Below are 53,489 nucleotides of genomic sequence, written 5' to 3'. Positions count from 1 at the left end.
ATATAAAGTTTTTTTACAGTCAAATTTTTTAAAAAAAACTTTAAACAGTTTTAAAAATTTAAAATAAATTTTTATATTTTTATATTGCTAGCGGTTAATTATAAATGTTTATATTTGGTATAAAATAAAAATATAAAAACTTACTTGAACCTAATAAAAAATAATGATTTATTTAAATTTTCTCGAATAGTTCAAGGATTTTTTTTATTTGGGGAAAAGGGATTCAAATCCTACTATTTAGAGAGATCATACACTAACTCATGAGTCAAATGCTCGGATACAAAATTTAAGAGTTTTTTAAAGTATTATGTCAAGTTTTTTTAAACAAAACACCACTTTTTATCTAATATCGTACTTCTTAATTCGAAATAAAAAATAAATATTAAAATAGCATAACACTTGAAAAAAATCCCTAAACTATTCAAATAAATTTTTTTTTTTCATTAAATTTAATCAAGACCGTATATTTTTATTTTTATCAAATAAACTCTTATAACTAATAATTGATTAATTACCGTTTATCATTTTATATTGATATGGTACTGATATGATATTAATATAATAGGTGAAAATATCGCATATTTGAGTTTCATGCCACATCAGAATGTCATGTCATTATTTATCATAACATGTCACATCAATATCGTGTAACATATTTTGATTAAATTAATTTTTAATTATAAGAGTTAAAAATAAAAAAAATAAAAATTTATTTAATTTAAAATAAAAATATAAAGATTTAATTAAACGTAATAAAAAATAAAATTTTTAAAATTTTTTAAAATGATTTAATATTTTTTTTAGTATCAAGCCTATTAAAATTTAAGTTAAATTGCTTAAAAATTATTATTCAAAATAATTTGTGCTATTTGTTTTTTTAAGGCGCAGAGAAATTAGAAACACTTAATTCGCCAAATAGAATACTTAACTAATTTTTTTTTTATTTTTGCAACAATTATTAGAAGGCAAATTAAATATTGTTACATACCTATTTAGGGATATCGAACTCAATAAAAAAATCTTAAACATTTTTCAATGACTGTGAAAAAGTCGTTTCATGAAATCCATTTTCTCCTTTGACTCTCGATATTTATTTAGCAAAATGCCATTCATAAATCAATAGCTTTGACGCTGAAATTTCTTATATGACGACCAAAAGAGAGAGAATATGATCACTATCAGTCATCTTTATTGTATGTCGCCTTATATTTGGTACTTGATTTCAAATTAAAGGGCCGGAGTGTGTTGGCCCATTGACACGCGGTTCAGACTAGATGAGAGTAATTCCAAGTCATGTGCTAGCAATGGTTGAAAACATCAATATTTGCCTTGTCCAGCAAATGTGACAGCCGCGGTACGCCAGCCGGCCTAGCATAGCGTAGCATAGTTGTAGTTGAAAATTTTTGTGTGAATGTACATGTTTTTAATGGGATCTCAGCAAATATCAAGGTCAATGAATCTAACAACAGACAGCACATGTTTCGCAAAGCTTAAACTCTTTTTCTCTGGCCTTTTTGTTAAGATTATAAGCAATCAAATCATCAACTCTCCGAATCCATTAAATCTCGTGAATATTAATCTTCACGACCTCAATGTTCCAAAAAAACCTGAAAAGTTCTTTTTTTTATTATTATGTATTTCAAAAGGGTCAAAATTTGACACATTTCTTTCATACTTGTCGCTTTTAATATGTCTGACAATACCATTTACTCGTATTTAATCGCAACTGTCAAATTTAATTGTAAATATAATATTAAACAAAATATAAATTTTCGATTACAGTGAATTTGCTTTCAGTTATAAAAATATCAGTATGTAAGTATTTGCTGTCATTGTATTCAGAATTGTCAGATAATATTAGTTTAATATTTTCTACACCAACCCACTCCTTGGACGCCAAGCAAATCATTGTTTCGTTAACATTGGTCTTCTCCTCTAAGCAGTCTTCCAGCATCATTTTGAGAGTTTGAAAAGGAAAAAAAAAAAAGGAATCTCCCACATGTTTTTAGAAGCCGAAATTCAGGCCACCATGATAACGAAACCTTTATGCTCCAAAAAAATATCATCCCCCATGTGACAGAAGTATTGGAACTATACATTCAAATAATTAAAAACTGCAATGTTCTCCTTCTCTGCCCTTTTTTTGTGTGTCAAAGATCATCCATATCCAGCTCTGAAAAAAGTGTTATTTGTCTTCTTGTGTTGTCCAGCCGATTTCCTTGATCAAAAATCCTGCTGTTTCTTTGCTTGCCCATTACATTACAGCCGGGAATTTCGTCAAATAGATGATGTGAACTGTTAACTACCACGTTTGGGTTCCGTATTTTAAGCAAAAGCAATTTCATGTCGTTTACCAATATGCTTAAATCTGCTTGTCTCAGCTTATGTATATACTATAGTTAATGGGTGCTTTGCTTACACCAAGAGAATTAAAAAAAAAAGAATTAAACTATATGGTTTGAGTTAATAATTACGAAAAAATAGCTAACTTTTGCTTTGCCATTTATTTAATTTGATCCAATGATAATAGACGATTTTCCATTTTATGAAAAATTTGTGGTGGTTCAATCTCCAAAATATCATCTATAATTAAAAGATCTTCATCAGTCAAATTTGAAGAATTGAAATCCATTGCACGAAAATGGAGATATCATTAAGCAACGTATTGAAATTTTTTTTAAATATCTTAACCTAAACTCTATTATTTAATAAAGTATTCAAACCTTATAAATATTCGATTAAATTTTTAAATTACTATCTAAATCCATATTTAAATATGCTCAACACTATTTTTTAAATTATTGTATCCTTAAATATCCAATTAAATTAAATTTAAAATTAATTTTTATATTTATTATTAATAAAAATTAAATTAATAAATTAAATATAGTTCATAAAAATAAACTGAATTTTAAAATTATAAACCAAAAATAATATATCTAAAATTAAAATTTAATATAAAAAATCATTATTCTACAACCACTAGTCGAAAAACATACCTAAACTCGTGACAGGTACTAATTTTATCACCCCAATCTTAAAGAAAAATAGGCTGAAAAAAACGTTTTTCACTTGCTAAATAAAAAGTGAGCTACTGGCATCCCAGTGGCAATTGCGGTAAAAATCGTATCCAAGCAGAATTTGATGAGCTCACACTTTGCAGCTTCTTTCTTAGCATTTGACGATTTAGTTGTTAAATCCAATTTATTCCTATTTAAAAAATCATGATATAAAATCAAACTATTGAAATATTTGAAAAAAATAAAGAACAATTATATTTCATAAACATATTTTTAATTCACTTCAGAATTAGCTCATAGCTTTTCAACCTCAACTTTAGACGTCATTAAAAATTTAAGTACATCAGAGCATTCTAGCATGCCAAAGACAAGAAAAATAGTGCTTTTTCCTATCATTGAATTAACAGTAACACTTAATTTGTATACTCAAATAAAGGCAAAAAACCCTAAATGACTGTTCCAGCTTTCAGAGTTCACTCTTATTCAAGAGGCACATTTTATGCATTTTGGATGCCACCTGTTTGAAAATTGCAAGATTTACAAAGTTTGCTCCATAAACCTTGAAGACACAAAAACCATTCTTGAATTGAAATAAAAGGTATAAAAATGAACCAGGACAGCATCTTTATATGAAACTCCAATTACTAGCAAGAGGAACAAGTCAACTTTAAAAAAACTAATCTCTCGTTAATGTAGACTCACATCATAAGGACAGGTGAATCAGGCAACCCTCTACCTCGAATTCATAGCTTGCAGAATGAATTGCATTGACATCTTTGCCCCTTTCCCACACCACCAGTCGATGAATGCTGAGGAAGGAGTGAATCAACAACTGCAAGCAACCACAATACAAGACACCACCCGAGAAACTACCCAACACCCGAAAGGAGGAATAATGCCAGGAAGTGACCAAGCAACTCCAAGTGAATAACCTAACCATGACTATCTAACCAACTACAGATGAACTAATCAACAACCGAACGAGACTGAATCCAAGCGAGTGAATGAACGAGTCAGGGGTTTGTAAGGAGCAAAAGACTATCAAAAACACTACCCGGAATAAGAGTCTCTGAGAAATTAACTAAATTGACTTACTAAAGTATCTCATAATAAAAAACAATCTTAGAGCAATCATAAAAAACATATTAAAAATACATTAAACGGTATGAGGGCAGGAAATAAAAGTAAAAAATATAAATATATAGACTTTCACCTTCTGCATATCTTCTTTGGTAACACGAGACTGGGACAAATTCTCCAATCTCAATGCACTGCTGTTGTTATTGCCTTGACCTGTTTTGACAACAGGCTTCCTGTTTTCAATTTTCGAGCCTATATGAAAATAAAACAACTCAAAATGAATAAAAGATTCGAAAAAAAATTCTATTAACTATCATTGGGAATTTCGTCAAATAGATGATGCCAACTATTAACTGCGACGTTTGGATTCCTTATTTAAGGAAAAGCAATTTCATATGGTTTACCACATGGCAGCAGTTTTTGTATATAATGTAGTTAATGCATGCTAGCTTACACCAAGAGAAATGGATTTTCTTTATTGCTATCATTTCTACTTCTCTTTTACAATCCATATCCCTTCACTATATTATCAATGATAATGCTTGATTTGTCTAATGAAAAAAGGAATTAAATTATATAGTTTGAATAATAATTACAGAAGAATAGCCACCTTTGCTTGCCATATCTTCTATTTGACCTAAAGATAATGGACTGTTTTTTCTTTTTATGAAAAGCTTGTAGTGGTTGACCAATCTCCAAAATATCATCTTTGTCTGATAATCAAAACAACCTTGAAGAATTGAATTTCGAGTTTTCAACTTACCTTTTAAGAATAATTGCACAAAAATAGGGATATCATTGAGTAAGGGATTAGAAATTTTTTAAATATGTTAACCTAAACTCTATTATTTAATAAAGTATTCAAATTCTATAAATATATGATTAAAATTTTAAATTACTATCTGAATCCAAACCCAAATATCCTAGACACTATCTATTAAATTATTGTACCCTAAATTTCCAATTAAACTAACTTTAAAATTAATTAATAAATTAAATATAATTCATAAAAAATAAAATAAAGTTTAAAATTATAAAAAATAATATATCTAAAATTAAAATTTAATATCAAAAATCATTATTTATAATTGAGTTCGAGTAGTAGATACTCTACAACCACTACTCAAAAAACTTATCTAAATTCTTGACGAGTACCTCAATCCTACTTAAACCTAATTATAAAATAACCTAATCTTATAATTAGATCAAGTAATGTAAGATATCTTATTATAAAGTTGTTATCACTGACATCCCTACATGAAATGATTATTATTTTAAACTTAAAAAAATGATTATTATTTTAATATCAATACTTCTATTCTTTTCTTTTTTAAGTACATAGAACTTTTTTGTATAAAGAAACACAAACCTTTTAATTCGGATTATTTCCCATCAAAATAGGAATGTAAAGGGGAAAAAAGAAAAACAAATCCGTACTGGCTAGTTTATGAACTGGAGCACCCTTTGAACAAAGGCATTTTCAATGCCGTGAGGGACTGCGTAAAAGATTTGCTAGGGGAAAATAAGTCCTTTCTCTCGTGACCACACTAATCTTAATTGCTTTTGAATTTGGCTAAGACATTTAATTCATGTAGTCATCATCAAATTCGGGTTGGACTTTGCTTTAATGAGTTTCTTCATAATAAATTAGACTATCTAATTAGACCATAAAGAAAATGTGACACTACTCTTTATTAGATTCACACATTTTATATATAATAATAAACTATGAAATGAATCTCATTCAATATTCATGACAATCATTTGGTTAATCATGTAATTGTATTCAGTGGTGGAGTCAAGATTTCGCAATTGGAGATGAAGACAACATCAACAAAATAGATATATTAGAAGTTTAACATTTAACCAAAACATAAAATCGTTGTCTTGAGGTAAGGGATAGGGAAATAATTCTACTGTAATAGATTTTATTTAATCTCTAAATTTATTAAAATTAGTTGTTGATTAATTATTGTAAAAGTATCTCACAAAAAAAATATTATTGTAGAGATTTTAAAATTTTAAAACTTTTAAAAACTGGAGACCCTACTAGTCCCTCATTCTCTCTGCCAATGTGTGTATTTGCATGTTAACTTGAATGCCAAGCATACCTTTTTTGTGTTTACCAATTCCTAATTATGTGAAACTCAATAGGATAACTCTTGTTTACCAAGTAACAGTTTTGTATTCAATTTGGAATATTGAATTAAATAAAATAAAGAGGGTGTCATATTGCTACTACCAAATTAAGTTGGCACTTTTAATTATAAGTTTAGAGTAACATTTGATCTAACAGTATATTCATGTATTTTTCTATTCCAAAAGCTCCATATGAATCTCTCTTCTTCTTTTTTTTTCCAATTAAGATACTTAAATTTCAAAATATATAATATAATAATGAGAAACGAACTTAATTATTGAAAAACTATTATCTTTGGGATATATGGATCACTGTTGCTTTCGAGGCTTTTGATTAATAGCAGTAATGACAATGAATTTGAACATCGTGTTCCTCAGCGTCTCCATTATTCTTTTGCAGGCCTACACCAACACCAATTACGGTAGGCCCGACCTAGACATGGCAATTCCAACTAAATTTAATCAATTTTCTTTTATTAGTCCTTTTGGTTCGGCTAAGTCTATTTATTACTATCTTCAATCAATTACTCCAAAAAAGTAAAAAAATATTTGGAGAGCTATCTTTATCCTACCATTCAGTCCTGTTTAAAGACAAGCTTCCTACTTGTCTAGGCTGTGATGATGACCATTGAGTTCTTGGCATGAAGTCGACTGTTATATATTAGCTTTTATTGCAAATCATAGTTATTATCGAATATAATATTTTAAAATTTTTTAAAAATTAAAATAAATTTTTATCCATTTATTACATTCAATTACATTTCAATATTTTTATTTTAAATTAAATAAATTTTTATAATTAATAATTAATTAATTGTAATTAATCAAAATAACATGTCACATTAGTATTATATAACGTAAAATGATAAGTGAAGTTTTGACTAATAATAATTAATTAATCGTTAATTATAAAAATCTTTTTATTTAAAATAAAATGTAATAAAAAATAAAAAAATTATTTAAAATTATTTAAATAATTTAATATTAAAAAATTTAAATCATAACCACTTGTCGCTGAATTACAAAACAAAATTACGTTAAAAGTAATCCAAAATAATTTATGAGTAAACTGGACTATATTGATAATTCCTATCTTTTTTCCCGTCCCATACACTTTACTACTATCAAAATTTGTGAAGATTTGGATGATGAAATCTTTAAATCAAAAGTATATTGGAGTTGTAAAAATATTGACAAGGGTTCCCTTACTTTCTTAGGTGGATATTAGGTTGCTACATAATTGTGAAACCTAGTTAAGTAAATTGGGAAAGCAAGAGAGGACAGAGGAGGACATCTAAAATCTTCACCGGTTATATTTCTATATAGGGAAGTATTAACTTCACTGTCAAATCTTCAACCACCTCTTGCTGGTCCCAGAGCATTAAATTCAAAGTCTTTTACACTCTTACACCGGCACCTTTGCCGTAGAATATAAATATAGAAAGGCTTAAAGTAAATATATATTGGTACCTTTCCAATTATAGTAATCCGAAAGTGTCTTGTGTTCAACACAATGATCTTATGGCCAAAGGAAAACATTATTTAAAAAAATGGGGCAGAACCTGAAATCAAAGCAAACACCAGAGTCCCAGATCCTTTAAATTATTACTAAGTATCAACACAGAAAGAAAAGTTAAGCGAGCAGCAACTTCCCTGAATTTGAAGAGAGAGGGACTGGTTGTAAATGCTGGCCATGCCTCAAACCATTCAGACACACTCAGAAATGAGAGTGAAAGCCTCAGCCAAAAGAACAATATAAAAACTCCAGAAAGCCAAGTTGCCGCTTCCTCTATACTCAAGAAAGAGAAAGCCTAGGGATCTGTCCAGAGCTTTCTTCAAAGTCAGATAGGGTTAAAGACCCCTGAACTTAGCTGTTTATCTCATTGCCCATACGCCCATAATACATTTGTCTGTATCCTTTTTCAGTTTCCACTACCGAGAGCCTTTATATCAAGGGGCTTGTACAAATCAGAAACGAAGAAAAGAGTAAAAAAAGGAAAGGGTATAGCTTGCTGCAGCGGAAAAGCAATTAAACGATGAAGATTTGGTGTGATGTGTGCGACAAAGATGAAGCCGTGGTCTTCTGCTCTGCTGATGAAGCTGCTCTTTGTGAAAGCTGTGATCGTCGAGTTCACCATGCAAACAAGCTAGCTAGGAAGCACTCTCGTTTCTCCCTTCTCCATCCGACCTTCAAAGAATCGCCACTATGTGACATCTGTCAGGTCATTAACCCTGTACTATACAAAATAGAAATATTTCCTTTGTTTTTCAGTTTTCCTGTAATTTTTTTTATTGCATCTTGCTTGCAGGTGAGGCGTGCGTTTCTTTTTTGTCAAGAAGATAGAGCAATTCTTTGCAGAGAATGTGACCTTCCAATTCACAGAACCAATGAACATACCCAGAAACATAACAGGTTTCTTCTAACGGGTGTCAAGCTCTCTTCTTCTTCTTCTTCCCCTTGTTTAAACCCAACTTCATCCTCCTCTAATGGCCACAATGCAACAACTATTGACTCTGAGACCAAAAGTTCCCAGTCTTGCAAGAGATTCCGTTCAGTTTCTAATAACGAAATCTTCAGCTCTCCTTCAATCGAGAAACCATTGCCTTCAACAACTGACAAGGTTGAAGATAATTGCACTAGTGACACTGTTTCAATTTCAACAAGCAGTATATCCGAGTACTTGATGGAAACATTACCAGGTTGGCGCGTGGACGATTTTCTTGAGCCTTCATCCGCTGCCAATGGTTTCTGTAAGGTTTACATCTAGATTTAGAGGCAGAGTTATGGGTGGTTCTGACTTATCAACGACCCCTTTTTTATTATGTTTATTTATGGGATTAATTTCTTGCAGACTTTTGAGCAATTTTTACCAGTGAAGGGAGGTGATTGTGTGAATCTTGAGTTGTTCTCCATCTGAAGCAGTTTGGCTACCTCAAGTTTCCCCACCGCAGTCCCCTCAGCTTTGTTTTTTAATTCCGCAAAATGATTTGGTGGATGGATTCAAGGAGCTCAAAGAGGCAAACGTTTTGAATTTCGGCTGTCGATGGAACGGTGAAAGTCTTATAGTTCCTCAAATCAGCTCTTCCTCCTCCCTCAAGAAATCCAGACTATTTCGGTAGAAATCCTAGTTCATGCTGGAGAAAAGAGAATGTCCATATAGGAATGTTTGTTCAATCTGTCTGTCTTTGGATCACGTTGGTTTTAATTTCCTTTAGTTTTTTTTTTTTTTTAATTTTTCAGCGATTTTCTCGTTGTTCTATGGGTGTCGTTTTGTTACTTTTTGTAATTTATCTATATGTTACATGGAAATAGAAAGTTCAATTTTCCTCTATTGACATCTCAATCTCAGAACAGCTATTTTAATGAGAAACGACCAGATCCTGGTCAAGCTGCATGAGAGGTGACAAGTGACAACTTGTGGTTAAAAGAAGAATTATGAAACCCCCAAAATCCCCTTAGTCCCTTAGGGACTTTCTTCCTTCCGAGGCATGCTACTATCTCAGTTTCTCTCTCTATTGAATTGAAGGGAATTCTTTTTGGAGTTGGGACTATTCTTTCACTATTCTTATTTAAAACCAAACAAAATAAATGAGGCAGATTTGAGATTTGAAGAATACGAGGAATGAAATGAAAGAGATCGCCAACTCAGTTTTGCAGAGATCACAGCCTAATCGTCAAAGTAAAAGTTTGAAGGATTGCTGACAACATGATTACATAGGAACGCCTGGCAGCCAGGGCGTACGGAAGTGAAATTCCCAGATCCAAGCCGAAAAACTTAAGTAGGCTGGGCATTTTGTCCTCGACGCTTTCTCATTGACATGGCTCTGATCTCACTTTCGTTTGCTCCACTTTTTAACCCAATAGTATAGAGCTAGGTAATAAATCCAGATTCTTGGCAAATTTCTGTTCTTTTTATCTAAGACGAAGAGAGCTATGATTATGAACAAAACATTTTATAAAATGGCCACGGCACGAAAAATTGCTTCATCGGAAGCTTAAATCGTTTCTGTACATAACAATTTGAAAGTTTGGAAGACAAATCACAACCTTTGCTGCGAATTTCAAAACAAAGCAACATCTTGTATCTGAATGTTTTTTTTTTTTGAATGTAGTGATTTTACCCTCTTTTTTCTTAAATCTTTTTAACCTTTCTAATCTCTTCTTATTTTTACAGCCTCCCAAGTGAGGTAGAGGACAGCAAACTATTGATATACCTTTTAAACAGTTACATACAAACAACTAATGAAAGAATTGCACCCGCTTATCATATTGAAGATAGCAGACAGGTGATCATGAACCCTGCGAATAAGGAAAGATAAAAATGTTAAAATTTCATGATCCGAACAGCTCTTTTCTTCCATTTATTTTATTCAATTTATTTGAGAATAGAAAGTAAGTGGGATACTAAAAATAGAAAGAAATAATTTGCTAGAGCATGACCTTCATTAGGAGGGTATAAATAGTTGAAGTCAAGAAGTGAACGCAAAAAGCCTATCCGCAATCTTTGTGCGACAAATTGGACACTCAGAACATGCAAGCGAACAAGATTTACATACTGCAAAAAGCACAAGATTAGCATTTCTAAATATAGTTGATAAGCAGTAGGCGCAATAACACAGTACGGTGTAGAAAATGACTTACAACAAAAATGCCGACAAGGGAGAAGAATTGCTGCTGTTGGTGATTCAAAACATACTTTACACATATGGGAATTGGCATCACCATTTCCCAGGGATTTGAGCTCTTTTTCCTTCATCTCTTGCATTCGTGCCTGAAAATAATAAAAGAGTAAGTTACACTGGTCAATTTAAAACCATTTAACTCCCAGAAATAATGTGATTATGGCCTTGAATTAATCACAAAGAGAATGCTTTTTCAAGAAAACTTTGTATCCCATTAATGAATCAATCACAGGGTCCTAAAGCTTCATCAAGGTAAGCAACATTATTCCATTATTCAGGATATACTCTCAGCATACTAGGCTAAACTGAATAATTTGGCAATAGAAAAAATGCACACTGACTACTAAATGAGCTTGCAAGAATCAAGGTGAGTACTAATGAGCCTAGTACTAGAAGTGTCGTGTGGAAGTATGCAACTTGGAAGTCTAACAAAGCCTAATGTAATGGTGGAAATAATCCATCTATAAAAAGATACATATGAAGATAATGCATTAATGTAGTATGCCAAACCAGAACACAAACAAAGACTTGGTGGGATAGCCTCAAACAAATAGTTACAATCTAGTCTACAAGAAAGTATTTTGGTATTTTCAAATGCAGTGGAGGTCCCTGACCAATGGGGTTAATTTCACTCAACCTTAGACCAAGATTACTTCTAAAACAGGAACAAACATGCCATATATCAGAAAATCTAAAACAGCCATGAGTGAGGAGTAGAGTGAAGTAAATAAGCCAGAGTGGAACAGGGAAAACTCAAGTCCGCACAAAGATCCAGTAAAGTATGTACAGGATACAACGAACCTTCAAGCGAACAACCAAGGGTTCTTCCTTAGGTATTTCATTAGCTGGTTTTGATGACACATCTGGCACTTGTCTCTCTTTCAGGATATGATTACTCTCAATGTCATTTGCTTTTGGATCATCAACATTCTCCATACCATTACTATGCTGCTCGTCCATATTACTTTCAGGGGTAGCAGCTCCCTCTTTTTTCAACTTAGCAACAAGCACCCACATGTTAGCTAAATCATTCTCCAGAGCTTCCTCCCTCTTCTTTGCTTCTTCAACCTTTTTCCTATATTCATCTTCGATGAATTCCTTCTCAGCTAATGCAGCTTCAAGAGCTGCCTCCCTTTGTTTCCTAGCCTGCAGTTCCATCTTTAGATCATCTGGATCAAGATTCCACGGCTCAAAGTCATCACCAGCTGCTCCTGAAAGGTCATGAGAGCGGCCAGAGAGCCGCCCCTTCCTCCCAGGTCTTATGCCATCACTATACTTGCGATTGACACCATTGACAGTTTGATTAGCAGAGCCTCTAGAGTGTGCCAACTCTCGAGCAGCCAACAATTCCTTTTCCAGTTTTGCATTCTGTACTGAGAGCTTGGTCACTTCACCAGCCAAATTCTTCAACTCAACAGCAGCAGCAGATGCCAATTCTTTTGCATACGAAGCCTCTTCAGCAAGTTTTTGGTTTTGGACATGCAATCCACTGTTCTCCTCTGAAAGCTGCACCTCTTCTAGTTTTAGCTTTTCATTCTCAATCTCCTGCAGATATAAACACAACTTTCATATCAGTGCAAAGGTGCATGGAAGACCAAGGACTATGCTAAAAACAATCACTTAAAAGATATTGCATGCCATCTACGCACTAAGATAGTCCTCACAAAATTTACAATTACTTAAAAGACCAAAACTTGTGACAACAGAAAGCTGAAGTCTTTAAGAGTTAGACAATCCCAGCAATAAGTAAATTACCTGAGATTGAACCTTTTTTCTTAACTCGTCTGCATATTCTTCAGATATTCCCTGTTCAGAAGACAATGATAATTTATCACCGGAGATAGATGCCAACCGCTGCTCCAGGAGATTCACCTTCTTTTGCAATTCCTCATTCTCTGAACACTGCCAACGACCAAAGCATGCATGAAAAATAGTTCCATTATTATGGATGGAGGATAAACTATTAACAGGTACAACATATTGATTTACTTAAGAAGCTAGCAGCACCTAAATTAAAAGGACCAACTGCTACAATTTATAATTAGAGATAACAACTCATTTAATGAATAGAGGGTAAAAGGCATCAAACACAAGGCTATCACCTTGTTCTGCAGTTGTTCTTGGAGGATACGATTATCTGCTGATTTTATCTGTATCAAGGAAAAAAATCAACTTGATTACATGATGAACATTAAGAATCCTGTTTATCAATGCTACATCACTAATATTACCACCAGAAAATTTGAGTACTTAATAAACTATCAATGTTTAACAAGCCTTAATCAGTGGTGAAAGAGTGCCTGCCCAATTTAACTCCATAATTAATAGAAGAATGGAACCAAATCACTCACCTCCAGCTCAAAACTCTTTTCATTACACTGGGTCATCAATCTCATAACTGTCTGTTGCAAAAAGATAGCATTTAGAATTAAGCCAAAGACCAGTGGCAATAAAACCCTCACAAATATTTAACAAAAAATAAAAAACATTAGTAAAAACAACATAATCATAAACAGGATGACAACACTACCTGCTGCATATCGACAAATGATGCATTAGCAATTGAAGCTTCACCACTCTCAGTTATGCGTTGCTCTAAAACCCTCATCTGCCTCTTCTTTTCTTGAATCCCTCTTTCCAAATTCTGAATCTGTGTCTAGAAAACACCCACATAAGCTCATTAGAACCTTAAGAAAAATATGAAAGCTTAATATTGAATAGATAGATGCTAGAAATACAAGTAAGAACTGAAAGTTTAGTCTAAATTGCAATCCCCCTTCCATTGATTAGATTCAAACTTAACCTGTTAGTTATAACCTCATGGACAACGAGATAATATTGAGATTTATCATAGACTGGAGATAAGTATTAATAATACGTCAGTTCACTGTTTCCTCTGTCATAGTAAAGTAAGTTGCCCAAAAATACCAACAAAACCCCCACCTCTTCCAGCCACAAGAACATCCATCAGTACTGCCTCTGAATTAACATGTGCTATAGATGTAAGACAGAGGAAAAGAATACCTGAATGTTTGAGCTATCAGGATCGTTTGCAGACTGGTCCACCAGGCGTTTCAGGGTACTGGTGCCAAATGCAATCTCTCCAGCAAGCATCTTAACTTGCTCAACAAGAAGGTCCATCTGATCTGATGTCATCCCACCCTATAACCATAGAAGTGTTTGCCTTTATCATTACCTTATCAATATCAATTAAGGAAATTAGAAAGATTGATAGCATTAAGGAAGGCAATTCTGATTTGTGATTCACTAAAGTATTTATGGAAGATGATATGTTACTATATTCTGTGACTCAAAGGTAAAATATAAAATGCTCAAAACACAAGCAAAAAAAAAAAATAACCAAGGCTTGAGATTTTCTTGGAATATCTTCTCACAAAACTAAAGTGTGTTTGGGTGGGTGCCAGGTGGTGAGGGGACTTCAAATTTCAGCTGCAGATGCCTATGAGAAAGGGAAACCATGTGCAATAGAATAAGAGTCAAACTACTGTCTGGCTCATGCTGAAATGATACTCCTCCACCGAAGTGTAAATGTCTTAAAGTGTAACTTAAAAGATATTGCAAAGGAATACACCTGATGATTTTCACATATTCTATTTCCTAAAGTTTAGCAAGACCTGTTTATAGCACAGTCTTATGTAATAGGTAGGGGAAATTTTTAACCAGAATCAAAACCAAAAAAGTCTAAAAGGCACATATTTTTGGTTGGCTACACTAAATGGAGAACAAAAAGAGACCTAAAACTAAACCATTATTAAAAAAAAAAAACAGAAGACAAAATGAAGTAAAAAAGATGGCTAGGACTGAAATTTAGCCCTAATTATAGGATGTCGGCCCCTCCACATCCACTATCAAGTTGGAAAGAGAGAAGTTTTACAAAATACAAGGTATCCTTCTGAAAAAACATAAGAAAACAAGAATTGAAAATTTAGAAATAAATGAATAAGCAAAACTTACAGCAAGCAGTTTAGTCCCACTGATAAGTTCACCCGCCTGAGTTAACTCAGTGACAGTACTGCAAGTTGGTGAGAGCTCATCATTCCTTCTGCTGGATGATCTTCTGTGTCTAAACTCAAAAGATGGATCAGAAGCATGCACTGCAGTTGAAGATGGAGAATCTTTTTGATTCTCACTATCTATGAGCAAGGTACCTTCTCGCGGTACATCCAGTTTCTGATGAAGGAAAAGTGCCAAAAATTAACATCATAGTCATGTCAATAGATGGAAAACCAATACCTACAAAAGTTCCCATGACTAGATAATGCAGTCCATCTAAAGAAAAGACGGTGGGGATAGTAAACCCAGTAACAGAGAGATATGATATACAGATACAGATGCATAGCCTGATGAATCGAGTTATTAACACTCACAAATTTCAAGATATAGAAAAGATTTTGGTTCGTCTTTTTAGGTCATTGGAGTAGAATGAGCCATTGCCCCATGTGTGTATGTAGACCATTTGTGTACTCTTAACTTTTTTAAACATATGGACTGGGGTAGTAAGAATGACAGTATTAGAGAATTACACTTTAGGTTCGACCTATAGATAATAAAGACTTACGTCATCCTCACCAACAGAATGACTCCTTTGATGACTTGGTGCATCACTCAAACATCCTGGGATGGTATTTTTGGTAGAAACAAGTATAAGCTTGGTAAGCCTTTGGATTCTGCTCATCAAAGCAGCTTTGGCTTCCTCCTCTTCTTCTAATCTAGATTGCATTTTCACCTGACCTTCCTCCAACTGTACCATAAAGAAAGCAAAGCATGAAGACTAAAGTAAACAATTACGCAATCAAATAAAACAATATGACTGTGGGAAGCAAAATGCCAACCTGTTGCCTTAAGCTCATAAGTTCTTCATGACTAACACCAACAAGCATTCCCTGCCTTAGCTGATCAAGTTCTTCTTTGAGGACTGAAATTTCTCTTTGATACTTCTTAATCAATGATTTTTCATCAATAATCTGGAATAAAATTTAGTATTGAAAGCAGCATAAGATTGGGTCTTAAATATATCTCACTGTGAATAGCTAATAAAAAGATAAAAATCACACTGAGGTTATAGAGACCTTATTACGCGAGGCGTAGATTTCCACTCGCTTTGCCCTGCTTGCAAACTTCAGGGTATTATGAGTTTCCTCCATATTACTAGATGCAGGTGTAACTGTGCAAATTAGCTGAAATTTAAAGAAAAAATTGCAAATAGGTGAATAACTTTTTCTTACATATCGATAAAGGATTTATAATTGCAGAAAAAAGTTATATAATAAGATTAGAGAAATAACTGAAAGATAGAGTAAAATTAAAATTTGATGTTGGAGGCAGGTAACATCCAATGGATATGAACCTATAAGAATTAGCATATGATGCCCAGTTACCAATAAGATATACGATCAATATACTGTTTGTTAACAATGATGGCTGGCATGTCTTAAACTCACTGAAACATGTCCATGCCCACTCAGTGAAGATTGCAATAGACGGGTAAGCTTGGAGTCTCGATATGGAACATGAGATGCTTTTCCTTCACTCAGCTTTCCTATCACCTTCACATCAAAACCATATGATCTAATTAAAAACTAAAAATAATAGTCAATAGATACCAGCTAGGTAGCCGCTATAAACAAGTCAACAGAAATGAATAATTTGACCAGAAAACTTAGCATCCACTCCAGAATTTTTTTTATCAGTAATTAATTGAGACTGTTGGAGAAAATGAATTTGTCTAGATTCAACTCCATTTCTCAAACAACTCAACAGAAACTATAATCCTGCAGAGTAGTTGAAAGGACATGCTCAACATGGAGAAAGTAATAATCATTCATTAATAACAATGTTTATACAAGGCACCCACAGTTCCAAGAGTCAGAAGACTTTTGTTTATGTAAGATCCTTCCTTTCTCCTTAGCCCAGTTGTTTCAGTTTTTGAACTCTCAGATCCTGCTAAATCAATCAAATTCTGCATAAAAGGAGACAAAGAAATTAGCAAGTCAAGCCATTTACCAGAGAGGAATATTCTTTGGTGAATAATAACAGATGAAATAAATCATACAAGTTGAGAGAAGATCACTCCATCATATTCATCACCATGAGCGCTACTCTCAATCATCTGCAAATTTGTCATTAGTTTAGAGACAGAACATGAAATTGAAAGGCATGTACAACATAAGAATCCATTTTGTTTCAGAAACAAGAAAGAACCAGACATCCAGAACAGAAAATAAATAAAAAAGTTTTGAAATTTACACAAATTGTTGACACAGCAATGAACAAGTTTTCATATCAAGAATGTTTACCAGTGTAAATATGGTGTGACTTCGGCTACTCAAGAGATTGAAGTTATTTGAACCAACATGACGATGCTCTGCCACCAAAACACATTGAATGGAAACTTAGCAGTCTTAGTAGTACAAAAACTCTCACAAAAGATCATTCATATTGCAGGGGAAAAATAAAATAGGAAGGAAAAAGGCAGGAAAACAGCAAAAGTAACCCTAGAAAGCACCTTCCCCTGCAGCAATAAAAGAAAGGGCATGCCCAGGAGACAAAACCACTTCTTCCTTTATACCCTCAACATAAGTTCCCTGGAAAGATAATGCAAACATAAGCAAAAGTACAAAACTAACATACATTAATTGCAAGCCATTCCATCAGCAACTTTATTGAACCATTTCTGATTCTCTTAACCCAAAGCCACCCAGAAGAAAAGAAAAAGAAACATTTATAAAGAAGATACTTTAGGTTGATGTTGGATGCAAAGCATGGTGTGTCTTTGGGTACATGACTTTTTTGAGAGAATGAGAGAGAGGTCATTAACCAATAAAACACCATGCAAGAATTTGAAATAAGTTGAGCAAAAGACCTGGGCATCTTCTCTAACGCGCAAATTCTGACCAGTTGGATCAAGTAAGTCATTTATCACCTGATATCAGAAGCAGGATAACGCTCAAACCATATTAAAAGAAATTCTAACTAATAAGTAAAGGGGCTGAAGGCCAGAAATTTGAATAACAGTTGAACAAAACTATCCTTACTAATGTGACTTTATAAAATTAACTGCATCAACAGAAATATAAAACCTAAAGAAAGAAATCCTAACTTCAAGAGCCATTCATACATTCAATCATATATTTAGAAGTACCACTCACCTCATTGTAGATTTCAAGATACGACACACGGAGTAAGAATTCTCGCCCCGGAGTCTGAAGTAAGGGCACAGTTAGTCATTCAAACTTTATCCATTCAATAATAAGGGGATAGCTCTTAAAAAAAATTAATATGGGGATAAAAATCAAAAGCAAGTAAACTATGCTGCAGCAATCAAACATTTTTGTGGTATAAGTACCATCCAAGACAATCAATATCACTGAATTTTGAACGTTAAATAAATGAAAGCATTGGGAAAGAAGGTATCTAAAGTGTTGCCTAAAAAACCAGTGAATGCATCTTTGTTTTTATAAAATGTAGCAAAAATAAAAATTAAGATTGCATGGAACCCAAAAAAAAAACAAATAAATAAATAAATAAAACTATGGAATTAAAAAGAAAAGGAAAGAACATTTGTTAATCAGTGCCAAAGGTAACTTCTATAAGCAATGTTGTCCCTACTGACACTTCATAGCATAACATGTTACCATAAGGTCCATAAAAAACCCACAGGTTCATAGAACATACTGATTAGCTGAAATTTGAGGAGAAAATTGGGTGGTTTGTTGGGAAATGGAGCCAATGAGCTCAAGTCAAATAGGGGCAAGTGTAGGTGAAAGAAACAAAACTTGTTGAAAAGGAATGGAAAAAGAAGCATTCATCTGACAGTTCTATAGTTAGGCCTAATAAATGATGTCAGAACACTTACATCTTGGATGATGCTGAACACATCCTTTATTGCCAATGGTATAATACCAGGAGCATTTTGATCTCCCTGTGCATATTATCAAACAAACAAATCAAATCAAAAGTAAGATGACTGGAAATAACTATATTGTTATATGGTAGGATAACACACACAACTCATATTTAAGAATAGATAAAAAAAACTATTGATAATTTTCAGGACTATCATGCTGAGCATATTAATATTAATTTGATTGAAACAATATATATAAATTTCCTCAAGAGCATATTACTAATATTTTTTGCCAACAAAGTGGCCCAAATGAATATAGAGTGTTAACACAACAGAACGTCTCCAGAAAGAAGGGAACTGGTAAAAATAACATTGAACTGAAATGCAAGTACGAAATTCTCTTTTGTTTTGCCTTTTTCATAGTATATAAGAGATGCATAGAGTATGAAACTGGAATTTAATATGAACAAATAGCTTGGTTTCATTACTACCTCTATACAAGTGAAGATGCTCTGATTGATGAACATATTCCTGAAAGCATTACCCATGCTACATTTGTGATTACTAACTTTCATGATGGATATATTTAGCATAATTTTGGTAGTTGGCACTAAGGTTCTCAAGTTACTAAGTTCATGTAGAGTCTAAGTATAAACTAAAAGCAACACAAATAACTCCACTGATTATAAGCTTTAAGAGAATCAAATGCGATTGCCTTCTTCTATTTTTGAATGTGTAATATCCTCACTGTTTGTAATTGAATCTTGTTACCATTTGTGGAGGAAACCCCACAATTATTTATTATAGGAGTTCCCTTCCCCAACTGCCCTATCAAGAAAAATTTAATCAAATGCAACATACTCTAGCAAATTTGCTACACTTAAATATCTGGATGTATGATTATACAACCAAATGATATGATCAATGAACAGGTCTTCTTGACAGATAACAAGCAACAAGATTGACACACAACTTGATTTTAAGAATCCCTATGGTACTCCAATTGAAAATAGGAAAACAGTGGATAAAAGAAGTTTGATGAGAGGCAACTAGACTTACATGCATAGTGTGTGTCTTCCCACTACTTGTAACACCATAAGCAAAAACAGTTCCTGCAATTCCAACAAGCCAATAGTAGCTTTAATTTTGATACATAATACAATTTCAGAATTTACACAAGCCAACATCTTTGAGCAACTTGACAATAATTGACTTCAAATAAATTAATCTCAGATATTTTTAGTTAAAATTAACAATCAACTGAAGGAAATCAATTCAGGTTCGAGTAATTCAATTTACATACCATTAACACCTTCCATTGCAGCCTTCACTACAGGTTTAGCAGCTACTTCATAAACCTCTTGAGAAGTTGCGTGAGGTCCAAATGCTCTGTCTGTCAAAAATAAACCAACAACCTTCATATTAAATCCACATTCGTTGCCGCTGCTTAAACATCAAATTTGTGCTAAATCTGTACTCAAATGTAAAACCCAATGGTCTCCCCATTTTAACCAGAAATAAGCAAAGAGCTTTATAAATTAAACTCTAATTACCAAAAACCACCAAATCCCCGACCAAATTAATATAAATTTCTTAGTTTAATTGGAAAACATTTCAAATTGATAGATTCAGCAACCGGCATTTGCACTTACATTCCAGAAAATGACTACAAAAAATAGGGGAGGGGAATCAGCAATCAGTTTCAAAGCAAAAAGTTAAATATCAATTCGGCAATTACCAAATGCGTAAGCCGTAGCTGGATTATACTCATTTCTCACAATCTTATCCCCGTCCGCGTACCACGCGATCTCATCCCCTTTCTGGAATTCTCTTTCACTGTAACCGAACAAATAAAAATGAATAAAAAAATCAAAGGAATTGCATTACCTGAAAATAAAACTCTGACAACAATCAAATCGATAAAATCCTCTGCACAGATCCAATCTGCTACACTCAGATCTACACTTACTTCAACGGCCGAAACCGAATCGTAACTGAAATACTATCTCTAGATCTTGGCGCTTCCAAAGGCTCGCCTATTATCTCCTCCGGCGAGTAAGCCACCGGTGTTCGAGCATTGTAACCGCCGCGTGAACCGTAGTACGTCGAATCGGACCTCGACCGACTCGGCGTCATGGATCGGGAACCGTATCCACTTCCCGAGTTGAAGTACGAAGACGCCGACGACGAGCACGTGCGCGGCATTAGTTTGTTGCTCATAAATGAAGAAGCTGAAGAAGTGGAGGAAAACGGACTCGAAGGTTTCCGATACGAGAAAGGCGAGCTGCTCCTTGCTCGAGAAGAAGACGCCATTTTAGAGTGTTTGCGTGACTCACTGAGTCAGTGAATCTGTAAGGAGAATGCGTGAGAATAGAAAGAATGAAAGAAGAAGAAGAGAATGTGTCAGTAAGCTCACATGGCTTAACACACAAAAGCTAAGAGCATTTCGATTTTTTTTCCTTTTCTGAATTTAATTTAAACCCGCTTTATTGCTTACAGGAGAGTAGCTATAGAAAGTGGAAGAAAACAGAAAGAAAGAGAGAGATTGTTTCTTCTTCTTTAAGACAAAGACGAGTTGCAGACAGAAAACTAAATAAATAAATAAAAAATAGAGTCGAAAGCTTGAAATTGAAATGAAGGATTCCAATGACTGGTGGGAGAAGAGAACGATGGATTTGTTTTTTGTAATTTTTTAAAGTTTTGAATTTACAAATTTCAAATTTTCTCTTTTTTTACTGTGGCGTGACGTGGAGGTTGGTGGTGACGTGGAATGAAGGGAATGGCAGTTCAAACTTTAAACTCCGTGAAATGGACCCGCGAAGTAGAGGGATTTTGAAAAAAAATAAAGAGCTAAAATGAGCGGGAATAACTGCGGGTGGAGATTACGACAAATTGGAAAATAACGAGTGAAGACAAAGCTAAAATTAGTAAAATTATTGTGGACGGTTTAACCGCTCGCTTAAAAAAAAATGAAGTCTACTCGCTGAGCTAGGCTGACAGCTAAAAGAAACAGGGGTAACCTAGTAATTAAATTTTTTAGGAAAACACAAAGACTGTGTGCGAAGCCAGGGAGTGGACCGGAGCGTCGTGGGGAGAAAGTGCTATTGTCTGCATTTGATAAGATTGCGACACGTCATGAGTGAACCGATCGTTGTAACTTCCTCAATGGCCCCACGTAATTTCTGTCGATATTCTATTTCTCAATTAAGAATTCATGTAAGAGAATATTATTAGTTGAAGTATTTTCATTTTGCCACAAATTTCCCTAAAGTGTTCTTTTTTTCTTCATTTTTTGGCTAAGACTTGGCTGTTTCCTTTTTTGGTGAGCCATTTGATAGCTGTTGTTGGTGATTCACGTGAATTTTATTCCTTTGATGTCTCACTGTAAAAGGAAAAGGCGTGTAATTTTCCATATATGAGTGAGTCTCGCTAAAATCATGATAACGACTATAAAAACTACTATTACTCACTGTTTTATTATTAATTGTGAATGACAATAAAAATTTGTATATTATCACCTTGACTCAGTTGAAAAATGACTGTTAATCATATATCGGTAAATTTCACTTACACAACCTATATTCTTAATTTTTTCACCTAAATCTCGTCGATTTTCTTGAACAAAACTTAATCTGTGTAAATAAGTTTTATTTCAGAAATAAATTATACCATTAATTTCACTTAATAAAATAAAAATAGTGATTGATTCAAAAATTAGAATATTTATCCATACTTAGAAGTATTTTATTAATTTGATTAAAAAATTAACGATTTAACTCATTTTGAGAACAAAACTTATCCACAAAATATTAAATAAATAAATAAAATATACTATTTAAAAATTTTAAAATTACAAGATGTGTAAGCAATGTATAATAAAAAATTAATAACCATTTGTTTTATTTTTTAATTTAATTTAAATTGATTTAAATCGATAATAAATTTATTTATTAACGCATTCTATCACCATTTATTTTTTAATTTATATAAAGCGATTGAATAAAAGACAAAATACGTATCTATATGTAATTATTGGGATCAGCTTTTAACTATAACACGATAAGGAATACCACATTTCGTAATCAGTGGAAATAGTAGCTTGTGAACAAACATAGTAGCAATCAAAATGAATTGGCAAGAGGTAGCCATCCTTATTTATCATAAAAGGCACTTTCAAACAATATACATATTTCTCATCAGTTAACTTCACAGCCGTGTATTTATGACTGTGAACAAGGACAAATGCAGAAATTTATATTAGATGTCAATTTATCTAAATAATTTTTTATCATAGTCAAAGTTATGAAAGATTAACTTAGGTTTAGTTTTTTTTTTTTTTTAAAGTTGGTCGTATAAATTTTTTATATCACTTTGCTATATAGAGGTTTTATTTCATTCAAAAAAGCATTGAATATAAAGTTGCAAAAGATTTTATTTATAAAATATTTTATATACAATCAAATATTATTTTGTTTTTATAAAATGTATCGAAAGATGATATACATAGTATAATATAGAGTTTTATATAAAATAATTATTAGATCATTGGGTTGTTTTAATTTCGTATGGACAAAATGATTATTTTTATTAAAATTTTAAGTTTTACTATATAATTTTAATAAAATTGTAGAAGCTATCCGATATTGTCCCTAACTATAAATAAATGAAAATGTGAGTAATACAAAGCTAAAGAGCTATGATAATTAGTTGGAGTTGCATACATGTTTTACTTTTTTTTTTCAAAGAGATGAGGAGTACGATAGTGACTTTGATAAGAAGACATAATTGAAGTATAAATTAAATTAATAGTATGCTTTAAATTCAATGTAATGGTTGATTAGATTAATTAGCCAGGTCATGTTAGTGGGAGACCAACACAAAATCTCTCCTTGTACATTAATTCAACGCAATGCTTAAAGATTTTTTTTTGTTGGTCAAAGAACTAATATCGATTATATATAGATAATATTTAAATGAGTGAAGGTGGTGGAGAGTATGCTTAAATTATGGAACATTTATATGTTTAACATCTGTTAAATGCTTAAATTATATACTTGTTGTAAATATAATTTTTATTTAGTATTTATATTTGAATCTTTGTTTGATGTCTTTATATTTGTGTTGTATTTAGTTTAATTTTAAATTGTTAAATTGAAATTTTTAATGTTTATGAACAATTAATTCCTTTACTTCTAAGTAAAATCATGAATAATTATATACTTTTTACTTTGATTATTATTGTACAATAGATTAAGAGATATGAGATTGTTTTCTTTACAGTTAAATTATATACCCAAATTGAATTATTTGAAAAATATTAATCTATTGTGATTTGATTTTTGATAAAAAAATAATTCGACTTTGATAATGTAATTCCAATTTTAACCGAAGTCGTCGAGGAAAAATCTAGGGACCTTGCCCGAGTCAAAACAATGAAAACAAGTGCGATTGTATGTCACGCGCCAGAAATGAGAATTTAAAAAGGAAGAACTAATGGACGGTGGGGTTGAGGGATATTCTCCCATGTGATGGGTGCTTTTAGTCTTTTCCTTTCACGCTTTACACGTAGGAATTAGATCGGCGATGCGAGGCCGCGAGGAACGTAAAGCCAATTCCATGTCAGCAAGTGCCGGTGGGGCCCACTGTCGTCCATTTAAGCCGGTGAATCCCTGCCCGTAGAGTGAGGGCGTACAAGAGTTGATGGATGGGTTAACTACCGTACCTGCCGGAGTGCATTTAATACGAGGTTCCAGTGCAACCGCATCCACCATAAATTCAAGATAATCTTTTCTGCTAGTGAAGCATCTGCATGATCGATATGTCGGGCCAACTTGAGATGGATTCATCAACGCGCTGATCAGGTTGTGCATTCTAAGCACGATATTATTAAGTCAAATGATTTAGAAATTTCAATCATTAAAGTAGTGTTTCACTGCTAAACAGTGATGGTAATAATGGGATAGGCACATCAAATTTTTACTTTGACGATTCATGATTTAATTTAAGAAACTTTTTTTCTTTAAGTTTATTGAAATAAATGTACTACGAACTACTACATTTTCTTTTTAAATTAAAACATTAATTTTTTCAAATATTTTTAAAACTTTAAATTTGCAATCTTTGCAAAAATAAAAAGCTTTATGGTTGCCTCTTTCGCATTCATTGTTATCACCTCTTTCATTGTTATTCTTTATCTCTTGCTTGTAATACCATCCAACAACCACCATTTCCTTTTCCTAGGCGACAGAGATGAGAAAAAAAAAAAGAATTTTTTATGAACATATATCATGTTACATGAACTCGGGAATAAGGTGTCAGTTATCACTACATGAGAATGTTATTTTTTTAATAGATGATTTAAAAATATTACACAATAAGTGTTAATTATTGCTACGTATTCGACACGAAATCATTATGTATTTTGTAATTTTTGTAGTAAATTATTTAAAAAATATTGCACAATAATACATTAAAATAAAATTGAAGAATTTATGGAACATAATCTATATACACACTAGATATGAATATGTAATGTTAGTAAATCAAGTTTAATATAGTAGAAACATTGTGATGTGATTCTTCTTTGTAAAGAAAATACAGGAATCATAATTAACAGTGTCCGATGCGGTTTTTTTTTAATAGAATTTGATCACAACTTCCAAAAGCAACGGTAATCGAGGCTTCAACGAAGCCAAATCACCTCCGGATCTCCAGGTATTACCAGAGCGCTTTCCAAACTTTTTTCTGATTTTCTCTCCTTACCTGCTTGTAATTAAGTTGACGGAACAAATAGCAATGTCTGCATTTTGGCAAGCATTCTGTTGGAATATCCTATTCATGCCTCCAATAATACGGCTTCGAAGCCAGGAAAATTATTATGTTCCAGTAAATTATAAAAAATAAAAAAAAATGCAATCAATTCCCAGTTTTCCCCATGGTCCTGCTGCGATGTGGACATCAGTGTCCAACACTCTGGCCAATAGCCAAATTTCCATATTCCCGCATGATTTATATTTTTGTCTAATACTACTACAACCTACTATTCAACTTAACCAATCAGTTCATCCATACAAGGTGTGGTGAGCCACCACGTAGACAAAAATTAAAATTTGTCTCGAGTGGAATACAACATTTTATCGGAGGAGGCTTTGTCTCGATGGTGAAAATGTTATCATTTTTTGAGTCAAACTCAATTATTATATAACTAATAACATATGAATACAGGGATGTATGTAGTTGATACAGTACTATATTTTATGTTTCACACGTTTTGTTTGTACCAATCATTAAATCGTGCAATAATGACTTGATATTACAGATGGGTAAAGTTTTGTTTGTTTGCAAGAGGAAATCGACAATACTTTCATAATTATTGCTTCAAAATTAAAATTCTCATGCAATATTTATGGAAAGAGAAACTTTAAGATAAGAGGTGTGACAACAATGAAAGCCACAGGTTTAAAAACAAGATTAGAAAAAAGGAAACGAGTAAACAAAAGCGGGCTGACCGTCTGGTATAAGGTCAAGGTAAAAAGGACATTGCTCCTCTTTCTCACCCCTTGTTCACCTCCAACAGCCCATCGGAATTTATCCAAATTTTTGCACAATGATGCATAATTGCATATTAGGATCCTTGAGAATAGAAAAATATTCTGTAAATTGTGGGTCCAAAATTAAAAACAGTGGCCTAAAGATGGGTTTGTTTGAACTAACCAACTACTTCGTTTTGAAGAATCCATTTGCAAAGCAGTAGATTTGTCAAACACAAAACCCCGAGCAATCCCTTTGCTTCCACCGCTCGATTCTTTTTACAGGTTAAATCACTCATTCGTCAGAAAAAAGGAGTGTAAGCAAAGAATTGGGAGTGGGATGCGGTGAGCATATCATTTTGACTCTCCTCTTTTGGGCTGATTGGCACGTGCAACCTCTTTTTGGCTGTGGGTTGGGTGTGTGCGGGGGGTGGTCCTGGTGGGCAAATGATTTGGAAATGGTTACGCCCTGTGACTGAGACCAGAAGCGAATTAGCTGTCACTTCTGCTTTGAGTTGCTAGCAGTAGTGGCTCACGTGCTAGCCCTGACCTGTTTCATGTGACACGTGGGGTATTGCCACACCCTTCGAGACTACCAATTTTCCAATCTCTGATTGCAGAAGCTGTGATTTCCCAATCAAAAATTATCCTTATGATATCAATTTGTTTTGTTGCTTGAATTGGCCAGAATGAACAATCTTACAACTTTTCATGATATTGATTCATGTATAACTAGCATAAGGTCAGATGTTCCAATTTAGAATAAGATAATAATAAGAAGGACAAAGAATTAACACTAAATTATCTAACTAAACATAAAATCGACTAATTGTAGCATATATTTTTTTAATGTAGCTTGTATCATAAATGTATTTGTAAGTGTAATTGTTATAATTTTTTTATAAATATTTTCGATTTTATAGTACAACTTACATAAATTAGTGATTAACATTAAATGAGTATGTTTATTTTTATTCATGTGAATCGTTGATATATTATTTGAATTTATTATTTTTAATAATAAAATTATCATTTTGTGAAAAAAGAAGAAACGTTACAAATAAGTAAAAAGGATGTATCAAATGTAATGAAAAGGAAGATTAGAGCTAGTGGTGGTGTCACCTTTCAGTTTTCATTTTTTTTAATTTTTATGTGTATAAAATTGTAAATATATAATTTTGTTAGCCCTAAATAAATCAAATGAATTAATTTAGAATAGTGGTATCTTATTTAAGATCAAAATTTATGGACATGGGTTTAATTATTTCTAGGCCCAAAATTTAAAAATATTATTTATATATTTATTCTCTTGGAATTATATATTTTCTTTCTTGTTTCCCTTTTCCCCTTAAAATTATTTTTCTTTCCTTCTTTTTTTCCTTTTTTTTCCCTTAGAATTCTTTTTCTTTTTCTTTTTTCCCCATTTTTCTTCTTCAATTTTTTTTTTAAAAACCATCATCTCTCTATTTTTTTTTAACTTAATAGATTTAGTGCATTTGCCGTCATTAAAATTGTAAATACGAGGTTCCGTAACAAAATGGAAGATATTTTAAAACTTAAAGTTAAGGTGATGCAATAAAACTTGTAAATAAAGTAAGGATTTTAAAACTATGTAAGAGAAATAAATCAAATTTGAGAAAAAATAAATAAAAGTATTGGGGATGTGTGTATATATATATTTCTTAAAAAAAATAAATAAATAAGTTTTTTCTTTTAAGTAGAACATGAAGAATTTTTTTTTTTTTTTGTGTTTCCACACATAGGAGTTTTAATCAAGTTCATGCAATTCTTATGCTATTGAAATTTATTTGAACTTGATCATAGGATATATTTTAATTGAATTGGATATCTTTATTTTAATTTTTTTCCTCAATTCAAGTGAACTTTTTTTATTTCTACAAGCAAATAGAATTTTCTTTTTAAATATTTTATTAATTTTGAGTTGTTTTATTGTCATATAGATTCAAAGTTTGAAAGAAGAAGTGTGCCATCCAAACAAGACACAAGGCAATAAAAGTGGCAATCGTATCAAGTTTGGAGAATTTGCCCCATTCTATTGTTACAAAGGTAGAAATGCAGAAAATATAAATTTATTTATTTATTTTCTTTGTTTTTATTTTTTGCTTTCATATTGTTAGACATCTTGTTGTTTTTTATATGTTTTTTACGACCGTTTTGAGATTATTCATATTAAATTTTGCTTGGGTTTATTTTTGTAGACTGAGATGCTTCAATAAACCAATTTGTCAAAGATTGAATTTGAACTACAAGTTTCATGGTTTTGTTAATCTATATGCTTTTAAAGCATATTTTAAAGTTTAGGCAAAGATAAAGATACTTTTAAGTTTTAATCACTATATTTATGCTGCAAATATTTATAATCTGACATAAAAAAGGTGTGAAGTAAGGTAAAAAAGCTGCAAGGGGAACTAAGGGAGGTTTTTGATATAAATTTTTGTTGAAAAATTTATTTTTAAAAGTGTATAAGTAAATTGTATTCTGACTTTTTAAACTGAGATTGGGATAATGTTATGGAAAATATGTTTTGTCATTACTAATGGAGTTATTGGGTGTTAAAGATGATAAATAGAAGTTGATTATAAAGAAAATATGTTATTTGATTTTCAATAATTTGGAATCAAAATAAAGAATGAACATGAAAATGGATAAAATAAAAAATAATATTTATCAAGACCACGTATGGGCATTATCTCTCACAATTTTGTTTTTCATTTTTGAATTTTTTATTTCTCAGTATAATCTCCATTATCATCTTTAAAATTTTTATTTCTCAGTATAATCTCCATTCTCCTATCCCACCTAGGTTTATGATTTTTTTATCAATGTTGTTACCTTATCTTAAACCATGCAGTTTCAAACAATGAATTAGTAAAAAACCTACTTTAACTACACTCATGGCATGTTTGGTTCGCGGAATAGATAGGAATGGAATAAAATAATTTTTACGTGGAAATAGAATATAATAAGTATTACGTAGTTTTGTATGATGAATGAAATAATTATTATGACTTATTACAGTGTTTTGTTGGTAACAATAACTTTGAAATAAGAAAGAAATAAAAAATAAAAAGATAAAATACATTTTATTATATATAATTATTTATTTTTATTTTATTTTTTAAATATTAATAATTTATAATTAATTAAAATATTAATAATTTAAATATTAATATTTTAGTATAATTTAATTATTAATATTTTAATTAATAATATTTTATTTATAATTTAATATTATTATGATTAAAATAGGGTTACTTTTTATTTTTTATTTATACTCATTAAAAGTTTAATATATTAATAATTTAATAAATAAAACATTAATAGTTTAAAATATTAATATTTTAAATTTTACAAATAATTTATTCTTTTTTATTCTTTTTTTTTCTTTTTTTTTTTCTTCTTCATAAGCCGGTCGTCGGAAAGGTGATCGGTGTAATAAAACGTCAATCTGGCGCACCATGTGGCCGGATCTGGCCACTACGGTGCCAGATCGGTACCTTCTCATGACTGGATATGACCGTGGAGTGTCAGATCCAACCTTGGGATCTGGTCGGGAAGCACCAAATCTAGTGCTTCCCAAGGCCAGATCTGGCTAGATCTCTCGTTTGAATCTTTTTCAACCACATTCGGTCGTGAAACCTCCATCGTCGTCGTTGCCACCGTCGTCACCGCCGCAACGAACGTTATCTCCGACGTTGGTGCCACTTAGATAGAGAATGAGAGAGGAAAGAACACGAGAAGAGAGAGAAAGAATAAGGAAAAATTAGAAGAAAAAAAATATATAAGTCTAGAGTTGTAATATTTTTAAGTTATAAGGGACATTTTTATCTTATCATAATTCAGAGCTATTCCCTCAGTCATGGAATAGCAAAAACCATGAGAAAGCTCGGGTACAGCTATGCCTGAGTTTTACCCCATTTTAAATAATAGCTATTACTAGGTAATAGCTATTCTTTGTGACGACGCTGTACCAAACGGAGGTAAGCAGAAAACGTCAGAATAGACAGGGAATAACTTAGCTATTCCCTGTGCCAAACATGCTATCAATGTATTAGCTATTCAATGTATGATGGAATAGCTTCAAAAATTATTAAGATTAAATTACCCTTCATAAGTTTAGAAATTTACAACCTTAACTATATAAAATCATTTTTCTTCTTTATTTTCTTTGTCTCCCTCCTCTTCCAATTAGTCCCATTAATATTTGTAAATATTAATATTAATATTAATATTTTAACATATTAATGATTAGATTATAAATAAATTAATAATATCTAAAAATAAAAAAAATAAATAATCATAATAATATTTAAATTATAAAATAAAAATATTAATATTTTAAAATAGTAATGATTAAATTATAAATAGAATACTAATATTTAAATGATAAATTATTAATATTTTAAATAAATTATAAATTATTAATATTTAAAAATAAAATAATCACAATAACATTTAAATTATAAATAAAATATTATTATTTTATAATATTAATGATTAAATTATAAATATTTTAATGGGTAATTAAAAAATTATAAATAAAATATTAATATATAAATTATCAATTATTGATATTTTAAATAAATTATAAATGATTAATGTTTAACAAATAAACTAAAGTAAAAGTAAATAATCATAATAACATTTAAATTACAAATAAAATATTAATATTTTAAAACATTAATGATTAATTTATAAATAAAATATTAATATTTAAATAATCAATTATTAATATTTTAAATAAATTATAAATGATTAATATTTCAAAATAAAATAAAAAAACCATGATATCATTTAAATTACAAATAAAATATTAATATTTTAAAACATTAATGATTAAAACATAAATAAAATATTAACATTTAAATTATCTATTATTAATGTTTTTAATAAATTATAAATTATTAATATTTTAAAATAAATAAATAAAAAAATAATCATAATAACATTTAAATTATAATAAAATAAAAATATATTATAATGTTAATAATTAAATTATAAATAAAATATTAATATTTAAATTATCAATTATTAATATTTTGAAATAAATTATAAATTATTACTATGTTAAAAATAAAATAAATAATCATAAATATAATAAAAGGTTTTTTTATATTTTTATCCTTTATTTTTTTTTTCAATGTTATGTTTACAAGTAAACACTATTGTTGGGGATTTAAATCGTGCTAAGACAACTCATACGCAATGAAATATTATTAATTTTAATCCCCAAAGCCATTGATCACTTTAATTGAAACTAATTTAGAAAAACCACAAAAGAAATTTTGACATACCTGAAAGTCTGCTTTATTTGATGGAGTCTTCCTTGGCTTTTCGTTTTAACTTTTGTATACCAGCTATGACTTATCAAACCACAGCAACACAGTTGTCATGCCTCTAATGGTGATTCACATAGTGATTTGCTGAAATCTCTTTACTAAGAATGTGTGAATCCCTAAGCCGAAGTTTGTGCTAGCAAACTCTCAACTTTAAGCTCCCTTGTGTTTCTCTCTTTTGACTATGATCCTATATCAACATACGAGAAAATAAAATAGAACTATTCTATATATTCAAGAGACGGCTAAGGGATTTTTTTATACAGTTAATTGACCTACTTTATAACCAATAAGGATTATAAGATATCTTGGGTTAATTGGGCATTTATTTAATACTCTATCAAATCATATTTGATTTAGCCCAATACTTAATTGGATTAAGCCTCTATAAAATCAATTAGATCGTATCTAATTTAACTCAAATTAATTTTGACAATTCACCTTATGTGTGTGACCCATTAGGTTCCCAACATGTTAGCAATAAATATAAATTAATTCAATTAAGAATTTATATTTATATTTATAGATCATGAGCGGCATATAGCAATACATCATGACCACCAAAATGTCAGAAGAGTCAATATAATTTGACTAACCTTTCAATGTACAATATCTCAGTGTAATTCGCTCATTTCATCATATATCACAGATAGATAAAAAGTCTAACTCGATGTCTACTTTCTAACTTATCCATATTAGTCCTGCAGCTTCTATATTGACCTATCAATATTACCTTGGCCAAGGACTTTTAATCAATATAAGCTATGAGCAAATGAGATATTTCCCATTCAAATCACTTAGGGTGATGAATCCTCTCTGAACTACTCATTTATCTTCGCATGTTTCATGCATACCCAAAAACACCCTGTTTAAGCATGTGGTAATCTCAAGACCAGTAGAGGTGAAATCAAAGCATGACAATTCACATACAATATGACCTGGTATCACAAGTCTAAGGATTACTTACACCATTGACACATGAGAGTATTTTTATAGACACTTGAGTGAAATACCAAATGGAACTCTCATAACGAGTCATGTTCAGTAAACTTGTTTCTTAACAAGCACTTACATACTATCTCCAAGTATCTCACATGCTTCAATTTATGAGATCAATTGCTTACTTCTAAAGTAATGAGGCTTAGCGTGTACTAGCCTTTGAGCATTATCAATGCCTTTATTATTGACAATACAATGACTAGTAACATATTTAGGAACAAGGTTTTGATGCATAAGAATATAATAATTATAACCTTATTTTTGACTTTATCTACATAAGTCTTTCATAATTATTTATAAATAAACTTGTGGACAAATAAATACCTCATACATTATATAAAATATCCATAATGTATTTAACATGAAATATTTATAATTAATGTAGTATTTTACAAATACAAAATCAATTGGCTTGCAGGGCTTACACTAATAATTATAATAAGTCATAATAACTATTTATGATTTATTTCATTCATCATATCAAATTATGTAATAATATTTTTTTTTTATTTTTAGTTATTTTATTTTGATAGAATAGTTATTCTATTCCATTTTTATTTATTTCACAAATCATGCCCTTAGGATTCAATATGTTTACTAAAGAACAAGAAAAAACATGAGAATTTTCGCTCTTTCTCTCTCTTAAGGTTTCAATAGTACTTTTTTTTCTCTTAAAGATTCAACTCTTGAAGAACAAGAAAAAAACTTGAAAATTACATTAAACATTTAATTGAAAAATTAATGTATATATCTCGTATTTTAAAAAACTAAAATTAAATCAACACTTACACAATTTTCAAATATCGAACTAATTGTTTTCCTTTCTTAAAAAAGACTTTCACATAAAGAACTTTCTATTTTCTCCTTTTTCTACATTAGAAAAATTTACTAAATTTGGCGTTAATCATTGAAAGATTTGACTTGAACGGGAGAAATCTTGTAGTGATTGTAGTTTATACCAAACTTTTTTATTTTGTTTCGAGCAAATACCGCAAAATTATTAGGTGGAGTTTGGACAGTTCTTTTGTACAATAATTACGTTCTGCTTACATGGGACACACACATGTAGATAACGAGCAATTCCTTAAGAGACCCTACGACAAGGATAGATGACTGCCAAGCATACAAAAAGTAAAACAATGACATGAAACTATGATCACCATGGAATGTGCTAGTTCAATTAATCTGATAAAATCTTTTACTCTTATAGCTGTATCTAGTTAAGAATTCGAGCGTGCTATCAAGAGGAAAAAGAAAAGGTGTACGGGGAGGGGGAGGGGGAGGGGGAGGAGGAGGAAGAGGAAGCAGATGGGCTAGTCACTTTCCCATGATCTGGATATTGGAGAATGTTGTTCGACCCGTAGAGCCCAATAACTTGCCAATTCAAGCAAAGGCCCAGAGGTCATATTCAGAGTTATTGGTTTTGTAATTTGCTGATAAATTGACTATTTAGTATTTACATGCTTGTGATAAGAAGAAATGGGTGGTAGTTAAAAGTCAATTTTCTTGTCGGAAGTTTACCCAATTTTTGTCATTCCTCAGATCAGATTAACCATTGCAGTGTCATTCTTTCTCGCTTATGGAAGCCAATGTCCAACATAAGAAGCAAGCAGTAAAGTATTTATTCCAAGGTATATTACTAAAACATCATAAATTTCTTACGATATCTTAAACACAACTTGGTTTATATACGAGCATTTGCTATTTGAGAATTAATGAAGTTCAACAATCAAAGAATAAAAGAAGGTTAGCCTGGGCCAAGCCTATATTCGAGCCCAATCCAATTCAAGGGCCTAATCCGAACCACAATCAATCCATAGAACAATCCAACACTTGTAATTTCGCTTATCCATTACAAACTTCAGAGGGAAAGTGGTAGACGTGCCAAAACATGCTTGGTTCAATTAGCTGTTCCTCGCTCTCTACACAAGTTCTCTATCCATCTCCCCCCAAACCAGGTACTTTTTCCATCTCAACCATCACTTCAGACATTTCTTGCAATAAATTTTTAGTGTTAGATGTCTTGATTTGTATACTTTCTGCATGCTAATATTTTCCAGCAAACTGTAAGATTTGTTTTTTTTTTTTAATTTTAAAAAATAGTTATTCGACATGAATAAAATGCGAGTCCTATGGTCATCTAGGGATTTAGCTGAGTGTAACATGATACATATATATATATATATATATCCAGGATGTTGTACTGCAAGGAGGTTGCTTGTAAGAACTGGGCCATGCGAGAATAGCGTTGAGAAATCAGCAAGGCTGAAGACAATGGTGGTTGGATGTAAGAAAGAGAATCAAGAAGTGGGTTTTCAAGCTAGTGAGCGGCTTTATCTTGGAATGGATTTTGGTACATCTGGAGCTAGGTTTGCTTTGATTGACAAGCAAGGGACAATTCATGCTGAAGGGAAGAGACAGTATCCTCAATACATGGTTAGAGCTAAGAACCCTTGACAACTTCATCTCAATATAATACTTCATTCTAGTATTAGTTGGTAATATTTCTTTGAAATTGCTTGAATGATTTAAAATTTACATAGAATTGCAAACCTTTTAGAGTTCAAATTGGGCATGCTTGTTTACTTTTGTTTCCCATGTGTTCAATTATGTGCATGAAGAAGAAGAAAATGGTGCTTGTTTGCACCCTGCCATATTGATTATGTTGTTTCTGTTGTCTAGAAAGAGGGAAAAAACAATGGATTGGGCACGGTCATGGAAAACAACTCTTTTCTCACTGCTTGAAGATATTCCTGTTCATCTTCGTCCACACGTTGCTTCCATTTCTCTTGATGGGACTTCTGCAACTACTCTCATTATTGATAGGTGATTATCTAAGAAATTATTTGCTGATCCATGTAGTATTTTCCTTCTCATTTACTGGATTGGATTTCAGTGTGGTATCTGAATGTATCACCTGCAGCAATACAGGAGAACCATTAGCCAGACCTTACCTCTACAATGAGAGTTGTCCCGATGCTTTACCAGCAATAAAGTCCATTGCTCCTGTAAACCATACAGTTTGCTCTGGTTCCTCTACCCTGTGCAAGCTTGTTTCATGGTGGAACAATGACAATTCAGACAAAACATCGACGATATTACTGCATCAAGCTGATTGGTTGTTGTGGCTTCTCCATGGGCAGCTTGGAGTTTCTGATTACAATAATGCTTTGAAGGTCGTCGAATAAATCATTAGTCATAACTTTAGGATTTTAATTCCTACTGGTAATCTGCAAGCTTCAGCAAATTTAAGCAATGAATGATGATGCAATTGCTCCTATGTGTCTAGGTTGGTTATGATCCTGAACTGGACTCCTATCCACGTTGGCTGTTATCTCAGCCTTATTCGCGACTTTTACCTGTGGTCAAAGCTCCTGGAACTTCGATCGCCCATTTGAAAGGGGATGTTAGAACACTATTTGGTATGCATTTGTTCCATCAAATAGCTTCTATGCCTCCCTAGATGGTTCAAAGGGCAGATAATTGTGTGGTTTAAGAATGATAGTTTGTTTGGCAGTTTGCACTGGTAGAATGTGAGGTTCTGCATTCTTATTAGACAAAGTAAAATTTGATATTTTGCACTGCTTAAAGAGTTCAGCATTATGAAGTTTTAATATCTTTGAGTTTTATAATTATTTCTTCTGAAAAAGAGAAATAGTTGAAACTTTTGATAAGGAAAAAATTGGAAAATTATGCAGTAATTGTTCTGGATTTATGTGTTCATGATTGCATGTTAAACCTGCCCTCAACTTCTGAAACTGCAATTAATAGTTTATAAAATACATCATAGCAGGTTTTTCAGAAAATTGCATTGTATGTACTGGGACCACTGATAGCATAGCAGCCTTTCTTGCAGCACGTGCAACAAAACCTGGGAAAGCGGTTAGAATTTCATCATTTGGCTTTGATTTGTGTTTATCAGGAAAAAGGAAGTGGCTTTTTGTTGCTTGGCATACAGATTCATCAAGCTGTCTCCTATGACCTTGATAGTCTTCCTCAATCCGGTCATATTTAGTTCATTGTTGCCAAAGTAAATATAGGCAGACATCTTTCTGCTATAATTCTGTTTATGATACTCTTATTTTGTCTGGCCTGCTATGGTGCATTTTACTTCATTTTTTAGAGACTTTAATTACAATTACCATGTTTGTATTTCTATGAGTTTCGTGAATTACACATTATTTCTTATGTAGGTCACCTCTTTGGGTTCAACCCTTGCAATTAAACTGCTAAGTACAACTAGGATAGAGGATGCAAGATATGGGGTGTATAGTCATCGCCTTGATGATAAGTGGCTTGTTGGAGGAGCTTCAAATACTGGTGGAGCAGTTCTTAAGGAAATTTTCACTGACGAGCAATTGGAAAAACTGAGTGAACATATTAATCCCATGGAGAGCTCTCCCTTAAACTACTATCCACTAAAATCAGTCGGAGAGAGATTCCCTGTGGCAGATCCTATGATGGAGCCAAGGTATTTAATCTCTCTCTCTCTTCCCATTAGAACATTCACATATTCTATGTAGTTCTTGAGAAGGATACTTCTCATAAGGATTTTTTATATGATTGCAAGTTCTGATTCCTACTTCCACTGTAATCTGCTAGATATTTTAGAAGCATAATATCTAGGTTAGTTGACTGCATAAGGAACTCAGTGAGTATAGTGTGTTTCATGATGTGAATTATGAAATGCTTCGGACCTTATTTCCGCCATTTAACCAATGCAGATTAATATGACAGCAATAGTTTCTATAGAAGAATATCTTCCATGCCTGTGTTTTTGTTCCTTTTCCAATTTACATTATGTGTAGTCTCATATAGGACTAGTGGTTCAATCGGGTTGAATTGAAAAAACTGTTTTTCAATTTTGTGCAGGTTACATCCACGCCCAGAAAGTGATGTAGTGTACTTGCATGGTATTTTGGAATCAATTGCCCGTATAGAGGTACGGAGAGGGCCCTTGTTTAAGATTTATATGCTTGTAAGGAGGAGGCATGCCTTGCCGCTGATGAAGGTTATTCTAAAATGCACATTCTTTTGATACTGTATTCAGGCAAAGGCCTACATCTTGTTGAAGGATCTAGGAGCAACCCAAGTGGAGGAGGTGTTCACCGCCGGGGGTGGTGCAAAAAACGACAAATGGACAAAGATCCGAGAGAGAATACTTGGTTTACCCGTGAGTCAAGCAACTCAGACAGAGGCTGCATACGGAGCTGCTTTGTTGGCAATGAAGGGTGCCTAATAGATGTAGTGGCTAGTGAGAGCCTTCATTTTGAAGGATCAAGTATATAAACTACGGGTAATGTCATTAATTTTGGTGAAATAAGTTGTGATTATGTGCCTTTTCCGCTTGCATAATTTGTTATAATTCCTCCCTCCGATTCCCTCTTGTAGTTTAGGAGTAAGGTCAGTTAATTTCAACTGGAACCTGTTGTTTCCAACCCCACCTGTACAATATGCCAAAATAATGAACATGAGACATCAAACTATAATTGACCAATGCTGAGAATAAAGCCGGTTGACTTGCTGTATTCGAATATTTGTCCACTAAGTATAGTAACTACTCCTTTCTCCACCGTCTTAAGGTCTCCACGGGCAGAATATTCATTATTTTTGAGATATTTTATTCTAAATCTTATTATTTGATAAGATATAATTTTTTGATAAATATTTGATTAGTTTTTGATATGTTACTTGAATTGGTACTCAAATATTTTAAACATTATCCATTAAATATTCTATTAAAGTAAATTTAAAATTGATTTGTATATATTATTAATAAAAATTAAAATTAATTCATAAAAATAAATTAGAGTTTAAAATTATATTTAAAATAATTAATTAATTTTAATAAAGTATTATGTTATTTATAAAGAATTTATAAGTAAAAATAACATATAAAACTATAATTTAATATTAATATTTATTATTTATTATCAAATTCGAATAATAAATATCTTAATATTATTACTTAAACTCACAATAAAGATTTTATTATTGGAATTTGATTATAAAATATTATGATTTTAATTGATTAAATCAAATAATATAAACTATCCCATTAAAATATATGCATCGCCGTCCAGGATGACTTGCTGGCCAACATGCTTCCCAACATCCAAAAGCAGTAGGAAGAACAAATTAGAAACCCGTAACAACGTGCAACAAATCCAAGACGGCGGCGTTTGTCCAAAGACTAAAGAGTTGCCACCAAATGTGAAAATTGGAGGAGGCTAGCCCAATTTGATTGCCAACCATCAAATGAAGATTTGATACGAAATGAGTAATAGCCAACGGTGGGAGGTGAGGCTAAAGAGTACTGAATTCTGACCGACTGACAACAGCTTCTTGTCTCATAAATGAAGGGAACATTCGCCGTCAGTTTCTCACATTGTCCGGTTACTTCTCTCCAGCATTCGAATACGATCTTCTCTTTTGCCACCAAATCCAGGCATTCAATGGCTCGTGTATATTTTTAATCATCACCTGTATCTTTCCTTGACAGAAGGTCTCATAACGCGCCTTCTTTCACGCGCTGGTTGCTTCTTTAAATTCATTTTTCAAATCATATTGTATACATATTTATACTAACAATATATATCAAAATTACCGGATAAATTTAAATTGGATAGTGAGAAGAAAAAGAAAGGGGTACGTACAGCTCAGATATATAGCTAGAAGGTCATGGGCCAGTGGACATGCTTTGGAGCTGTACTACTGTTTTACGGTGAACATGGGGGAAAGAACTGATGTTGCTCAAACTCAAAGTAGCTTAAACCCAGAAGCTCCGGAGTTCTTCCCTGCTAGAAATGCTCTAGTTTCAGATCCTTGTCCCGTGTTTTCACCCCAAAACCCTCCTTTACTTCACTATCAAACCCTGCCATCTCCTTATCCCCATGCTTTCTCGGCTCCACTCTTCTCTCACCCTTTTTGCCCCTACCCACATCAACATGCGGTACCGCTCCATTTCTTCACCCCAGAGAAGGCGGCTGCTGCTGCGTCGGTGACTGAACCGTTCTCTTCCTTGCTGGAACCTTTGAACACTGAGATGGTGCTTGAAGAAGAAGAAGCGCAGAAGCACAAAGTCATGGGTCGAAAGGAAAACGTGGGAGGTGCCAGGAGAAGCAATAGAAGTAAGCATTTTTTGAGGAATAAAAGATATGGGAAAGAAGGGTTTGTAGGGGCTGATCAGAGTCAATCGCGCAAGAAATACTGGAGGGCTAAGCCTAGTAGTGATGCTGGAGACCAGCAGTTTGGTAGAAATTTTGAAGCTTCGTTTGAGTACCCGAGGAAGGTTCAAGTTTGGGCCGGTAATAACAAGAGAGAGAAACATCCACCGATTCCACTAAAATATGATGGAAAGGAAACGACGATCATGATAAGGAACATACCAAACAGATACACGTATGATCATTTGGTTTCTTTTCATATACATGTGCTATATACAATGCATTTCAGCCGTTTTTTTGTTTCTTTTGGCGACAAAGGCAGCTAAATTAAATGATATAGGTTGAAGTATTTTTTAGTTGTCTTTTCTTTTTTCATGTAATTAAGTTTGAGCATTTATTCCATCAGTTTTGTGTCTATCTTTGCTGTGTTTAATATTTCGAGGATGGATCCTTGGGGTTGCCCAATGAGTTAGACGAACTTGGCACGTGGATTTTGGTCTTCTTTATATTCTTTTGATTTCTTTGCCCAAAACATTGGGATGAACAGTTCGTCCATTTCTTGGGTTTTGAATCTTTTGATACTGTCTGGTAACTGATGGGTCGTTTCCTTTTTTTTTTTCTTCTAAATTTTAATTCTACTCTTTTAATTTCTCGCTTACTCCTGAATTCAGTACTTTGGCTTCCTGCAGGCGGGAGATGTTGAAGGATTTTCTTGACCAGCATTGCATGCTGACGAATAGAGATCAGGTACAATCCCAGAATGGTGATGCAGATGAAGAACCTTTATTGTCAGCGTTCGATTTCCTGTACCTTCCGATAGATTTTGTGTATGTTACAGAAATTCTCATATATCCCTCAATAATTTTATAATCCAATTACTCTACTTTGTTTCTTTTTATTTCTTATACCGTTTGCACTTTTGTGCTTTTTCTTTCGAGTTTTGATGAGAGTGATAATGTCATGGCTTGCAGTACCAAGTCAAACAAGGGTTATGCATTTGTAAACTTCACAAACCCACAAGCCGCTAGGAAGTTTTTCGATGCATGGCACCATAAACGTTGGCAATGTTTTCAGTCACACAAGATTTGTGAAATATATTGTGCTAAACTCCAGGTAGGTATATTATATATATATATATATATAAACCTAACAATGTTTACTCTCACGTTAAAAACGTTCTTCTATTTCAGTATTTCAGTTTCACACAACTTATGTAGGGTTATTAAACATTTAACAGGGCATGGAGCAGTTGGTGAAGCATTTTGAGAGGATGGAATTTCCTTCTGAGGACTTCCAACCAGTGAGCTTCGACCCATCTCGTGACGGTTCAAAGCAATTGGCGGAAGAAACCAGAGTCGGAAGATGCAGAGGCTCTAGGTGTACCGAACCAAATCTAAGCCACCAGTTGATGACATGACTGGCATACGAATGAGTCAATAGTGGTGGTGGTGGGGGGTTGTTGATCATTCTTCTGTTTAGTTCTGTTTGGGTCCATTCTGGTTCGCTTTGTAAGGTTTTAGTCTTTGGTCACGATATGGCAGTAGGAGATTAAAATTGTGAAAGGGTGGACCTTGGCACCTGGATCTGATGAGAAATCAAAGGGTAGGTGGTGGGGTCCACCCTAAAAATGGATGGTTGTGATAGGGTGGGTTGGTTTGTCTCTGCAATACGTCTTTTTCTTTGGATATAGATTGTCTGCAAGGGGACTGTGACCCCTTTTTTCTAACATGTTCAAAAGCTTTGGGTACTTTCAGTGGCAGAGTTAGTATTTTCCATTGCGATTGTTGAGCCCACTCTCTTTTCTACTTTTGGTTCCTTCGTCATTCACTGTAACCACTGTCTATTCCTGGTTTAGCTCTCATCAAAAGAAGCGCGGTGCATGAAAAGCTATTAATAAGTAAGCCTAGTAGACCTTTCTCCAAGTAACTAAAAAAGCTGCATAAAATTGTTGGGTTTTCGCTTGACAGGGTTTTTCGGGCAGCATTCAAGCGAATTCGTATGATAAAATTGCTGCTTTCTACTTTGTTTTGTAGCGGAAAAACAAAAAGGTCTTTAAAATGCCATTTCACCAAAAATTTGAAGCAGCACTTAAATCACTCATCTGAATGGATCGTTTTAGGAAGCTGTGCCTCTCCAGTTTTCCAATTGATCAAAGTCCAGCATTTTGACACCTCCTTCCTTCATGTTTGGAGGGACCTCACAGCTTTGGTTTATGTTAATTGGTATCCATTCATACTTACCATTTATGGTTGAATATCTATGAAACAAATTAGAACAAGGGCATTGAAAGCCTTTAGCCTTCATTTACAGCTACCTTGTGGCCTCTGTTGCTCTACTAGCAAGACTACACTAAGCCTGCCTTCATACTTATGATCTTTCAGTAGATTGTTGTACAGTTAAAACTTCAAGTTTGGCTTGGGCATGAAGAAGTGTGAAGAGTGGATATGAAGAAAAAGATGGGAGAGTCGACTTTGAAACGAAACTTGGGGCTGCTGATTTCATGTTCTTGAGCAACGTAAAAATTATACGGTATGTATCCCCTTCTATATCTAAACAGCTTTCTCAGACTCTTAATCATTGATTTGATGAGGTAAAACGTGATGAGATGGGCAAACCCCTATAGCCTAGGCGTCTAAGACGCTTAAAAGTACAAAAATGGTATAATAAAGCAAACCAATTAAGGGGTGTTGCGAGAATCGAACTCGCGACCTCTCGCACCCGAAGCGAGAATCATACCACTAGACCAAACACCCACGATAATACATGTTTCCTTAAGTTCTATATTAAATTATCGATACCAATGTTATCATTAAGTATCTTTTGTAGCAGAAAGAAGACCACATTCCTGAGACAGTAATGGCGGCAACACTTAGCCTCTACCTGAGACCTCTTTGCATCTCAATCTCAAGATTCCACAATAAAATCATTCAAAGGCCCCTTTGTTCTTCTTCTCTTTCATCCTTCTCTTCGCTCACTTTCCCTCAAGCCCAATCTCTCTCTATTACCAATTCCTCAAATTCAAACCACAGTAACAATTACCCTTTATCCTTGCTAGAGAAAGAACTAGAACAAGACGAAGAACAAGTATTTGACTCTGAAGCTGAAGAACGTGATAGCAATGATGATGAGGATGGTTTTGGGATTGAAAATGCTGAAGAGGGTACCCCGGTAAATTTGGGTTTGGAGGTGATTGCGAAAAATTCCGAGGTTAACAAAGTGAAACTACCGAATCTAACGGTTAAGGAAAAGAAAGAACTGGCTTCTTATGCACACAGTTTAGGGAAGAAGTTAAAGTCTCAACTGGTGGGTAAATCTGGTGTTACTGATAATGTCGTGTTCTCTTTTCTAGAGACTCTTGAAGCCAATGAACTTCTAAAGGTACCATCTTTTCTTTCTTTCTTTTGAAGGGTTTTAATTTGTGAATTTTGCTGTTCAGGGTTTAGGGTTTTAGTCTTTTGACTGTGTTAATGGATACTTTTTAGTTATTAAAACTAGTGGTCTGTCTGAATTGTTATAGGAAATGAAAACTGATACTTTGAATTTGATGTTTTGCTTACTGATTGTGCAGCTTAAAATTATTGTTCCAGGTCATTTGAGTACCATTATAAGCTAATGGCTAGTAAATGTCAGGTTTTTGTAAGTGCCTTTGCTTTGGGTTAGACTGTGTTCCTCGAGTCTTTAGTTCATGCAGCTTTAGAGTGTAGCTGGTGAGATGCTTGTCACTACTACATATCCTTCTGCGTAGAGAATTAATGCGGGTGGACAAAAGAAGTATCAAATATGACAACTTGATTCCAAGTTCTTTGGGAAGATTAGTTCACACACACCGATGTTAAATGTTTGTTAGAGATTGATACTGTTAGTGGTGAAAGAGGCAGTGAGATTCCCTGCCTATTGATCTTTTTGTTGAGTGTAAGTTGAGAAATATTTGTATTTCTTATTTTTTAACTAGAACTTTGTGAATAGGTCAAAATTCACAATACCTGTCCAGGAGAGCTAGAGGATGTGGTGAACCAACTGGAGCAAGCAACTGGTTCTGTTGTGGTTGGTCAAATTGGCCGAACTGTGATCATATACAGGCCTAGTCTCACCAAAATGAAAGTTGAGGAGAAAAAGAGGGAGTCTCAGAGAGTTTTTATGAGAAGGCAGTCAAGGATGAAACCTGCATTGATGGTAAAGACAAAAGAGAACAACAATATATATCTGGAAATTTACTCTCTTCTTTAATTTTTAGTGATTCAAATGCACATTATTGTAGCATGTTGCAAGACCTCACTAATTCTCTTCTGTAAAATATGCAGCAGCAGAAAGGACCATCGCCCAGATCATCTGGACGTGGTAGAAGGGGAACCAGCAAGGTTTGAACGCTGTTTTTCTGCAACTGGGTTGGCTTGCGCTTTTCGGGATGCCATTTCCATGACAGGGTTTGCTTGATGAAAGAGAACATTTGGCTCATTGCTAGATATGATGTATGTAACGTTCAGACAAACTGGAGATGGGTTAAAGGACAGGGTTGATTGAGGAATGCAAAGCTCATGTTTATGTAGTAGTTTGTAGCTTCCGACCATAGGTAGAATTATGTGCAATTTGAACAAGTGCCTTGGCGATTGTCAATTGACCCGCAGTTGAAACAGTTTTGATCTGTCTTTCCCTCCCAAGATTGAAAAGGGTGTGAATGAGCCACGCTTAAGCAGGTTTGGGGTCCTGCCGAATGTGGGATCAGGCCTGAGTAGTAATCCAAATTGACTCGAAGGCCTCAAGAATTACTAATATTTATTTATTTTAAAAAATTAATGTACATATTTTAATGATCTTTGAATGAAATTGGAATAAAATGCATTATCCTAAAACTAGCACAGCTCTGATCTGCAGCCTTGGGGCCGTTTACCTGGCCCGTTGATAACTCCATTAAAAATGTAGCAGGCATCAAAATCAGCTTAACGTAACAAGTGGGTTGGAATTCCGTGTGGGTTGATAACATGCAGTAATGAGAATTAAGATTTCGCAATTACAATGGGCTGTTGAAATAAAAGAGAAAGGATCCTAAAAGCCTCATCGGAGGCATAAAAGAATCATGAGGACCTAATCCTCAGTGGCCAACGATAAAATGCATAGGCTGATTCTGCAGTAGCTCAATCAAAGTTAGAGGTGAGAAGTGAGGAATTTGATTCTCCAGCAAAGGGCAGCTGATTGTACCTCTGATTCATCTCATAACAATGATAAACTAGGCAGCTTTTAGATTCTCCTGTCTATACTTGTTCAAATCTTCAGAGTCAAGTATGCCATGAGCTGAAAGAAGGCGTTGGAGAGAGAGGAAAAATCGAGCCTGGAATCGAAAAAGAAAGTTGCTTTCAAGTTGATCCAAGTAGGTATCATATGCATCATTGCAGAGTGAGGATAGTGCTCTTACCCATTGAAATCCTAAGAGGGTATACCAGCAACCTGGCAAGCCATACCCTCCGCTGCTTAGCAGCTGGCACCAAGAGTAGAAACAGTGGAGCATAATGGATGAGCAATTTGAATAAGTTTTAAGAAAGAAAATAAAGGATTTTGAAACAGATCCTCACCAGTAGTACGACAGCACCCAAAGAAAAGCATCCACTCATTGATAAGCTAACAAATTTAAGATCTCGCCTTCCCTGCAAGGGGAAATGTTATAATGCTAGAATATGAGCTTGAATATAAAATTCTAGATGCTCTAATGTAACCGCTTTATCATGAAGCATTGAACCATGAATAATATAGATAATGGCTGAAGCAAACTAGGACTGAGAATCATATCAGCAAAGAAACTGCTCACCACCCTCTGGATTTAGTTCCCAAACAACAAAAGCAAGTAAAAGTGGCAGTTTTCTTAGTGATCAACTTTAGATGATCTTTACGCGAGCAAAATTAGTGGAAGACATCAGATTTCGGCACCCATCTGATAATATTATGCATATTATGAGCTAACAGACTGGCACTTCAAACATAATTTCAAACAAAATCTAGGCATAGACACATAAAACAGAAACTAATGAGAACTTCATGGAAGGACTAAAAGGAAAAGGGTTCATAAAACATACCAACAATGTCCCCTCAAGGCTGTGAGTGGCTGGTGTCACTGCAAGTGCAATAAAGTAAGGTGCCAGCACTTTGTGCATCTGCAATTAAGTATCCATTCTCTTCAGCTAAAGCTTGGAATTGTAGATAATGTAATCTCCTCATATTGAAAGTACTAGAGAGTTGAGACAGAGCAATACTACTCTGGATCTTTCACTTCTAACGTTTCATAGGACTACCACAGACATGGTGACAACTTGTACAAAAGGACTATAGAGAAGGTCATAAAGTTGAAAATTGCAAGAACTAACCTCCTGTACGACCTTCTGGTCAGATGTGAAGATATTGGGAAACAGCCAAGGAACTGATGTTCCAACTATACCCAATAGCAGTCCTAGGCTAGCTCCAATGATAACAAGTGACTTTAGCAGCATTCGAGCCTGTTTGACATTATAAACTTAGTAGATCGAGCAGACGAAAATTTATTCAATCTAGATGTATGATAGGACTCACACCGGAAGGTACACCCCTGCATTTATCAACAATTATAGAGAATGGCCACGTAACTAATATTATCGAAAGAAACTCTTCAGATATATTTCATAAACGTGGCTCTGAGTGGATAAAATCACCATGCAAGGATAAGATGGCTGCAGCACTAAATGAAGATTTAGCATCAGTACCTTTGGTAAACTTTTGTTGATTCCATATAGCAATTCTGGCATAAATGACTGTGCAGTTTGGGAGAGAGGCTCACCCCACACAGTGCACATGCAGTAGGTTTGAATCATGACCTCAAGTGAAGCACAGACTCAATGTTAAGAACCAACAGTTTCGAAATGAGAGAGCAAAGATATCGAAACTACCAGAGAGAATTGACTAACCTGATGAGCAGCCACAGTGTGTGTACCCATATTTGTAGCAAAATAGATAAGGAGAGCATAGAAAGCTACCTAAAACATAAAAAGGCCTACGATATATAGGTAAAAGAAAATCATAATTAAGCAAATAAAGCTTTAGAATAATCTAAAATGCAACAAACCTTTGCCATCATCATCACAAACACTGGGGCAGCAAGCCCAAAAATTGTTAGAAGGTCATTGGGTGATGGAATGGAGATTGCAAATGCATTATATCCTTTCTTGTTTAGAGAATTGATCATCATATAAGCAGCAACAATCTGGGAAATAGATTGGTTAGGATGCAACAAGGTTCAAGTTTTTAAGAAATTTGAAACTAAAGATAAAGAAAGAATCTACAAATTTGTGCAGGTTAAAATAAAGATGATTAAACTATGAATGATAAACGAAAAAGTTTTCACTGAGTATACTTGCGACACCATCGTTGCCCAAGCAGCACCAGCTATGCCATAGCCTAATAAGCTGCACGATACTATATCTCCAATTCCATTTATAGCACTGGCAACTGCCAAGGCCTTCAAAGGTCCCCAGGAATCTTTCATGCCAAGACTGGGGGAAGAAAAAGGATAAATCAGAATAAAAAAGATATGGACAAAATCCTAACATGAGTAAAAATGCATGTGCATCCCCATGTAGAAACTTTCACACCTAAAAGCTAGAAAGATGCAAATTAGGCTGTCAAAAAGGTTTAGAAAACAACCAGATTAAGAGAAATGGTGTATATCTACCTTGCACTTTGAGCAACCCATGCAACAAGAACTGCAGGCCATGCCAAGCCACGAATCTATCAACAGAAAAGATTATGTTCAATTAAAAATTAACAGAATAAAATAAGTAGAGGACGATGTCATAAACTGTTTCAAATGATTAACAGCATTAAACAGAGAGCAACATAAGAATAAAAATCCTCTAGAATATTGTTATTCTTTTTGTTTGTGAATATACTAACGGACTACAATTAACGAAAGAGGAGGGAAACAATTCCCATCTTAGACGTTATTGGAATGCTTTTAATACTTTGAAACAAGAAATGAAACACAATTAAAACTTGTCAAAGGTGAACCTGAACATATGTATTTGCTGCTGGTACAATATGTGCATTATTCGGCCCTGTAAAAGCTGGAAATTGAAAAAAAAAAAAAGGAGAAAGCATGAGAAATTACTTGGTGTCATTACAGGTTCTTGTTATCCATAAGGTGATGAAAAAAAAAAAAAAAACTGAATATCTAGCTAAACAGAACATGTAAACTTATGTGACAAAAGAAACATAAGCTGTCAATTACCAGTTAGTGCCCATGAACCAAAGAATTTTGTAAAGAACAGCATGAAGAAGCCACCAGTCAAACTAAGAAAAAGCAAGACAGATATTTGATGCTGCACTTCATTTTTATCCTGCACCATGGTGTCTAATTAAAATACAAAAACAAATGGCATACAACATCGAGAAACCATAATCTAATCAATTGCATTAATGACAAAATCAGCATAGATAATTGCAATTGCTACAGAAAAGTACAGGCACGGCAAATTAAGACTGCCTATTGTCAAAATACATCACAGGACCGCAAAATTCATCGAGTTTTTGTTTTGATGGTAAAGCCTGCTTAATGAACATGGTTTGGTAACTTCTACTTTTCTAGCTCCTCTCATCCGCGATTAGCTCTCTCTTTTCCTTTCTGATTTAGACAGATTAGAGCTTTTCAAAAAACATTTAGACCGATTAGAAATCCAAAGGGTGTCTAACGCACTAGGTCCTTCCTTTAAACAAAGAAAACTTTGAAAGATAAAGATTGATGCTTTGATTATCTTGTAACACAAAAATAATACAACTATTTAACAGGTAGAAGAAGCTGACCTCTCTGGCAAGAGAAGTGGCAACCACATTTGATGTAGCAACAGAAAGGAACATAAATACATTACTCATATAATCACAAAGAACCGTTCCAGGGCCTGTCCATTTCCAAACCACAAGGAAACAAATCCACACTCAGCTAACAGACAAAAATATTTAGTCCCGCTTCATTTTCCAAAAAAATATAACTTCAAAGACTTTTGTCTTTCTAATTTAACCAAAAGCGCAAGATGAATACCCAAATGACAAAAAACAATCTTTAAAAAGAAAATTTACCTAAAGCAGCAAGCTCAATTGAGCTTCCCTGACCAACGACGGCAGTATCAACGAGACTCATCAATGGCCAGCAAATCCAAAGCCCTGTAGCGGGGCCCGAGAACTTAACTATTTCCTTCATTTGGTTCCATAAACACTGGCTTTCCAATCTTTCCTCTTCTTCTTTTTCATATCCTTGGTCGGGCGTTGAATGCCTACAGATAATATTTTCAAAGCCAGCATTTTGTTTAGTAAATTCAGTGTTGAAATGGGATAGTTCTTGGTTAGGAGCAATGCAGTTTGTAACGAAACAGTTAAGATGGTTTTTAGGAGGGAAATGAGAAATGTGGAAGCGAGGTGAAGACAGTGGTGGTGGTTTGTTGAAGAACGTTGAAAAGTAGCAAGAGCAGGGTTTAAGATTTGGGTTGTGCAGAGCAGGATAAAAGGGGTTTCTGGCTTGCATTCTTCTTAGCTAAAAGACTTGGAGCAGAGAAACCAAAAGGTAACGAAGAAAAAAGAGCAGTTACTGTTCGGAGTTCGGACAAAGAATAACAGTTGAAAGCCTAGTGCTGTTTCTATTATTGCAGTGGGCCCCAAAAGGCGTCCGACCTTCAGAAGAATCTCAGCATCTGACGGATGGTATCATCCCATGATATTCGGCCTTTGGGGTCGGTCCTGTCAAGATCTGGTTCAGCAAATCTGGTCTCAAATTTTCTGTCTGTAAATTGCAGGTTTGATAGGCACCACAGCCTTTGTCTTTGGAGTCTGAATAGTGAACTCTAATGACAAATGTTTCTTCAGACAAGGTAAAAGCTACATCTTTCCGCACCGTCAAACGTCATTTTCTCGAGTCAGGATGTCGTGATCATGTTTGTTTTTCAAGTAAAAGAATTTTCAGTAATTGCAGAAGCTGCTTTTGATGAATATTAGATTAGCTAATTTCTTCAGAATCGCTTGAGGAATGGGAAATGAAGATTGGGAAAAAGAAGACGATACTGATCACTGATCATCTAGCTGATACTGTTTGCCGTGCCTTGCTAGAAATATTATGTTCCTCATCAAGAACCTAAAGAACAACGACAGCTTGATCTTTCTTTGGCAGCTAGGACACGCCAGTTTGCAAGAATTAAGCACGACTTGTCAGCAGGAAGAGTGGAGTTTGATAGCTGGTCACTTTCGGACATCCTTTTGCTTTTGGGTGGGATCTTCAACGTAAAGCAAGCCTTTTACAGATACAAGACGCAAGGGCTAAGAGCAAGGGAAAACCGAGCCTGGAAGAGATCGTACGCAATCAAATAAGACCGTACAGCAAAAAATTTAAAACGTATGGCTACAGAGAGCTATACCTACATATTTGGAAACCAAGAGTGCGAAACCTGCAGCCAGGCAAACCATATCCCCTAGTACTGCTCAGTAGCTGGTAACAGGAAAAACTGGAAAGTGAAGTTGATGCACCAAAATAACCATGATCACAAAAGTTTGATGTTAGGAAATCCAAAATAAAGATCTCGACCATCAAGATCGGAGCACCCAATGTAAAGCATCGGCTCGTTGATAATCTAATGAAAATTAAGATCCTGTGCAGCCTGCAAAAGAAGAACAACATCTGATGATAGAAGCCTAGGATTCTAGGAGCTTAAGACATAAGTTTCTGACGACATTTTTATTCAAGTGAATATGCATCTAAACTATGATTGAACAATTTCTTTTGTCAGATTCCTATTCCGAAACAGTCATAGGGCATCAAAGAAAAATGATTGAAATAAAAAACGCAAAGGAATTAATTATATGACAGTCATTTTATATAATTTCTAGAGATTCCTAGAAGTCAATATCGCTTGAATAATTATATCAATCCGCAATACAACTGTTCAGAACAGTAATCAGAGGCACCCAAAAGGATCTCCAAATTTGCAAGCTTTGGTCATGATAAGCATGTGCTTAAGTAATTCTGGTTTGATGATTCATTGCAGGAAGCAGTTCTCCATATCTTTATTATTCAGCATAAATTTTGTTGGAAGGCTGCAGATATAATGAACTCAATCAATACAGAGCAATATCTGTCATGGTACTTTTCCGATACCAATTACTCTGCAGCTTCTAACAGTTGTAGCACCGGGATATCTGTTAACAAATCTGAATTTGCACCTGCTAGCTTCATTAACAATAATCATTAATTTTTCTCATCATTTTTAATGTATAAAATAAAAGAGAAGTTAAAATCCAAAATGAAAAGGCAAAACGTTTTCATTAAAGAGGAACAACTGTTTGAAGCAATTGTTCAGTGCGTTCAATTTTTTCGTCGGCCAAATTGTTCAATGTGATCATAATCAATTAACCGAGATCAATACACTGGAAGCAAGCAAAAATCAAAATAATGGCTTTAGATTAAGAATACTTGAGTACGACCAGTGCGTTGCATAGGGATCAAATATAAGACACTCATGCATACCGCCTACATAAAATCCATATTTCTACAATTCACCTGAACAATTTCAAATCCCTTTTAAAAAAATATTATTCAATCTTTTTAAATATATTTTAAAATCGATACGTGATTACGTATTTGAAACTTTTTTTTAAGTATGTTATAGATAATAATTGTCATAATCATTAATTTTTTCATTATTTTGACCAAATTTCATTATTATTTATATTTGTCTAAATGTTCAGCGTAAATATATATTAACAAGCCATTATCACAAACACTGCTTGATTTGACAATCAGATTGATTGAAACCCTAAAACTGATAGAATAAAAATAATACTAACCCAAATTTGACCAATGAAACCACATTAGATCAATTGTCAAAGTCACAGTAACCAGCATTAATTGTGCCAATTCATGGAGGCCGGAATAGACCAAAGCCAAGGCCATCATTATGTAGAAATCAACTGCAAGAACCCAATTAGTTCCCTCACAGAACCCCCCACCACCCTTTCATTCTTGCGTGCCTAAATTAACATGCCAAGATTCCTTTAAAAGAATGGGGAGGTTGGGGACGCTGGTGAAACACCCAGATGATTTTTTTCCATTATTGAAACTGAAAATGGCAGCAAGGCATGCTAGGAAACAGATTCTATTAGAGCCTCACTGGGCTTTCTGTTTCTCCATGCTTCACAAAGTCTCTCGCAGCTTCGCACTCGTTATTCAACAGCTTGACCCCAAGCTTAGAAACGCTGTAAGTTATCACATTTTCTTTATTGAGGTTTAATTAATTTCTTTAATTTTATAGTATGACATATAAAAAAAAAACGTAACTACGGAACATCAACAATCTTAGGACGATGATAAATTATAAAGAACAAATCGAAAACATGGTGACAAAACATCAAACAGCATGAGAACATAAAACAAAAGTAAATGAAGTAAATAAATCTCTAACTTCTGCATTTCTTCCTTTGCCCATGCTTGTGAAGGTAAAACATCTCAAAACTAATAAAAAGTGACTTAAAAGGATCAAATAAACTTTTCGAAATAAAAAGATAAAAAAAAAATTTAAAATCCATCCATATAATACCTCATTTGGCTTTCATAATTAGAAAGATTAAACTAATGTTATAAATATTCAGGTTATCTCTATTCCTCGGTTTTCGTCGCAATCAAATACGAGGTGAGAAATCTGCCCGTGTCCAAATCTGTTCACCATGTTGCTGATAGGGCAAAGCAGTGCTTCAAAGAAAAAGAAAACTCAGTCATTAAGTAACATTAGAAGATCAAGAAACGGGAGGAGGGCTTTATAGAGATCAGGGTGAAAAAAAAAGGAGAGTTTTATAGAAAGGTTTATATCTAAAATGATAAGCACATTTTAATTGAATTATTTGATTCAATAAAAATAAAAAAATATATTTTTAAATAATTATTATGCAAAAAAAATTAGTTATCAACAACCGTTTATTGATTCCGGCTCTTTTTTTTTTTTATATAAGGAAAAAGATAAAATTATTACATTATCTTAAGTCATGATATGCTTAAATTGTCTGTAAATAAATAGGAAACAATACCATGTGGTAGATATTAAAAATATATAAACCCAATTCTAAATTTTTTGATTGTGTTACCATCTAATCGACACACTGACCCTTCGTTTTGGCTTAAAAGATTTATTACTATCTTTTGATTGTTAGACTTATCTCCCAAAAAAGATTTAGACAAGACCATCCACCATTTCAAACCTTTGCGAATTTGTCTTAATTTGCAAAGCCGAACCTTCTTTCTAACCTTTTGTTTACTTAGGCTGCGTTAATATTCTGAGTATGATAAGTGCATAACAAGAAACTGCACTGTCCGACCCCATAGCCATAGTTCACCGGTCACCATTAGGCAAATTGAGCCACATTTTGAAATTCTAGTAATTGAACATGGCTACTTCACACTAACTGAAATCAGAATAGGAAGGAAATTATCTACTTAGGGGTTAAAGACTGACATGCCTGAATTTCCAGAGGGCGCCACATAACCAGGATTCGTACTTCCTGGTGCTGGCCCTTGCCCGGGTGCAACCTGTTGAAGTGTTGGGTTTTGTTCCTGGTGTGAAACTGCTCTGGTTCAACAATGGAGGTTCGCGGCAAAATTCAAA

General features: G+C 33.5%; 5 protein-coding genes and 1 non-coding gene across 10 annotated transcripts; 3 read left to right on the top strand and 3 right to left on the bottom strand.

The window, feature by feature from the left end:
• The first annotated feature begins 7,817 nt into the window (after nucleotides 1-7,817).
• BZS1 (B-box zinc finger family protein) lies at nucleotides 7,818-9,219 on the top strand. Of its 2 annotated transcripts, XM_018116050.2 has the most exons (3): nucleotides 7,818-8,461; nucleotides 8,549-8,990; nucleotides 9,092-9,219. In XM_018116050.2, exons 1-3 carry the CDS (start codon nucleotides 8,276-8,278, stop codon nucleotides 9,097-9,099), a joined length of 636 nt encoding a protein of 211 aa, XP_017971539.2. In that variant the 5' UTR covers nucleotides 7,818-8,275; the 3' UTR covers nucleotides 9,100-9,219. The 2 variants fall into 2 exon arrangements, with proteins under 2 accessions (XP_017971539.2, XP_088659737.1); XM_088803611.1 differs by lacking the exon at nucleotides 9,092-9,219 and having other exon boundaries at nucleotides 8,549-9,007.
• Nucleotides 9,220-10,174: 955 nt separating this feature from the next.
• Nucleotides 10,175-21,401, bottom strand: LOC18607709 (Kinesin motor family protein). 2 transcript variants are annotated; one of them, XM_018116048.2, is made up of 25 exons: nucleotides 20,759-21,401; nucleotides 20,528-20,625; nucleotides 20,093-20,182; nucleotides 19,849-19,901; nucleotides 18,799-18,864; nucleotides 18,092-18,145; nucleotides 17,806-17,865; nucleotides 17,449-17,527; nucleotides 17,240-17,307; nucleotides 16,996-17,052; nucleotides 16,798-16,902; nucleotides 16,385-16,489; nucleotides 16,013-16,120; nucleotides 15,776-15,907; nucleotides 15,502-15,684; nucleotides 14,898-15,113; nucleotides 13,947-14,084; nucleotides 13,453-13,578; nucleotides 13,274-13,324; nucleotides 13,025-13,072; nucleotides 12,678-12,824; nucleotides 11,724-12,467; nucleotides 10,882-11,011; nucleotides 10,681-10,795; nucleotides 10,175-10,539 (listed from the first exon to the last, which is right to left on the bottom strand). In XM_018116048.2, exons 1-24 carry the CDS (start codon nucleotides 21,100-21,102, stop codon nucleotides 10,710-10,712), a joined length of 3,288 nt encoding a protein of 1,095 aa, XP_017971537.2. In that variant the 5' UTR covers nucleotides 21,103-21,401; the 3' UTR covers nucleotides 10,175-10,539; nucleotides 10,681-10,709. The 2 variants fall into 2 exon arrangements, with proteins under 2 accessions (XP_017971537.2, XP_017971538.2); XM_018116049.2 differs by having other exon boundaries at nucleotides 13,453-13,572.
• A 13,132-nt stretch (nucleotides 21,402-34,533) lies between these two features.
• On the top strand, nucleotides 34,534-38,202 carry XK-1 (xylulose kinase-1). 3 transcript variants are annotated; one of them, XM_007041997.3, is made up of 9 exons: nucleotides 34,534-34,632; nucleotides 34,869-35,110; nucleotides 35,361-35,500; nucleotides 35,598-35,850; nucleotides 35,964-36,096; nucleotides 36,468-36,556; nucleotides 36,868-37,145; nucleotides 37,547-37,616; nucleotides 37,725-38,202. In XM_007041997.3, the coding sequence occupies exons 1-9, from the start codon at nucleotides 34,566-34,568 to the stop codon at nucleotides 37,911-37,913; spliced, it is 1,461 nt and encodes a 486-aa protein (XP_007042059.3). In that variant the 5' UTR covers nucleotides 34,534-34,565; the 3' UTR covers nucleotides 37,914-38,202. The 3 variants fall into 3 exon arrangements, with proteins under 3 accessions (XP_007042059.3, XP_088659295.1, XP_088659296.1); XM_088803169.1 differs by having other exon boundaries at nucleotides 35,571-35,850; XM_088803170.1 differs by lacking the exon at nucleotides 34,534-34,632 and having other exon boundaries at nucleotides 34,969-35,110; nucleotides 35,357-35,500; nucleotides 35,571-35,850.
• A 4,319-nt stretch (nucleotides 38,203-42,521) lies between these two features.
• Nucleotides 42,522-42,593, bottom strand: TRNAP-CGG (transfer RNA proline (anticodon CGG)). Its single transcript has one exon. It is a non-coding gene; the product is annotated as a tRNA-Pro (tRNA).
• A 77-nt stretch (nucleotides 42,594-42,670) lies between these two features.
• LOC18607706 (uncharacterized) lies at nucleotides 42,671-44,473 on the top strand. Its single transcript, XM_018115685.2, has 3 exons — nucleotides 42,671-43,218; nucleotides 43,807-44,013; nucleotides 44,142-44,473. Exons 1-3 carry the CDS (start codon nucleotides 42,697-42,699, stop codon nucleotides 44,202-44,204), a joined length of 792 nt encoding a protein of 263 aa, XP_017971174.2. The 5' UTR covers nucleotides 42,671-42,696; the 3' UTR covers nucleotides 44,205-44,473.
• Nucleotides 44,474-44,777: 304 nt separating this feature from the next.
• Nucleotides 44,778-49,895, bottom strand: LOC18607705 (protein DETOXIFICATION 46, chloroplastic-like). Its single transcript, XM_018115684.2, has 14 exons — nucleotides 48,931-49,895; nucleotides 48,658-48,752; nucleotides 48,086-48,194; nucleotides 47,866-47,921; nucleotides 47,531-47,586; nucleotides 47,213-47,351; nucleotides 46,925-47,062; nucleotides 46,767-46,835; nucleotides 46,566-46,676; nucleotides 46,194-46,322; nucleotides 45,906-45,983; nucleotides 45,408-45,479; nucleotides 45,251-45,313; nucleotides 44,778-45,166 (listed from the first exon to the last, which is right to left on the bottom strand). The coding sequence occupies exons 1-14, from the start codon at nucleotides 49,370-49,372 to the stop codon at nucleotides 45,065-45,067; spliced, it is 1,659 nt and encodes a 552-aa protein (XP_017971173.2). The 5' UTR covers nucleotides 49,373-49,895; the 3' UTR covers nucleotides 44,778-45,064.
• Between the last annotated feature and the right edge of the window lie 3,594 nt (nucleotides 49,896-53,489).

Source organism: Theobroma cacao, chromosome 2, assembly GCF_053813885.1.
Source record: "Theobroma cacao isolate CCN51 chromosome 2, ASM5381388v1, whole genome shotgun sequence".
Taxonomy (NCBI): domain Eukaryota; kingdom Viridiplantae; phylum Streptophyta; class Magnoliopsida; order Malvales; family Malvaceae; genus Theobroma; species Theobroma cacao.
This window is presented reverse-complemented; position numbering and strand designations above follow the sequence as displayed.

Bases quoted from the DNA above. Each gene is read 5' to 3' on its own strand.
- BZS1 (XM_088803611.1), top strand. From the start codon at position 8,276: ATGAAGATTTGGTGTGATGTGTGCGACAAAGATGAAGCCGTGGTCTTC. The intron at 8,462-8,548 runs GTCATTAACCCT...TCTTGCTTGCAG, and splicing joins CACTATGTGACATCTGTCAG to GTGAGGCGTGCGTTTCTTTT.
- LOC18607709 (XM_018116048.2), bottom strand. From the start codon at position 21,102: ATGGCGTCTTCTTCTCGAGCAAGGAGCAGCTCGCCTTTCTCGTATCGG. The intron at 15,114-15,501 runs GTAAGTCTTTAT...TTCCTTCATCAG, and splicing joins ATTCTGTTGGTGAGGATGAC to AAACTGGATGTACCGCGAGA. The intron at 10,796-10,881 runs GTAAGTCATTTT...TGCTTTTTGCAG, and splicing joins CCCTTGTCGGCATTTTTGTT to TATGTAAATCTTGTTCGCTT.
- XK-1 (XM_088803169.1), top strand. From the start codon at position 34,566: ATGCTTGGTTCAATTAGCTGTTCCTCGCTCTCTACACAAGTTCTCTAT. The intron at 36,557-36,867 runs GTTAGAATTTCA...TTTCTTATGTAG, and splicing joins CAACAAAACCTGGGAAAGCG to GTCACCTCTTTGGGTTCAAC. The intron at 37,146-37,546 runs GTATTTAATCTC...AATTTTGTGCAG, and splicing joins GATCCTATGATGGAGCCAAG to GTTACATCCACGCCCAGAAA.
- LOC18607706 (XM_018115685.2), top strand. From the start codon at position 42,697: ATGGCGGCAACACTTAGCCTCTACCTGAGACCTCTTTGCATCTCAATC. The intron at 43,219-43,806 runs GTACCATCTTTT...CTTTGTGAATAG, and splicing joins AAGCCAATGAACTTCTAAAG to GTCAAAATTCACAATACCTG. The intron at 44,014-44,141 runs GTAAAGACAAAA...TAAAATATGCAG, and splicing joins GGATGAAACCTGCATTGATG to CAGCAGAAAGGACCATCGCC.
- LOC18607705 (XM_018115684.2), bottom strand. From the start codon at position 49,372: ATGCAAGCCAGAAACCCCTTTTATCCTGCTCTGCACAACCCAAATCTT. The intron at 48,195-48,657 runs GTCAGCTTCTTC...ACCATGGTGCAG, and splicing joins CCACTTCTCTTGCCAGAGAG to GATAAAAATGAAGTGCAGCA. The intron at 45,167-45,250 runs GTAAGAGCACTA...TTTCGATTCCAG, and splicing joins CCCTCTTAGGATTTCAATGG to GCTCGATTTTTCCTCTCTCT.